Source organism: Monodon monoceros, unplaced genomic scaffold (genome assembly GCF_005190385.1).
Source record: "Monodon monoceros isolate NGI ecotype Baffin Bay Population unplaced genomic scaffold, NGI_Narwhal_1 Super_Scaffold_16, whole genome shotgun sequence".
Taxonomy (NCBI): domain Eukaryota; kingdom Metazoa; phylum Chordata; class Mammalia; order Artiodactyla; family Monodontidae; genus Monodon; species Monodon monoceros.
In genome coordinates this window covers 7,464,554-7,536,001 of record NW_021703772.1, presented here as the reverse complement: position 1 = coordinate 7,536,001, position 71,448 = coordinate 7,464,554, and the positions used below count along the sequence as shown (strand labels likewise).

The following is a 71,448-nucleotide window of genomic DNA, read 5'->3' as shown; positions in this document are numbered from 1 at the left end:
AATGAGCGGACGCTTGCCAAAATGACCATGAGCAATAGAAAGGATCTTTTAATTGATGATCAGAGCATAAAAGGAACATGGCGAAACTAGTGTGAGATCAATAGAGGAAGATTGAATTGTCCCCAGCATGGAAACGGTGGGTCCAGCAGCATGGGTGCAGACAAGAGCCCAGGAAATCATGGATCCCCCGGCACTAACCCAGGCAGGAAACAGGAGGTGTGCTCACAACCGAGACAGGGAAACCTAAACTCGATTCCCTGGAAGGAGAGAGGCTTCAGCTGCCTATACACAGGGCTAATCAATGCAGATGGAGAGTCTGAGGGAGAGGATGGCCACGGAAGTCCTCTAGTCTGGAGAAAGGATCAGTGACAGTTGAATAGCTTCAAATGTCTCATTGACTGTGGAAAATGGCCTTGTGCCATGAAACCAGGGCCTCTGGGTAGACAGAGAGAGACGGTTTACAGTGGAGATCCCAGTGGCACACCCAACGGTAGACCAGATGGCCTTTAAGGCCACAGTCACCCCTGGATATGAGAGTCTCAGAACTGAGGAGACAGCTACTCTGCCACCTCCCGCAGCTACCCTGGTTCTGGGGATGCAGTGACATCAGGCTTTCAGGCTGTTGTTGGTTGGTGAATTACACCCTAGCACCAGCGACAACCAGCAGCCTGCCAGTCTGGCCGCGAAGGTGCTAAATGTCCAGGCTCTGAGCCCCTGGCCTCCTGGGAAATTCTTGCAGCATATTTATAAAACGATGGCTCGGTGATGAGCTTTTCCAGACGGCAGCTGCAAGGAAGGGGTAGACAAGTGGTTTGAAAACCACCATGAGCTAGGCAGGAAATTCCTCAATACACAGGTCAACATGCAGCAACATTAGATCCAGCCGCTCCTGCACCTGTCATGCCTCCGCCTTCTCTCCCGGGACCCAGAGGCCCAGGGCTCCTGCTGAGTACCTCCTGCTGGTGCCCTCCCTTCCGCAGGCCCCTTTCCAGTCCAGGCAACCTGATGCCTGTGCCCTGACATGCCCGCTGTGCTCCGTGCTCACCAGTGCACAGCACTGTCATATGGTGCCTCTCTGAACACACCTTTTTGTTCTCCCTCATCGCCCTCAAATGTGCTTTATACCCCTTTCTAAGGGAAGGGTTTTCTTTCCCCCTTTATTTTAAAAAATGCTCATTAGATAAACAAACTGGTACATCTACACAATGGGATGTTATTCAGTGATAAAAAGAAATGAACTCTCAAGCTATGAAAAGACATGAAGGAACCTTAAATGCATATCACTAAGTGGAAGAAGCCGAGCTGAAAAGGCCACATACCGTGTGATTCCATGACATTCTGGAAAAGGTAAAACGATGGAGACAGTAAAAAATCATTGGTTGCGGAAGGGATAGGAGGATAAGAGGGGGGGCACATAGGATTTTTAGGGCCGTGAAACTGCTATTCTGTACGATACTGTAATAGTGGATACACTTATTATACAGTTGTCAAAACCCATAGAATGTACAACGCCAAGAGGCTTTTGTTTAATAATAATGTATCAGTATTGGCTTGTCAATTGCAACAAGTGTACTACACTAAATAAGATGTTAAAAAATAAGGAAAATTGGGGAGGGTGATCTGGCAATTCTCTATAATTTTTGAATTTTTCCTGTAAACCTAAACCTGCTCCATTACAGAAAGTACAAAGAGATGGGGGAAAAAGAAAAAGAAAAAAGGTTCTAGAAAAATCCATCATCTCACTTATTCAGAAAAACAGTCTTACCACCAAGGTGTGAAACTTTTACCATATACATGTTAGAGATCTCTAACAAATGGGATTATTCTGTAGGTCCTCTTTTCCTTGTTTTCACATTTTCTTTTGAAATAATTGTAGACTCACGGGGAGTTGCAGAAATAGTACAGAGAGGTGGGGAGCACCCTTCCCCCAGCTTCCCCCAGTGGTAATATTTTATACAAAAATCGCACAGTATCAAAACCAGGAAACTGACATTGGCACAATTGTACTTTTTGTCTTGTAATCGCCTCTGTTTATTTAACAATGTATCATGAACATATTTCTGTCAATGGCTACATTTCTGCAGTGTTGTGGGCTTTTTGATGGCCATGTAATAATTTGTTGTGTAGCACTCAGTAGTCCCTGTGGTTGGATGTTAGTTTATTTCCAACTTTTTGCTGTCACCGAAGGCATTAATTTTATTTTATTCTTTGCATTAATTTTAATAACAGTTACGTTTAAGTGTATTTACTCGATGTGCCTCCCTGAAGTGGCTTCATAAAACACACTTCCCTCCCCTGTCTCACTTCCAGACTCTCCTACTGGTGTTGCCTTGCACTGAATCCTTGCTCTAGGCCTGCTTCTAGGGAAACCCAAACCAAACAATAGAGGGGATTTATTGACACACAAAGCCAGAAGGTCCAGAGGTAGAGCAGGCTTCAGGGTTGCTGTGATTCACTGGTCCCACAATACCATCATGGACCCAATCCTCTTTTCTCCACTCTGCCTCCCTCAGGACAGCTTCATTCTTGGCACCATCCCTCATGGTGGCAAAATGGCTGCAGCACTTCCAGGGTTCTCAATGCATTCCATTCCTTACAGAAGAGGATGGAGAGCAGAAGTCTAGGAGCTCTTGCTAAAGAACAAGGAATCTTCCATTCCAGTAGCCCCAGCAAATCTTCCTTGAGTCTCTTTGGCTTGATTAGGGTAAAGTGGCCAAACCTAAACCAGTCTGGGTTACCTGGCCAATTGCTGTGGCAAGAGGGTGAGATTATCCCAGTTGGATTAAAAAGGGTTTCTTCACAGTACAGGGCAGGGATGTCAGGGATATTGGGAATCACAACATGCTCTACATGCCTTTGAATGGTTTTTGACATGCATTGGCAAACTGTGCCCCAGAAAATACCTGTTTTCTTACACACTCCTCTACTCTAGGTCTTACAATTATTTTAAAAAATATTTGCCGATTTAATAAGCAAGAAATGATATTATTCTATTTTGGACATTGTATTTGTTGGGTATTCATATATTTTTTTCTTTTGTAAATTGCCTACTTATGCCCAGAGACAGTTTTTCTACTAAAATATACATTTTTTATTGATTTCTGAAGAGCTCTTTAGAGATTAAAAATACTAATCTCTTTTCATAGATGTTGCAAATATTTTCCCCAGGCTGTCATTTGCTTTTGAATTTCATTTATGGTAATTTTTACCTGTTAAGTTTATCAGTTTTTTCTTTATGATGTTAGCTTTTGCTTGGTTCTATTTTAAAGTTATGTAAACTTTAACCTATAATATATTTTCTTCCAGGAAAACTGGTGCTTTTTGGTTTGTTTTTTGTTTTGCGTTTAAATTCTTAATAAATCTGGCTTCAGATATAAGATAGGCATTTAGCTTTATTTTCAGTCTATGATGTTAGCCAGGTTTTTTTTTTTTTTTTTTTTTTTTTTTTTTTTTTGGGTTCCCGGGCCTCTCCCTGTTGTGGCCTCTCCCGTTGTGGAGCACAGGCTCCGGACGCGCAGGCTCAGCGGCCATGGCTCATGGGCCCAGCCGCTCCGCGGCACGCGGGATCCTCCCGGACCTGGGCACGAACCCACGTCCCCTTCATCGGCAGGTGGACTCTCAACCACTGCGCCACCAGGGAAGCCCTAGCCAGGTTTTGTAAAACACCGTTTGTTAAGCATTCTCCTCAAGAACTTGAAATGCTTCCCTTGTCACATATTAAATTATCATATTAGTGTGGGCCCACTTATGGATTTTCTGTTCAGTTCCTTGGATCTGAATGGCTATTTCTATGCCTATAACACATGGTTTTAATAACCATAGTTTAAAAATATGTTTTAGTAACAGTAAGAAAGTCTTCTATCATAATTCTTCTTTTTCAAATATTCTTGACTATTTTCATACATGTATTGGAATTTATTTTTATGTAGTGATTAAACTGAGCATGGAATTAAAATCTGAATATTTTAATAACATCATATATTATTTTCAAGGCCATGCTCTGTATCCCTCTCTAATCAAGTCTGTTCTGTCTCTCTGCAAAGTTTTATTGTTTGCTTTTATTTTTGTTTACCTTTAAATCTAGGTCCTATACATGTTTGTTAAATTCATTCCAAGGTACTTTATATCTTGTTGTTATTGAGAGTAGATTTTTTTCATTATATTTTAAACTGATATTATAGTGGAGGGAATGGGTATTGTTTTTGTAAATTTCTCTTTTTATAACCACCTTTTACTGAAAACCAGCTTATTAGTTCTAATGTTTTTTGAGTTTGTAAGGCATGTGTGTACGTAGAAGGTGGTTGATTCTTTGGGCTTTTCCAGCTAGATAACTGTATCATTTTCATCTCCAGTCTCCCATTTCCCACAGTCCTCAAGACAGAGAAACCCCCTCTCAGCCTGCATGAATTGGACTCAGAAACCTTGGTCCCCCTCTTGGACATGTTGGTTTCCTTGGGCATATTTCTCACAGCTGCCCTTTCCCCTTGGTGCCCATACATTCTCTTACCAGCACTGACACCAATGTGTAGTTATGCCTTTAATACATAATCTCATTCTATCCTTCCAAACTCTCATAGCCAGACAATTGTGATCCCATTTTACAGATAAGGAAGCTGAGGCTCCAGGAAAGGAAGCAATTTACCAGACTGGGCATCTATTAATTGCAGAACCTAGGAAGAGGTGGGGATGCACCAGGCACCTCAATGTCCTCAGCAGACCCCTCCCTCCTGGTGTGTCCCAGCTCCCTGGATGTCTCACTGTCCTGCTATTTTTCTCTTGCCCCATTTTCTTACTCAGTTGGTGATGAAGTCAGACACCCAAACACTAAGCTGCACCCCCCCCCGCCCAGTCTTGGGGGCATGTTAAAGAATTAGGGACCAAATCCTCAAGACTGTGACGCCCACCCTCCTTTACCACAGGGACGTGACTTTTTTGTCTATGACTCCTGAGTATCTAGAAAAACACCTTCAACACGGAAGTTTAATCCCTGGAAGCGCTTGTGCAGGACAGGTGCGGAGGGTACAGCCTGTGGGGTCAGGCCAGCTTTTCTGCTTGCTAGCTGTGTGAACTCAGGCAAGTCACTAGACCTCTCTGAGCCTCGGGTCCTCGTCTGGAAAGGTAACGATTTCCTACGCCGTGAGGTTCCCTTAGCATCAAATAAACTATAAAGTCCCGAACAAAGGTTGACGCCAGCGGAAGATCCTCGCTTGAGTCTCGGGCAACCCTCAGGACGTAATGTAAGGGGCGTGGCAGCGCCCTCTGGCGGTCTCTTTCTGCTTTGCTGCATTTCAGCCCACACCCGGCGCAGGAACAGAATCAGAGCCGGTTGAGGACCAAAGAGACCCAAACGACGCTTTATCCAGCGGCGCTGGACTCTGGGGGGAGGCTGAGAGGGGACCAGCTGGGCGTGGGCTACATGGGTGTCACCTGGGGTATCCAGGCTCTCGTCTCCTCTTCCCACCTTCTCACTAGACACGGATTTCACTGTCACCCACAATTCAACAGGCTTAGATGGAGCTCACCCGCTTCCCGCTTTTGCTCTGGACTTCTGGCTCCCTCATTCGTGACTCCTCTTCAGCGGAGGAGACATCAATTGACTAACTGCACGATAATTTCTTTCACTTTTCAATGATTCTTCAAGTAGCAACCCCCCCCCCCAGACGACCTTAAGGTACCTATTAAAATCTAGTGTATGAGGGCTTCCCTAGGGCTTCTCTCGTGGCGCAGTGGTTGAGAATCTGCCTGCTAATGCAGGGGACACGGGTTCGAGCCCTGGTCTGGGAAGATCCCACATGCTGCGGAGCAACAAGGCCCGTGCGCCACAACTACTGAGCCTGCGCGTCTGGAGCCTGTGCTCCGCAACAAGAGAGGCCGCGATAGTGAGAGGCCCGCGCACCGCGATGAAGAGTGGCCTCCGCTTACCACGACTAGAGAAAGCCCTCGCACAGAAACGATAGACCCAACACAGCAAAAATAAATTAATTAATTAATAAACTCCTACCCCCAACATCTAAAAAAAAAAAAAAATCTAGTGTATGACATGGCGGGGATAGAAGCAGTGCAGACATGAGAACATCACGGTCTGGCAGCCACCATAGAAGAACTAATTCCAGCAAGAAACACTCAAGCGTGCTGAGTGGGTGAAAGGGAGTGAGGGTCAGGGTTTTACATGGTCCCAAAGTATCTCCCCACAAAACATTTATTAAATACAAAAGGAAGAAAAGAAACTTCACATCGGAAAAGCCCAGCACATATTGTTTTCATCAAGTGGATTAAGTTATTGCCACCAGCTGTGCGACCAGGAAACCTCAGGCGTCACCTACCAGGTTACAAGGGAGAGAACACAGTGCGTGTGATACGCGTTACCTGGGTCCAACCACGAGGAAACATTGGACAGATCCAAAATGTCCATTCTGCAAAATGACTGGCCTAGACTCTTAAAAATGTAAAGTCCTGAAAGTCAAAGAAAGACTGAGGGGCTGACTCAGTTGGAAAGTGACTGCGGAGACAAGACAGCTGGCTGCCATGTGTGATCCTTTGCTCTAAACGATGCTACTGGGGCAACTGGTGACACGTGAATAGGGTCTCCAGCTGGAGGACATACAGGAGTTCTTTGTCCTGTTCTTGCAACGTTTCTGTAACTTTAAAGCTGTTTTACATTAAAATGTTGAAACAACTAGAGAACAGAACTGCCGGTTCCGGCTCCGGTGAAGAATAGAATCTTCTGCTTCCTGCCCTGAGAGCAGCGGACCGTCCTCCCACGCACTCCTGTCAGAAACAACTGGATAACTAGACAAAATGCTCAGCTGGCCTCAAGAAGCAGGCAGCTCAGGAGAAGAGGAAATAAATGAGGTGAGTCCTACCCTGTCTCAGGCTTTCTGCCTGGAGGTAAAATCCAGATTGGCGCAAAGAAGGGAAACCCAAGCAGAGCTCAGTAATCTCTCTGAGTTGAAGAGCCAGAGATGGAAATCTGGGGAGGTCAAGACAGCTAGAACTGACAGGACACAGCAGGCAGGAGGAGGGAGAGCTCTGGAAACCTTCATAGGGTCCCCCGAGTTTTTGGGGGGCCAGACAATAACACCTTCCAGGGAAAGAACAATTACTGCAGAGCCATAAGCTGAACAATTCCCCAAGCTCATAAGCACTAAGAATTGAGTTCCCATCAGCCAAAGTGAAGAGACTTCATTGAATGCATAGGGTGTTGGGTAGAGAGCCCAGAAGTGCCACACGTTAAAAGCGGGTTAAATTGGTGGTAAAGGAGAGAGTCTTGAAAGAGCTTAAAAACAAGTCTTAAAAGACCAAAGTGATCTGCAAATAAATGAACTGCTTGCCACAAAAACTCCAACACTCTTTAAAGGGACACGACAACACCCAGCACCCCAAAACAAAAACCTCACAATGTCTGACATCCAGTAAAAAAATTACTTGACATAAGAATGAGAAGTAAAGGACTTCCCTGGTGGCACAGTGGTTAAGAATCCACCTGCCAGTGCACGGGACACAGTTCGATCCGTGGTCTGGGAAGATCCCACATGCTGCGGAAGAGCTAAGCCCGTGCACCACAACTACTGAGCCTGCACTCTAGAACTTGCGAGCCACAGCTACTGAGCCCGCATGCCACAACTACTGAAGCCCGCACACCTAGAGCCCCTGCTCCGCAACAAGAGAAGCCACGGCAATGAGAAGCCCGCGCACTGCAACGAAGAGTAGCCCCTGCTTGCCACAACTAGAGAAAGCCTGTGTGCAGCAACGAAGACCCAACGCAACCATAAATAAATAAATAAATAAATAATAGACTTAATGATTAAAAAAAAAAATAAGAAGTAAAAGTTTGCCTTTAGCCTGAGGAAAAATCAGATTATATTAACTGACCCAGAAATGACAAAAGATGATAGAACTTTTCAAATTCCCATTCTAAAATGAGCTCCTATTAACAGTCCTTGATGAAACTTGGAAACGGGATCCTGCTTCTTATCCCTCTTGGGAAGCTGTTTCCACCTAACAGTGCACTGAGGTCAGCTTCCCCTGCAGTGACCTTAGCACCAGGCTGGATGGGAGCTCAGTCATTCCACATCAGGCCCTGTTGCCTGACATTTTGTTTAACTCCAAACTTCCACTTCAGGAGTAATGTCACCTTCTACGGGAAGCCCTCCCTAACCTCCCAGGTCAGGTCCCCTGTAATACGTTGTCACCTCCCTGTTCTTTCATCCTGGCTATTTATCACAGCTGGTGTGAATTTATGTGAATGTTTTATTAATATCTGTCTCCTCCATTAATGCCCTGAGCACAAGAACTGAGGTCGTGTGTTCCTTGAATCTCCAGCACAAAGCACAGTGCCTGCATAGGGTGTCATGATAAACATTTGCTCAATGAATGAACAAATGCTATGGCCATAATGAATTTTATTTGGTCTTCGAAGCAAATTTTAAGAGTGTCATTGACAAACCATTGGTACCCAGAAGAGGGCGCTTCAAACTCCTGATGAACCGGAACTCGCCGGGTTCAGCCTTAGGTGTGCTTCAGGAAAGCATACCCAGTGCAGGTAAATACTATTCGGGCCCCTGTCTGGCTTCCTTTTGATGATTTAGTCTTAACAGAGGCCTTTCTCCGAAGTGTTATCACTCACTTTCCTCAGGACGACCATGAGAGCATCGTCCTTACACGTGAGACAGTCCCCAGACGGAGAATGGGCGGGTTGTAGCTGGTGCTCTTTAAAACCCCTTTCAGTTTTGAAAGTCTGTAATTTTCGACGTTAACCAGACAATCTTTTTCTTTTTTAATTTTAGCTTTATTGAGGTATAATTGACATATAAAATAGTAAGACATTTAAAGTGTACATTGTGGTGATCTGATAAATGTATACATTGTGAAAGCATCCCCCATTTAGTTAATTAACACATCCATCACCTCACATAATTTTCTTTTTTCTTTTTTTTTAAGGTCTACTCTCAGCAAATTTCTTGTAGCTTTGTAGGGACGCGGTAATTCGTCGCTGCCGCCACTAGGTGGCACTTTCCGTTTTAAATCCCCTGCTTGGCGGGATTTGAAATCCTCTTCACTTTTAAACGCATACTCGAGTTTGTCCTGTAGACGAGAAAATTGGTAACTAAAAGCTTATAAGATCGCGCAGCCCCCTACAACTCTAGCAGGCGGGTGGAGGTGGAGAAGCCCGCAGTCGGACTCACCTGGAACATTAGTGAGAGGGGGACCCACGCTCTCCCTCCTCCTCTGCTCCTGACTCTCTAGCGGTCTCTCCTGAGGGGCGGGTCGAGTGCGGAGACCCACAGGGCTGGAGACGCCCTGAGCAAGTTCTGCACCGCACAGACCCTCATCTTTAAAGTTAGGGTGCACAGGATCCGCCTCCTTGGTAACCCCAAGCTGGGGACACCTCAGGAAATAAAATAGAGATTCCCAGTCTCCATCTCCGGAGATTCTGATTCCGGTTAGGGTGAGGGCTACGGGGAAGATTAAATAAGACGTATCCTAGCCTGCAGGACTTTTGGGAAATCAAGTGAGGCCATACATGTAAAGATCCTAGTACCATATGCAGCAGGCACCACAGAGCAAGTGTTGGTTGAACGGAAGCTTTTATTATTATTATTAATTAATTAATTTTTTTGCGGCACGCGGGCCTCTCACTGTTGCGGCCTCTCCCGTTGCGGAGCACAGGCTCCGGACGCGCAGGCTCAGCGGCCATGGCTCACGGGCCCAGCCGCTCCGCGGCATGTGGGATCTTCCCGGACCGGGGCACGAACCCGTGTCCCCTGCATCGGCAGGCGGACTCTCAACCACTGCGCCACCAGGGAAGCCCGCTTTTATTATCTTTACCACTAGCAGTAAGCAGCCCAGGTGCCTATGACTATCTGTGCATAGTAGATGCCCAGTAAATATTGTCAAATGAATCAACAACCTCCCAGTCAGACCCGGGGGTGGAGGCTCTAGACCCCATCTGTAGGGACAAGGGAACTAGTATGATCAGGACACCCACCCTGTCCACTGGGTTTCCAGGGGTCCCTTGATCCCACATGCATCCTGGAAGTGCAGGGGGGTCCATCCAGAGAAGACAGCTGCCTCGGTGAGCCTGTCCGGAGCCCTAAAGCCAGATGGGGACACCGGCTCTGCAACCTGGCCCACAGTGGCATCTCGGGAGGGCATCTCAGGAGGGCGCCATCCACTGCCCCCGGACCCACCTCCCCTACCCCCGCATCACACGTATGACCTTCGTGGCAAGATCTTCCATAGCTAGCGGGCTCCAGTCACCTGGGGAATGAAGAAATCGTTGTCAAGGCCAGGCCCCAGCAGCAGACACCCTGTGGCCATCGGCTGGAATGCAGTGGCAAAGAACTGAGGGAGGCGGGTGGGCCAGCCGTGCTCCCAGCTACTCACCGGCTGGTTGGAGCCACTTCTGCATCTGAATCTCCCTTCCTTGGGCAGAGCAGTTCTGTTTGCCCTCCTAAACCTCAGAGATTCCAAGAACTAAACCTGAAACCCCTGAGGCAAGAACTGTCCCAGCGACGTACTGCCATCAGGAAGCCTCTGCTGGCATCCGGAGAAGGGGCAGGTAGGAGACCTCCATGCCCAGGGGGTTCCCACCAACCAGCCAGGTGACTCAGGGAACCATCTGCCATGTGGTTCCCCATGACCTCCAGCAGGGGGCAGCCTGTCTGGGAAATTGGGGGCCGTGCTCTCCCAACCGGGTGCAGGCTTCCTCAGGCCAGCTCCCAGGTGTCCAGAAGAGCAGACGGCAGCGGTCAGTGTCCAGTAAAAAAACAGCCTGCCCGGCCCTTTACCTGCCAGGGCTCCAAATGAGGAAACATTAACACCGGACATGAGTTAGGATGTCAGAGTCCGTGTCATTTCAGCTTTGCTTTATTCTCATTTCTGAGTAATGCCCAAATCAGCTGAGCTTGGAGCATCACCCCTGCACTGAATTTCTCCCTCTTTTGGACATTTTTTTCTTCCAGTTTTATTGACATATAATTGACGTACAGCACTGTATACGTTTAAAGTGTACAGCATAATGATTTGACTTCCATACATCGTGAAATGATTACCACAATAAGTTTAGTGAACATCCAACATCTCATATAGATACAGAATAAAAGAAAAAGAAAAAACCCTTTTTCCTTATGATAAGAACTCTTAGGATTTACTCTTAACAACTTTCATATATAACATACAGCAATGTTAATTATATTTATCACGTTGTACATTACATCCCTAGTACTTATCTTAGAGCTGGTAGTTTGTACCTTTTGACCACCTTCATCCAATTCCCTCGCCCCACGCCTCACCTCGGGTAACCAGAAGTCTGATCTCTTTTTCTATGACTTTGTTTGTTTGTTTCTTTGTTTTTGAAGTATAATTGACCAACAATACAATGTTAGTTCCTGGTGGACAACATAGTGATTTGATATTTCTATACATCAGAAAATGATCACCACTGGATGTTTTATTGATATAAAAACAAGCATGAGGGACTTCCCTGGTGGCGCAGTGGTTAAGAATCTGCCTGCCAGTGCAGGGCACACAGATTCAAACCCTGGTCCGGGAAGATCCCACATGCCGCGGAGCAACTAAGCCCCTGCGCCACACCTACTGAGCCTGCGCTCTAGAGCCCGCGAGCCACAGCTACTGAGCCCACGTGACACAACTACTGAAACCCACACACCTAGAACCCGTGCTCTGCAACAAGAGAAGCTACCACAGTGAGAAACCCGCACACCTCAACGAAGAGTAGCCCCCGCTGGCTGCAACTAGAGAAAGCCCACACACAGCACCAAAGACCCAACGCAGCCAAAAGTAAATAAATAAATAAATTTATTAAAACAACAAACAAACAAGCATGAGCTTCAAAAGACACCAATAAGGAAGTTAAAACGCAAGCCACAGACTGGCAGAAATATTCACAATACATATATTTGGCAAGGGACTTGTATCCAGAATACATAAATACCCTCAAATACCATCACATTAGGGTCAAGTTTCAACATATGAATTTTGGGGGGACACAGACGTTCAGTCTATAGCATTCATCATGACCGATGCGCACATTGTGGTGTATTCATACAGTGCCTACCGCTCAGCAGTAAGAAGAGACCCAGCTTATTACACACATGAATCTCAAAATCAGTTTGAATGGAAAAAGCCAGACACGAAAAAGTACACACTACACGGCTCCATTTATATAAGATTCCAGAACAGGCAACTGAATGGAAAGTGGCAGAAAACGGGTCCGGATTACCAGGGGCAGCGGTAACTTGCAACCCACCACGAGGGTCTCACTTCTCTGCCTCGTCTGTGCCCTCCTTGGTGGGCACGCCCTCCCATCCTTGCCAAGCTATCAGCTCCAGTGCCTCTCCTCCCTCCGGAGGTCTCCTTGAGCCCCGAGGTGTCAGCACTTCCTTGGGCTGTCTCCATCACAGCACCTTGCCCCGTTGTGACCCAGGGCCTTGCACAGAGGATGCCCTCAATTGTTGTTATTGATGACTGAAAAGCAAAGGATCGTTCTTTCTATCTTAGAGATGAAGCTGAAGCTAGAAGGCCATTTTCGCATGTTCTCCCATATTAGCAGCTGACTCAGCCCGCTAAGACCTAGTCCTGGACATTCTCCCTACTCCAGAAGAAGAGAGGGCTTTCCAAGGCTGGGGAAGGGGCTGCCAAGCCTGCAGGGATGGAGTTGGAGGGTTGGAGTCGGGATCAGGCATGAGACACCCTGCGTTTGGGCCCCTCCCACTGCCAGCTGTGCACCTTTGGGCAGGCACTTACCTTCTCTGAACCTCAGTAAAGTGAGCAAATACCACTAACCTCAGGGTGGTGTGGGCTTGAAGACAGTGCTGTACAGAAAGTCCCTTCCAAACAAATCACTCCTTCTTTGTTGTTGTTGTTGTGTTTGTAATTATTAAAAACAAAACAAACCCAAACCCTGTGTAGTTTGGTAGTAGATACAATGGATTGATTTTTTGATATTTAAAGGAAGAAATTAGCTCTGTCCCAATCCCACCTTCTTCATGTATATATATGTATAACTATATATAATGTTACATCTGTAATTATATGGCTATAAATAATATGATTATTTACATAATTTTTCTTAAAGCCTCCAGGTTTATATCGTACATATTCAACCAAATAACCATGATTCCCCCTCTTCTTTAGTTTCTAGAATAGAGTAGATTTGGTGCTCTCCACCAGACCTTCCTCTATAGCTTTTCCATGCCTAGCCTTGTTTATTTGGATGTATCTCGGGGATGGTGCTGTCCAGCATGGAAGGGTTTTGTTTTTTCAAGAAGTCACAGGGATGTATTCCCTGAGCGTCTGCATGTTGCCTAATCCTTGTAAGAATGCTCTGCTGGGTAATACATTTTTAAGTGTAGTCATCTTTAATTATCTTTTTTTTTAAAAATACACTTTTATGGAGGTGCAATGTTGTTGCAGCTCTTTGCAATGGTGTAGCAAACCACCTCAAAACTTAGTGGTGGTCATGGCAGCATTATTATTCACAAGAGCCAAAAGGTGGAAGCAACCGGAGTGTCCACTGATGGATGAATGGGTCAGCAAAATGTGGTCTCTACGTACAACGGAATACTATTTAGTCTTAAAAAGGAAGGAAATTCTGGAACATGCTCCAACATGGGTGAAACTTGAGGATATTATGTTAAGTGAAATAAGTCAGTCACAAAAAAACAAATACTGTGTGATTCCACTTAGATGAGGTTTCTGGAGTCATCAGATTCATTGAGACAGAAGGTAGAATGCTGGTTGACAGGAACAGGGGAGAGGGGAAAAGGGGAGTTGTTTAATGGGTGCAGAGTTTCAGTTTCTCAAGATGAAATATTTTGGGATCTGTTGCACATATACTTAACACTACTGGACCATACACTTAACAACGATTAAGATGATAAATTTTATGTTGTGTGTTTTGTTGGGTTTTTTAACCATAATTTAAAAAACCACAGTGATGTAAAACAGACACCATCATTGTATTATGTTCATGGGCTCTCTGAATCAGGAGTTTGGGCACAGGGAAAGTCGTTCTTCTCTGCTCCAGGATATCTGGGACCTCAGCTGGGGTGACCCCAATGGCTGGGGCTGGAAGAGCTGGGCCAGAGAGTCTGCTTACAAGATGATTCTTCACTCACATGTGTGGCACATGGGATGGACAAGCTCCTCTGGGCCTGCAGACTATAGCCCTACAGGTGGCACCTCCAGTCTGGCAGCCTCAAAGTAACCAGGCTTCTTGCACAGGGGCTCAGGGTTGCAAGAATGAGTGTTCCCAGCAGGTGAGGTGAAAGCAGCATGGCCTTTCTTGACCTAGTCTCAGAAGCAATGTTGTATCACTTCTACCATATTCTTTTGGTCCACCAGCCACATGAGCCCATCCAAGTTCAAGGGATAGGGACACAGACCCTCTCAATGGGAGGTATGTCAAATCATTTGTGGCCATGTTTTTAAACCAACACAGACATAAATACAAAAAATTACAACACATAAATACAAATCATGAGGGTTTGCTTGAGGCAATTTTCCAACATGAACCACCCATATATTATAGTAACCCACAAGATCAGGAAATAGAACACTACCAGAAACCCCTCTTAGGCTCCCTCCCAGTCACTCCCCCTACCCTCATCCCCAACTTCTGACACTAAAGGTTACTTTTGCTTGATTTGAACTGAACTGAACACTTCAAAATGGTCAGTTGTGTGTTTTGTGAATTTTACCTTAATTTTAAAAAAAGAACAGTCCAGATATACCAGCCAACACAATATCAGAAGGATCTCACTCTAGATGTGGCTAATACAAGTCTTCCTGTTACCCATATCTTGGATCAATAACTGAAGCTTGACTTGCTAGTTAGCTAATGACATCAGAAATATTTTTTAAAAAAACATTGGTGTGAGAAGCAAGAAGAACTACAGTTCTGCAGCCTGCGAAAGGAGAACCACATTCACAGAAAGATAGACAAAATGAAAAGGCAGAGGACTATGTACCAGATGAAGGAACAAGATAAAACCCCAGAAAAACAACGAAGTGGAGATAGGCAACCTTCCAGAAAAAGAATTCAGAATAATGATAGTGAAGATGATCCAGGACCTCAGAAAAAGAATGGAGGCAAAGATCAAGAAGAGCAAGAAATGTTTAACAAAGACCTAGAAGAATTAAAGAACAAACACCTAGAAGAATTAAAAAACCAAACAAACACAGATAAACAATACAATAACTGAAATGAGAAGTACACTAGAAGGAATCAGTAGCAGAATAACTGAGGCAGAAGATGGGATAAGCAATACCTGGAAGACAGAATGGTGAAATTCACTGCTTCAGAATAAAGAAAAGAGAATGAAAAGAAATGAAGACAGACTAAGAGATCTCTGGGACAACATTAAACACAACAGCATTTACATTATAGGAGTTCCAGAAGGAGAAGAGAGAGAGAAAGGACCCGAGAAAATATTTGAAGAGATTATAGTCGAAAACTTCCTTAACATGGGAAAGGAAATAGCCACTCAAGTCTAGGAAGCACAGAGAGTCCCAGGCAGGATAAACCCAAGGAGAAACACTCCGAGACACATAGTAATCAAACTGACAAAAATTAAAGACAAAGAAAATCTATAGAAAGCAACAAGGGAAAAACGACAAATAACATGCAAGGGAACTCCCATACGGTTAACAGCTGACTTCTCAGCAGAAACTCTACAAGCCAGAAGGGAGTGGCACGATATATTTAGAATAGTGAAAGGGAAGAACCTAAAACCAAGATTACTCTACCCGGCAAGGATCTCATTCAGATTCGATGGAGAAATCAAAAGCTTTACAGACAAGCAAAAGCTAAGAGAATTCAGCAGCACCAAACCAGCTCTACAGCAAATGCTAAAAGAACTTCTTTAAGTGGGAAACACAAGAGAAGAAAAGGACCTACAAAACAAACACATAACAATTAAGAAAATGGTAATAGGAACATACATATTGATAATTACCTTAAATGTGAATGAATTAAATGCTCCAACCAAAAGACACAGGCTCGCTGAATGGATACAAAAACAAGACCCATATATATGCTGTCTACAAGAGACCCACTTCAGACCTAGGCACACATACAGACTGAAAGTGAGGGCATGGAAAAAGATATTCCATGCAAATGGAAATCAAAAGAAAGCTGGAGTAGCAATACTTATATCAGATAAAATAGATTTTAAAATAAAAAGTGTTACAAGAGACAAGGAAAGACACTACATAATGATCAAGAGATCAATCCAAGAAGAAGATATAGCAATTATAAATATATATGCACCCAACATAGGAGCACCTCAATACATAAGGCAACTGCAAACAGCTATAAAAGAGGAAATCGACAGTAACGCAATAATAGTGGGGGACTTTAACACTTCACTTACATCGATGGACAAATCATCCAAACAGAAAATTAAAAAGGAAACACAAGCTTTAAATGACACAATAGACCAGATAGATTTAATTGATATTTATAGGGCATTCCATCCAAAAACAGCAGATTACGCTTCCTTCTCAAGTTCACACGGAACATTCTCCAGGATAGATCACATTTTGGGTCACAAATCAAGACTCAGTAAATTTAAGAAAATTGAAATCATATCAAGCATCTTTTCTGACCACAACGCCATGAGATTAGAAATCAATTACAGGGGGAAAAAACGTATAAAATGCAAACACATGGAGGCTAAACAGTACATTACTAAATAACCAAGAGATCACTGAAGAAATCAAAGAGGAAATCAAAAAATACCTAGAGACAAATTACAACGAAAACACAACAATCCAAAACCTATGGGATGCAGCAAAAGCAGTTCTAAGAGGGAAGTTTATAGCAATACAAGCCCACTTCAAGAAACAAGAAAAATCTCAAATAAACAATCTAACCTTACACCTAAAGGAAGTAGAGAAAGAAGAACAAACAAAACCCAAAGTTAGTAGAAGGAAAGAAATCATAAAGATCAGAACAGAAATAAATGAAATAGAAACAAAGAAAATAATAGCAAAGATCAATAAAACTAAAAGCTGGTTCTTTGAGAAGATAAACAAAATTGATAAACCTTTAGCCAGACTCATCAAGAAAAAGAGGGAGAGGACTCAAATCAATAAAATTAGAAATGATAAAGGAGAAGTTCCAACGGACACTGCAGAAAGACTAAGAGACTACTACAAGCAACTCTATGCCAATAAAATGGACAACCTGGAAGAAATGGACAAATTCTTAGAAACGTATAACCTTCCCAGACTTAACCAGGAAGAAATAGGAAATATGAACAGACCAATCACAAGTAATGAAATTGAGACTGTGATTAAAAATCTTCCAACAAACGGAAGTCCAGGGCCACATGGCTTCATAGGTGAATTCTATCAAACATTTAGAGAAGAGCTAAGACCCATCCTTCTCAAACTCTTCCAAAATATTGCAGAGGAAGGAACACTCCCAAACTCATTCTATGAGGCCACCATCACCCTGATACCAAAACCAGACAAAGATACTACAAAAAAAAGAAGATTACAGACCAATATCACTGACGAATATAGATGCAAAAATCCTCAACAAAATACTAGCAAACAGAATCCAACAACACATTAAAAGAATCATACACCATGATCAAGTGGGATTTATCTCAGGGATGCAAGGATTCTTCAATATATGCAAATCAATCAGTGTGATACGCCATATTAACAAACTGAAGAATAAAAACCATATGATCATCTCAATAGATGCAGAAAATGCTTTTGACCAAGTTCAACACTCATTTATGATAAAAAGTCTCGAGAAAGGGGTCATAGAGGGAACCTACCTTAACATAATAAAGGCCATATACAACAAACCCACAGCAAACATCATTCTCAATGGTGAAAACCTGAAAGCATTTCCTCTAAGAACAAGACAAGGATGTCCACTCTTGTAAGTCCTAGCCACAAAAATCAGAGAAGAAAAGGAAATAAAAGGAATACAAACTGGAAAAGAAGTAAAACTGTCACTGTTTGCAGATGACATGATACTATACATAGAGAATCCTAAAGATGCCACCAAAAAGCTACTAGAGCTAATCAATGAATTTGGTAAAGTTGCAGGATACAAAATTAATGCACAGAAATCTGTTGCATCCCTATTCCCTAACAACGAAATGTCAGAAAGAGAAATTAAGGAAACAATCCCATTCACCATTGCAACAAAAAGAATATAATACCTAAGAATAAACCTACCTAAGGAGGTAAAAGACCTGTACTCAGAAAACAATAAGACACTGATGAAAGAAATCAAAGATGACACAAACAGATGGAGAGATATACCACGTTCTTGGATTGGAAGAATCAACATTGTGAAAATGACTATACTACCAAAAGCAATCTACAAATTCAGTGCAATCCCTATCAAATTACCAGTGGCATTTTTTACAGAACTAAAACAAAAAAAAATCTTAAAATTTGTGTGGAGACACAAAAGACCCGAAATAGCCAAAGCAGTCTTGCAGGAAAAAAACGGAGCTGGAGGAATCAGACTCACTGACTTCAGACTATACTACAAAGCTACAGTAATCAAGACAATATGGTACTGTCACAAAAACAGAAATATAGATCAATGGAACAGGATAGAAAGCCCAGAGATAAACCCATGCACCTATGGTCAACTAATCTATGACCAAGGACACAAGGATATACCATGGAGCAAAGACAGTCTCTTCAATAAGTGATGCTGGGAAAACTGGATAGCTACTTATAAAAGAATGAAATTAGAACACTCTCTAACACCATACACAAAAATAAACTCAAAATGGATTAGAGACCTAAATGTAAGACCGGACAATATAAAACTCTTAGAGGAGAACTCAGGAAGAACACTCTTCTACATAAATCACAGCAAGATCTTTTTTGATCCACCTCCTAGAGTAATGGAAATAAAAACAAAAATAAACAAATGGGACCTAACGAAACTTAAAAGCTTTTGCAAAGCAAAGAAAACTACAAACAAGACAAAAAGCCAATCCTCAGAATGGGAGAAAATATTTGGAAATGAATCAACAGACAAAGGTTTGATCTCCAAAATATATAAACAGCTCAAGCAGCTCAATATTAAAAAAAAAAACAACCCAATCGAAAAATGGGCAGAAGACCTAAATAGACATTTCTCCAAAGAAGACATACAGATGGCCAAGAAGCACATGAAAAGCTGCTCAACATCACTAATTATTAGGCAAATGCAAATCAAAACTACAATGAGGTATCACCTCACACCAGTTAGAATGGGCATCACAAGAAAACCTACAAACAACAAATGCTGGAGAGGGTGTGGAGAAAAGGGAACACTCTTGCACTGTTGGTGGGAATGTAAATTGATACAGCCACTCTGGAGAACAGTATGGAGGTTCCTTAAAAAACTAAAAATAGAATTACCATATGACCCAGCAATCCCACTACTGGGCATATACCCTGAGAAAACCATAATTCAAAAAGACACATGCACCTCAATGTTCATTGCAGCACTACTTACAATAGCCAGGTCATGGAAGCAACCTAAATGCCCATCGACAGACGAATGGATAAAGAAGATGGGGTACATATATACAATGGAATATTACTCAGCCATAAAAATGAATGAAATTGGGTCATTTGTAGAGATGTGGCTGGATCTAGAGACTGTCATACAGAGTGAAGTAACTCAGAAAGAGAAAAACAAATATTGTATATTAACGCGTATATGTGGAACCTAGAAAAATGGTACAGATGAACCGGTTTGCAGGGCAGAAACAGAGACACAGATGTTGAGAACAAACGTATGGACACCAAGGGGGGAAAGTGGCAAGGTGGAGGGGTGGTGGGATGAACTGGGAGATTGGGATTGACATATATATATTAATATGTATAAAATAGATAACTAATAAGAACCTGCTGTATAAAAAAATAAACTAAATTAAAACACACACACACACACACAAAAAACAGACTCATAAAAAAATTGGTGAATATAGGGGCTCATTGACTAAATTGATGAATGTTCAAAACGGGCTCTCATTGGTGAGTTTAAAATCCATCCCCTCCTCCCGCCATACCGCATAGGACATAGGAATCCACCAAAATTTGTAACCCGTCCTAAGGCTTGATTTTTAGTTAGCCAGTTTTCAGGCATTGAATTAGGAGGATTTCTGGTTGTTTGATGCTGATTATAAATAAAACAAGGAATCTGATCTCTAGGATGTGTCTGGTGAAGGGTGTGGCTGGATTTCCTAAAAGGGCCAAGAGCCGGGACTTGAGACGTCAACCAATTTACAGAATAGGTTGTCTGAGCTATTCTATGTCTGCTTTCTGGGAATGTTAGCTTAATAAATATCTTTACGTTTAGCAGAATTTGGTCTAAGGCTGGCTTACCTCACAAAGTGATAACAAGAATGTGGGGAGTAGTTAACACCCACCCCAAATTTATTTGACCAATATGCTAACCCACCAAGTAAAGTCTGAGTTGTACTGGGTCAAACCAGTTTAGGTAAATTTACTCATACCCATTGCCCAATTTTTCATCGGTTTGTTTTTCTTTTTATTACGACTCTGTAGGAGCTCCCCAGGAGATTCTGGATACTTGGTTGCATTTGTTGATGATATCTTTTTCCAGGTGTTAAATCTGTGAATGCTTTTCCTTGCAATGGACCACTCTTAAACTGAAGCTATAAATAGGTGACGATTGTTACGCCAGTGATTCTGGAAGAACAGACCATCCCTGCTCACGTCAAGATGCACAGGGCCTTTGTCAAAGCCACAGTTCTCAAGCACCAGCCAAATCCTTTGAGATGCAAAGGGAGACTCAGACCCAAATTTGAGGGAGGGGCTGGAGGGGCAGACTTGAAATGCACAAGAATATAGGAGGAGTCTGCAGCCAGGGCAGTAGGGGTTATCTGAGAGAGAGGGAGGAAGCACTGAGCTGCACGGCCAGCTTGCAGTGGGTAAAGGAGCTGCTAAGTTCAAAAAATCAAAGTAGAAGTCATTGGTGTGGAAGTGATGTGATTCCCTGGTGTCTCCAAATCACGCTGGCCAGTGTAGTCTTTTGAAATCAGGAAGGGCCGAGCTGCTTGTCTGCGTAGCCGGAATGTGGGTGAGGGCTGCAAGATGCTCCCCCCGCCCGCCCCCCCACCAAAAACAGGTTTAGTTGGTGCCCTGGTGAAAGCTGGAGGGCCTGGGCCTGCCCTGTGGCTCGGGCTCTTTTCCTTCAACCCCACCATCAGGTACCACCTGTGCTGCACCTGTAGCAAAAGGGTGACATTAATTCAACACCTGCTAGGTGCTTTACATGCAATCAGTCATCACAACTGCCTTGGATGTCTTGTGGGTAGTATTATAAGCACACCTTGTTTTACTGCGCTTCGCAGATACTGCGTTTTTTACAGATTGAAGGTTTGTGGTAACCCTGCCTTGAACAAGTCTATTCGCGCCATTTTTCGAGCAGCATTCTCTCACTTCACGTCTCTGTGTCATGTTTTGGCAATTCTCGCGATACGTAAAACTTTTTCATTATTGTTATATTTGTTATGGGGATCTGTGGTCAGTGATCTCGCTGAGGGCTCAGATGACGGTTAGCATTTTTTAGCAATAAAGTTTTTCGGGGTTTTTTTTGGCCGCGCTGCATGGCTTGCGAGATTTTAGTTCCCCGACCAGGGATTGAACCCGGGCCCTCAGCAGTGAGAGCATGGAGTCCTAACCACTGGACCGCCAGGGAATTCCCACGATAAAGTATTTTTAAATTAAGGTGTGTACATTGTTTTTTTAGACATAATGCTATTGCACACTTAATAGACTACAGTATAGTGTAAGTATAACTTTTATATGCTCTGAGAAACCAAAAAATCCATGTTACTCACTTTATTGCAGTGGTCTGGAACCAAACCTGCAATATCTCTGACGACGGCTGTATCTTTGTTGTATATATGATAAAACAGAAGTTCAGAGAAGTTAAGTAACTAACTCAAAGTCACACAGCCGCTGAGTGACAGAGCCAGCATTTACACAACTGCTCTCCTCCTTCCACCTCTGCCCCCATGACTGAGGGCTCTTGGTTCTGTGTCTAAACGGAAGAGCCAGAATAGTTTACTATTATTAGATAAGATATAGCCAAAAGCCTAACTTACCCTGTGCTACATGTAAAGACTGTCAGAGAACTTGGGGGATCAAATGAAGTGTAATATCCCTAAACTCTTTAAGAAATGCTCTTATCGTCAGGTGCCTGGCAACCAAGCACACCTTTGAACCTCAGAGGTGTCCCCTCTGCAGGGGGAGGGCAGCCCCACCCGCTACCACCAGCTTCCTGCAGCCACTGACAGGGCGCCAGACTGGAACAAATAAGGAGACCAGGAACTGGGACCGGTGGCACAGTTTGGTCTTTATTTTAGGATATTATTCTCAGGTCCAACATCCATGGAGCACTGGGTCAGATCTGGGTGGATCTGAGTACCATGTGTTAGGGACAAGTTGAGTGTGTGTGTGTGGGGGGGGTGTTGGGGGTGTTATTTCAAATCAGAGGGAGTAGAGGCCAGAGGTGAGGCCAGACAGGAACTTCTCAGTAGCAGAACTTCTTCACCAGCTGAGGGTCAGAGCCAGGGAGCAGGGACCCCTCTGATTCACCTTAGTCCTGAGTTATCCGAGATGGTAGCCACCAACCGCAAGTGGCTATCAACCACTTGAAATATGGCTAGTTTGAATTGAGATGAGCTGTAAGTGTAAAATACACCTCAAATTTCAAAGACTTGGTAGGAAATAATGTAAAATATCTCATTAACATTTTTTACATTGATTACCTGTCGAGATGATAATATTTGGCATATATTGGGTAAAAGAAAATACATTATGAAAATGAATTTCACCTGTTTTCTTTTAGTTTTACCTTTTAAAATGTTGCTACTAGAAAATTTAAAATACCAAATACACATTCTAAAATTAAAGTATGCATTCTATTTCTATTGGACAGCACTGTTTTAGACCAGTTCCTCCTGCCTGGGTGAGCGAATGGAGGACAGATGGGCAGAGGGCAAGTCGGCTTCAGAGGATGGCATTGTCCCCTATCGCCCTTCCAGAGAGACGAGCTCTGGCTGGATTCAAGGAAGAAGGGGAGAGGTCTGAACAGCTTCAGGGGGTGGAACCAAGACTTGATTGACTAGGTGAGCAGGGGGAGGGAAGGCCAGCCCTGATGGCCGTGGTGGGGAGAAGAGAGGGCAGGGTGGTGATCTGACAGTCACAGCCAGGGGTCCCTAGAGCCATGGGAGGGTCTGGCTTGCCTCTCCTCCAACCCTGTGGAATTCATTTTCGCCCACTCATAGTTCTTTGCGGCTCCATCAGGTGAGAAGCAGGAAAGTGAATTATTTTCGCTTTCAGCAGCATCTACCACAGCCCAGCGTCTCTGCTTTCTGAGCAGACAGGGAGCTGAGGCCACCCAGGGGACTTGGGTCTGAGCTCATCGACACCCCTGGGAGCTCCCTGGCAAGTCTCCAAGGCCACAGACGTGGATGCCTGGAGCCACAGGGGCCTGGGGACCAGGCCTCCCCTGGGGGTCGGAGCCTCTATGTCCACTCGGGGGCCTGAAGTCTGAGGTTTAGAATACTGCCCAGCTTTTCTGCCTGATTCTCTGCCAGGAATTTCTCCGGCAGCTGTGCAGGGCAAGGAGTGGTTAGGGATTCTTTTTGTACTGCCTGGGCTAGAGAGAAAGGTGAGAAACCCCATTTAGGTAGTGCCTGTGGGCTTTCCCTTGCGGAAGATGCAGCCAGCTTGGGGACAGATAGGTGAGTCACTTTAAGGGTTTCCCAAATAAAAATAAAGACCTGAAACTTGCCCTCAAGGAGGCATCCCTGGAGAAAAGGAATAAGTAATTGAGGGCCTTCTGGAAACAATTGGTAGTATTTGCTATCAATAATAACACTTGAGGGCTTCCCTGGTGGCGCAGTGGTTGAGAGTCCGCCTGCCGATGCAGGGGACGCGGGTTCGTGTCCCGGTCCGGGAAGATCCCACATGCCGCGGAGCGGCTGGGCCTGTGAGCCATGGCCACTGGGCCTGCGCGGCCGGAGCCTGTTCTCTGCAACAGGAGAGGCCACAACAGTGAGAGGCCCGCGTACTGCGAAAAAAAAAAAAAAAACAGGAAAAACAAAACACTGGAGTTCCAAGCAAAAGTTAGAATTTTGGACTTTATCATAGAAGTGAAATGTGTCAACATGACCAATGCATAATGGTACAAAGTTATGCCTAACTCAGGGCCCCATTAAACGTGCAAGGTAGAGTGATGGATTCCAGTGTAACAGAGTCTGGAGAGTCTGGTTTGGATGCTTCCACTTTCCATGTTGCATTTAAACTTCAGGAAATCACTTAGCAGTTTTGGTGTAGTAACAAAGAAAAATGATAACCAATTACCTGAAAAGACTGAACAAATACTCCTCCCTTTTCCAATTATATATCCAACTAAATTCCCAGACATCTGCGGAAGCCTGGATTTTCGTCACATACTGCAAACAAAGCAACAAATTGCAGCAAATCAAATGTAGAATCAGATGTGATATCCAAGTGTCTTCTATTGAGGCAGAGGTTAAAGACATGCAAAAATGGGGCTTCCCTGGTGGCGCAGTGGTTGAGAGTCCGCCTGCCGATGCAGGGGACACGGGTTCGTGCCCTGATCCGGGAAGATCCCACATGCCGCGGAGCGGCTGGGCCCGTGAGCCATGGCCGCTGAGCCTGCGCGTCCGGAGCCTGTGCTCCGCAGCGGGAGAGGCCACGACAGTGAGAGGCCCGCATACCGCAAAAAAATAAATTAAAAAAAAAAAAATGAAGACATGTAAAACAATGTTTTTCTTCTCACTTATATTATTCATGTTAATAAGTAATGGCTTATTGTCATCATTTAAAAAATAACAGATTTATTTAGATATAAGTCACATGTCATAAAATTCATCTTTATGAAGTGTACAATTTAATGGTTTTTAGTATATTCATGGAGTTGTAAAGCCATCATCACTCTCTAATTTTATTTTATTTTTTAATTAATTTATTTATTTTTAATGGATCTTTATTGGAGTATAATTACTTCACAATACTGTTAGTTTCTGTTGCACAGCAAAGTGAATCAGTCATATGCATACACATGTCCCCATATCCCCTCCCTCTTGAGTCTCCCTCCCACCCTCCCTATCCCACCTCTCCAGGTCATCGCAAAGCACCGAGCTGATCTCCCTGTGCTATGATGCTGCTTCCCACCAGCCAACTATTTTACATTCGGTAGTGTATATATATGTCGATGCTACTCTCACTTTGCCCCAGCTTCGCCCTCCCACCCCACGTCCTCAAGTCCATTTCCTATGTCTATCTCTTTATTCCTGCACTGCAACTAGGTTCATCAATACCATTTTTTTTTTTCTTAGATTCCATATATATGTGTTAGCATACGGTATTTGTCTTTCTCTCTCTGACTTACTTCACTCTGTATGACAGACTTTAGGTCCATCCACCTCACTACAAATATCTCAATTTCGTTTCTTTTTATGGCTGAGTAATATTCTATTGTATATATGTGCCACATCTTTAACCATTCATCTGTCGATGGACATTTAGGTTGGTTCCATGTCCTGGCTATTGTAAATAGAGCTGCAATGAACATTGTGGTACATGACTCTCTTTGAATTATGGTTTTCTCAGGGTACACGCCCAGTAGTGGGATTGCTGGGTCATATGGTAGTTCTATTTTTAGTTTTTTAAGGCACCTCCATACTGTTCTCCATAGTGGCTGTATCAATTTACATTCCCACCAACAGTGCAAGAGGGTTCCCTTTTCTCCACACCCTTTCCAGCATTTATTGTTTCTAGATTTTTTGATAATGGCCATTCTGATCAGCATGAGGTGATACCTCATTGTAATTTTGATTTGCATTTCTCTAGTGATTAGTGATGTTGAGCATCTTTTCATGTGCCTCTTGGCCATCTGTATGTCTTCCTTGGGGAAATGTCTATTTAGGTCTTCCGCCCATTTTTTACCTGGATTGTTTGTTTTTTTGATATTGACTTCCATGAGCTGTTTGTAGATTTTGGAGATTAATCCTTTGTCTGTTGTTTTATTTGCAAATATTTTCTCCCATTCTGAGGGTTGTCTTCTTGTCTTGTTTATGGTTTCCTTTGCTGTGCAAAAGCTTTTAAGTTTAATTAAGTCCCATATGCTTATTTTTGTTTTTATTTCCGCTACTCTAGGAGGTGGGTCAAAAAAGATCTTGCCGTGGTTTATGTCAAAGAGTGTTTTTCCTATGTTTTCCTCTAAGAGTTGTATAGTGTCTGCTCTTCCATTTAAGTCTTTAATCCATTTGGAGTTTATTTTTGTGTATGGTGTTATGTAGTGTTCTAATTTCATTAATTTGTGTCTTGTGTTTTTCCTAGGCTTTATCCTGTATGGGACTCTCTGTTCTTCCTGGACTTGGGTGACTATTTCCTTTCCCACGTTAGGGAAGTTTTCAACTACAATCTCTTCAAGTATTTTCTCAGACCCTTTCTTTTTCTCTTCTTCTTCTGGGACCCCTATAATTTGAATGTTGGTGCGTTTAGTGTAGTCCCAGTGTTGTCTCTGAAATTGTCTTCGATTCTTTCTTTCTTTTTTCTTTATTCTGCTCCTCGGCAGTTATTTCCACCATCTTGTCTTCCAGCTCACTTATTCATTCTTCTGCTGCAGTTATTCTGTTATTGATTCCTTCTAGTGTATTTTTCGTTTCAGTTATTATGTTGTTCATCTCTGTTTGTTTTTTCTTTAGCTCTTCTAGATCTTTGTTAAACGTTTCTTATATTTTCTCAATCCGTGCCTCTATTCTATTTCCGAGATTCTAGATCATCTTTACTATCATTACTCTGGATTCTTTTTCAGGTAGATTGCCTATTTCCTCTTCACTTATTTGGTCTTGTCGGTGTTTACCTTGCTCCTTCATCTGTGACATATTTTTTTGCCGTCTCATTTTTTATTTATTTTTTATGAGTGAGATTGTGCTCCTGTCTTACTGTTTATTTGGCCTGAGGCTTCCCACACTGGGGTTTGTAGGCTACTGGGTAGAGCTGGGTCTTGGTGCTGAGATGAGGACCTCTGTGAGACTTCACTCCGATGAATATTCCCTGGGGTCTGAGGTTCTCTGTTAGTCCAGTGGTTCGGACTCAGAGCTCCCACTGCAGGAGCTTCGACCTGACCCCGGGCTCGTGAACCAAGATCCTGCAAGCTGCCTGGGGCGGCAAAACAACAACAACAACAACAAAATAACAAAGTAAAAAATGAAATTAGACTAGGAAACTAACAGGTATGTTAGGAAGAATATAAAAATAAAAATATAGCTGAATCAACAACCAGAAGGTGCAACAGTACCACAGTAGTAAAGAAGAGGAGGAGGGGAAAAAAAAAAAAGAAAAAAAAAGGAGGAGGAAAAGGCCTTGGCTGTGGAGGGCAGGGCCTAAGCAAGGGTGAGGTTTGGGTGGTGGGCGGGGCCAATGCTCAGGACCCACAGGGCTTGAAAAGGCCCTGGGGGCCTGGGGGGGTGGAGCTTAGGCTCAAGGAACAGAGAAGGGGCCCAGGCATGCCCCCCAGCCCTGGTCTCAGAGGGCAGGGGACCTCACCTGGGAGCCCAGCTGGCTTTCTGGGCTCGAGTGGGCGGGGCAATTGCCCTCCACGCCTCTCCCGCTCTGCTCCTCCCGGAGGCCCCCTCCCACCTGCTGATCTCCCCAGCCTCAGGGATGCCGATCCTGTCTGGCCTCCACTTCTCCTCCCGCCTCAGTCCCTCTACATCCTACCCCTACCAGTGCACTGTGGGGTTTCTTCCATCTCCTTGGGCGTCAGAGTCCCCCAACAGTGGCCGGCAGGTGCCCTAGTTGTGGGGAGACGCTAACTCCACGTCTTCCCATACCGCCATCTTGATTCTGCCTCCACTCTCTAATTTTAGAATATTCTCAATTCAGTGAGCTAGGGCGTGAAGAGACTTAGAAAGAGCACCTGGCACTAACATTTACCTCATTTTTAAAGGACAAAACCATTTCCTCTAAAACATATCAAAGCCCTGAGATTTTGACTCATTAAAGAAGTTGATAATGTGAAGATAAGACTGAATGCCTCCAGAGATGGACGCAGCCCCAGGTTTCTGCCCTCTTGGAAGGGCTTTTCCCTTTCTGGACTTCATTTCATTCCGACTTCTTTGTGACTTGCAGGTCCACACTTCTGGAGGGCCCAGAGAACTGTGCCAACACATCCGGGCTGAAGGACATACCTGTTCTTGTCTGGATGCCACAGAACCACAATAGACTCAAGCCTTTAGGGATTTTCAGAGGGAGGACTGGCAAACTGTATTTTCCAACGATGGCCACAATGGTACACATCCCATCTCACACGCTATTCTTAGATGACGTTGTCACTCCTCCACTGAGAGGTGGAGAATTGTGTTCTCTCCCCTTCACGACTGCTCTGACTAGTAAAGTTGAGCTACGGGATGTCTGAGCCTACTTCATAAAAGGTGATACGGTTTCTACCTGACTCTCCCTCTTTGCAAGCCCACCCTAGGAACCCAGTGACCATGTTGTGAGGAAGCGCAGGCCATATCAAGAGGCCACGTGTAGGTGTTCTAGCCAACAGCTCCAAGCAAGGGCCAAGCATCTGCCAGCATCAATCCCATACCTGGGAGGGAATGAATCTCCAGATGATTCTCGACCCCAGCCTCAGAGCTGCCCTTGCCTACGCCAAGTGGATCAGAGAAGAGAGTGTCTTCCCAAATTGCAGATTCATGAGCAAAGTACATTTGTTGTTTGGGCCGTAGGTTTGGGGATGGTTTGTTACACAGCAATAGAGAACTGAAAAAGAAGTCTTGCAGGTAAAACATGTTTGATTTTCCCTATGAAATGCAAAAGCTCCTATAGCCATCCCAGAAGAATGTCAGTGAAATAAACGTGCTCATGGGATGACACAGGCAAAAATATTGGGCTGGCCAAAAAGTTCGTTCGGATATTCTGTACCATCTTATGGAGATGCCTGAACGAACTTTCTGGCCAACCCGATACTTTCGCCTGCTCTACAGCTAAAATATCCATCCTCTCGTACTTCACCATTGCAAGCAATAACATTTGTTTTCTGGTATAATAGTTTTACATAGTCATTGTAGAAAAGTCAGGGAACTGAGAACTAAAATAGTTGAAATGAAAATGGTTTGACTCCTAGCATTTACAACTGTTAATAATTTAGTCTCTTTCCCTTTAGTTTTTTTTTTTCTATACATAGAAATGTATTTTATAAAACATGGGTCATATTTGCACAGTAGTACTGATCTTGGCCCATCATTCAGTAATCTTGTTTTGAGCTCTTTGTCAGGCACCCAGCTGAACACTGGAAACAGGGAGATGGGAAGCAGGGTTTCCAGTCTTGGCCGTGACTGTGCCTCACTTTGGGTCACTAGTGAGATACTGAAATTTTCTCCCTAGGGGTGGCCAGTTGTTGCCTGGTGGGTGTTCTGAGTACCTGCTGCTTTGGTGCCAGGGGTGAGGAGGCATTCCCTCCTCCACTCTTACCTCAGGGCAGAAAGGCTTGGGGATGTCTGGTGGGCACAGCCCCCAAACTCTGCCCCTTGTAGGTGATGTGCCTTTTGAGTGGTGCCTGGGGGATAGCTCGTATTCCACATGTATGTTACTCCAAAGTGCTTCCTTAGAGATCCACTGTGCAACACAGAGCCTGTAGTTAACAATATGGTTTTGTGTACTTGAAAATTTGTTAAGAGGGTAAACCTCATGTGCAGTGTTCTCGTCAAAAAAAATCGCCAAAACAAAAACCACAGGGACACAAGGAAACCTCTGGAGGTGATGGAAATGTTTATTACCTTGATTGTGCCGATAGTATCATGGGTGTTTGCACATGTCCAAGTGCATCAAATTGTGTACATTAAATCTGTGCAGTGTTTTGTATATCAATTGTACCTCAATAAAGCTGTTTTTTTTTTAAAAGCTCTTTCTCATTTGGAGGCACTTAAATGAAAAAGTCGAATTGCACTCAAAATCCATTCCCATGAACATGAGAATTTTCAACATTATACTTGAATCATAAATGAAAGAAAAGGAAGAGCTATTAGAGTCTTTAAATTTAATGTGAACTGTGGTCAATTTTAGCATGTAAAACGGTTGCTGACATTTTTTAATACCTATTCATGTAAAGTTTCTTGTTGATGTAGAGTGTTAAGAATTTTAAATCTCTTTTTTTGGTGTATGTGTGTGAAATAATGTCACATAAAGTGCTCACAAATGACAAAAAAAGCAAATCTAGTCACCATCACCAGGTCAGGAAGGGTAGCGTCCTGTGGTGTATTTGAAGGGGTCCATCAGTTGCCATTTCAAGCATTAAATCTGATGTAAAAAGGGCCATTTATAAAACCGAATAAAACTGTTTAGTAGCCATGTTAAAAAGATTCTATTTGATCACTTTATTTAAAAACATAACATTTTCCCTAATTAAAAAATAAATATATATATATATATATATTTTTTTTTTTTTCACTAGGCCTCTACAGATGCTCAGAATCCCTGGCAGGACCTCTGCGGGCCCTACATGCCTGCATGCCAAGGGCTGGTCCCGGGTTTCAGGCACCCACAGCCAGGTGATGCAGACCTGCCCTGGGTCAGCAGTCCCCGAGGCAGTCAGAACAGAGTGCGTCCCAGTAGGGGCGGATCAGTGTTTACAAGATTCTTCTCAAGGCTTGGCTGACGTAACAGCCATCCTTAGGGCAGTGACGACTGTACTTGTTTTTACCCTCTTGTTAAAAAGGCTGATTTATTTCTTTATTTTCAAGCTTCTTTTTCTTTTCTTTCTTGTGCTTAACAGAAAAAGCCAGAGCCCCCGAAGTGGCGCTGCTGTCTTACCACCAGGAGAGCCACGAGTTTGTCTCCCTTGATTGTTCTTTTTTCGGTTTGCTTATTTGTTTTTAGTATGTTTTGGAAACATTTCTTTTCAGTGAGTGAAATTCAGCTTCCCCTTCCCCGCGCTCCCTGCGGGCGCCTCCCTCACCCAGCCCTTTGCGACCACTGGGTGCCACCCGCAGCCTTGGGGGCGCGTAGGTGTCATCCGGAGGCGCTCGACTCCCCCCACCCCCAGTCTGTCCCCCGCCGCGAGCGGCTCCAGTCTGGGCACTTCTGGGGGACGAGAAAGGAACCGCCAGAACGGTACTGAAACTTTTCCCGGTGCCGTTCCCTCGGGGACCACAAGGTCCCTGGGCTCCCTGGGAGCGGGCGGCAAAGTGAGTTGATCCGAGGGTCCACTCCTCGTCCCGGGAGGCGCTCAGCTCCCTGCCTTGGAGCCCCGGGTAGTGGAGAGCGGGTCGACGTCCCCGGGACGCGCCGACACCTGTGGCCTGTGGCCTCTGGCCGGGCGGGCGGTCCCCGAGCCCCAGCGCCTCCTTAAAGCCGCGGCTCCGCCCCGCCCGCCAACCTCCCCCGCCCCCGCCCACGATTCCACCCAACCTCCGGGTCCCCGCCGTCTTGGCGAAGTGTCGCAGAGTCGCGAGTCGGCGAGGAACGCGCTGTCAGCCCACTCCCCGCGTCCCCGGATCCACCGCGGCCATGGCCAGCGAGAAGCTGGCGAGCAAGCTGCAGCGGCGACTGCATTGGGAGGAGGTGGACGGCGGGCTTCAGCCTGCGCCCCGAGCCGCCCCAGTCCCCGAGCCCCAGCCGCAGCCATCCGCCTGGGCGCCCACCGCCAGAGCCGACGCCGAGCTGAGCGCGCAGCTGAACCGACGGCTGGACATCAACGAGGGCGCGGCGCGACCCCGCCGCTGCAAGGTCTTCCACCCCTACTCCGAGTTCCCGGAGTTCAGCCGCCGTCTCATCAAGGACCTGGAGAGCATGTTCAAACTGTAAGCTCTCCGCCGCGTCCTGCGCCGTGCGCCCCCGGGGACCCTGAGCCCGGGAGGGAGGGGGAGGTGGCGGTGGGTTGGTCTTTCTGGCTGGGAGTCCCGGGCCCCGCTTTGGGGGGGGGGACACAGGATGGGATAGTGCAGGGGTTCCACGGGTGTCTTTAGCATTTAACCCCACGCCCCCCAGATCCAGCGCGCCCCGACAGATCCCAGTGCGGTGGGGGGAATCCAGCGGGGCTGGGACACCGAGAGCAGGAGCCGCCGTTCTCTGTGACCCAGGTCAGAAGCTCCCCTCGGGCAGCCGAGCCCGAGTCCGGGGCTCCCGGGTCCGGACGGCGGGTCCCGCCCCCTCTGCGGGCCGGCTCCGAGATTTGCCCAGGGCGCAACTTCTAGGAAACGGAGACGCGCTGCGCCTCACCTGCCAACTTTAACTTTATCTCCCGAGGGAGAAATTAGCCTCGTTGTCCTTTATCTTTTAAAACAAAGGAGGAAACTTACCCTTGGCTGCCGCGCGGGGTTGGATGTACCAACAGAGACTGAGAACTGGGAGTTTGTTAAACTCTTCACGAGAGATCAGTACGTTCCTGGAGCGAGCACGTTCAGGGAGCCTCTTGGGAGCGTCGCCTTGGCTGTTGTCCCCCTTCTTGCCTCTTGGGCAGGAGGCGCCCTTCCGGAACCGGACAAGGCAGGTGGCAGCTGGTCCGGCGGGGGCTCATTCCGGTCCTGCCGTGTCAGCCCCATCGGGCGGTGGAGGCAGCGTAGGGAGACCCCCGGTAGTCGGCCTTGGAGCTTGGCAGCTCCCTGGGCCTCAGTTTCTTCATCTAGAGAGTGGGGGAAGTAATCGTCCCTGCCTTTTAAGGCCATAAAGTATTTTGCACACCGTAAGCTCCTAACTGAGCTATTAATATTAGTTCCAGAATTGGACCAAGACCGGAAAAATGCCTGGGGGAGCGGAGGCCGCCGGCCAGGTCATGCTTGGGGCGGTTTAAAATGCGCTTGGAATGTGTTTGTCCTCCCGCGTGGAGGTTCTATTTAAAGGCGCTCTGACCGGCGCTGTGTGGCGGGAGCCTGGGCCCCTTCCTGAGGCTGGGCTGTTGTCCAGCCCCAGCCCCTGCGCGGAGGTCAGCAGAGGCTGGTACCTGGAGCCTCCGCATCTTCTCCGCTTCCCTGACACCCTGATTTCCGCGTCCCTGGCTTCCAGGCACTGATCTCTGGTGTTAACACCCCATAGGTATAATTTGGGCCATTAAGGAAGGCTGAGTTGAAGCAAAAGAATGCACTGGGGCAGAGACAAAAGTGAATGGTGCGTCACAGCCCCTTTGATTTATTTGGGGTTATGCCTTTCCTGGCATACTGCTCCCCCTCTGGCTGCTCCCAGGTCCCAGCACTTCCTCTCAGTCCAGCTGGCTTCAGAGAGGGCATCTTGGGGACCTTCTTCTTCCAATCACTTTGGGGTGATTCAGATTTCTTTCATTTATTTTTATTACTATTATTTTTTTCTGCAGAAAAATCGTTGAAAGGATGTTTGTTTGTTTGTTTGTTGGCTGCCTAAAAGTAATAAAGGGAGTCCACACAATCAGAGGGCCTTGGGAGACCAAGCAAGGTGGCGTTGGCGAGGAAACAGATACCGGAAGAGGGTCAAGCTAAAGGGAAGGCAGTGTGTGGTCTGGGGTCCCACAGAGCTGGCAGCCCAGCCTGAGCACGCGACTTCTTCCTCCAGAGCTACTGTGTCAGTCACAAGTCTAGGTTGGGTTTTCTGTCACTTGCAACCAAAATTGGCATAAACAAAAAAGGGATTAATGGGTTCATAAAACTAAAAAAGGACTGGTGTCAGGTATGGCTGGATCAGGGAGCTCAAATGATGCCATCAGAGCTTAATTTCTTTTTCTTAAGCCAGCTTCCTCTCTGTGTTGTCCCCATTCTCAGGTGGCTTATCCCTGGTGGTGGCAGTGTGGCCACAGTAGCTCCAGCAAGTCCAGTGGGAAGAGTAACCACAGCAAAGACCTTACTGTGTGTGTGTCTTTTGTAGCTTTACTATTGCTTCTTACTGGCTCTGAACCAACTGCTGTGGCCAGGGCAGCCTGTTGCTCTGGTTGGCCAGGCCCTACCCCTGCAGAGACTAGCAGGGGGACTGGCAGTGGGGCTCTTGCTGAGGAGGGGGGATTTGTGCTGCTCAATGTGAAGGGCCTTCACAGCTCCATCCCGGACCTGACTGTGGGCAGACTCAGGCCTTCAGCCTCCAGTGTCCTGAGGCAGGACTGGCAGCTCCGGTCATCAGGCAGTGGCATCTGAGGCACGAGTAATTGCAAAGAATCCTTCCTGGGGATTTCCCCCCATGTCCTAGAAGGCAGGGGAGGCAAGACTGATCCAGTTACAGTCGGCCAAGTGGTGGCTGGAGACACCAGTGTGGCAGGAGGAGCCTCACAGGCGTAGGGTCAGACAGGGCCTAGGACCTGTGACCTTGGGCAAGCTACATGGTCCCTCGAAGCCTTAGTTTCCTGCTGGTAAGAGTACCACCTTCCCATGAGGGGCAGGTAGCTGCTGTGGCTGCCAGGGGCAGGGGCCACTCGGGGAATGATATTTCCCCCAACAGTGGTTCGGAAAGGCCCCCCCCACCCCTTAAACCTAGTATCAAGACCCAATTATCTTGGGACTTCCCTGGTGGGCCAGTGGTTGAGATGCTACGCTTCCACTGCAGGGGACACAGGTTCCATCCCTGGTCAGGGAACTAAGGTCCCACATGCTATACAATGCAGCCAAAAAAAAAAAAAGAGACCCAATTATCCATCATGAGTTTGAGGAAGGTGGGGCTATAGCCCCCTCATTCCAGGGTCATTAGCTGTGATCAAGGGCAAGTTGCTTAAGCACTTCTGTCTTTTCATCTGTAAAATGGGGGCAACCCTTTCTTTCAAGGGTTTGGTGAGAACTGAGTGAGAGGAGGGGGTGGCCAGTGCCAAGTCAGCATGTGACATGGAACAGGGGCCTTTTGCTGAAGGCTGTCCCCCCCCTCCCTTGGCTCCAGGCCCCATGTCCATGTTTAGAACCCTTCCCGCCCTGCCAAGCCTTCAGGCTGCCATGCTACCCACACCCGGTCCCCCCCTGAGCTTCCAGACTCAGCCTCCTCCAGCTGAGCCCGATGGGGTTCCCCTCAGGTGCTTCCACCCAGTTTCCTCACCTGGGAGGCAGCTGAAACTTTGCTCTCCCCACCCTACCAGGGTCAGGGACTCCCCAGTCCGGGAGATTTTGTCACTTGGACATCTCTGACACAGCTCTGCTTTTAGTCCTCATCCATCCTCGGTGCCTGGCACGTGGCGGTGACTCTAGTTGATGGACAAACCCCTCATCTCATGGAGGGCTCCCTATGCTCGCTAAGTCAGACCAGACCCCCTGCCACCCCCTGGTCTCTCTTCCGTCCTGCTACCCTGAGCTCCCTCCAGGCGGCCAGCTGGCTCCGGGACCCTCTCTGCCAATCTCGCCAGCCCTGGGGGCTGCCTGCGCCCACTGCCCTTGCCCAGGCTGCGGTAGGCTGTGGGCCCCCTCCTACCCGGGAAGGCTGCTGTGGGGCTTGGCATTTGGGGATTTGCCACCCGTTGACCTGGCAGTACCACCTGTCCTGTAGCTGGCCCTCCGCAGCAGATGAGCTGATGAGGTCCCAGCTTTGCTCACAGCCCAGCCCAGCTTTTCTGCTGGCCCTCCTTCATATTTTCCTCTTCCTGCTGTCCTACTTGACTTTTTAAAAATACGGCATGACTTAAAAAAAATTAAAAAAAAAAACCAAAACTACATCTGGGTAGGTCCTCTTGAAAACCTAATTTTTGCTCACATCCCGCTCCCCACGCACACTCTTGCATCGAAACTTTTCTGAGCGCGCTTTGGCCACTCTCTGAGGGCTGGGCAAGCGGATCCCTTTGTGGTGCCTCTTCTTCCTGGAGAAGCCCTGGGCATGCCCACCCCTCCCCGACTCGTCTCCCTGCCCTGTGGGTGTGTCACTCTGCCCTCACCCTGTCCAGCCAGCAGCTGCGCGTTGCCACACATCTGCCCCCAACTGAAATGTGTCTTTTTCTTTTTCCTTTGGTTTTTATGCATAAATTTTAAAAAATCATGTGAGAAATCTCAACTTGTTTTTCATGCTTTCCACATTCTATCCATTGCAGGAGCAGTGTGTGAGTCTGTTAAGAGCATGAACTTGGACCCGGGCTTCCTGGGTTCAGACCCCAACTCTACCACTTGCTACTTGGAAGGTTACTTTGGGCAGGTTACTACTGAAAAGCTCTGTGCCTCGGTTTCCCCTTATGTCAAGTGGGGATAGAAAAGTACCTGCCTTGTGAGTTTATTGTGGGGATTAAATAAATTCATGTATATGAAGCAGTTAGCTCAATGCTTGGCCCGTGGTGAGACCAGTAAGTTTCAGGCACTAATTTTCACAGGCATAATTTTGGTGGATGTGCAAATTGTATGTTGTCCTTTTTGTTAAATAATTTACAAACACTTTGCAATGTCTGGTTTCTCCTTTGAAGCTGATTTCACCTGCAGCTTGAGCTGTGGAGTGGGGATGTGGCCGCTTGGTGGGTAATTGGTCCCCCTGGGACTGCCCCCAGGGCTCTGTTGAGGGGACTTACTCGTTCTACTTCTGGGTGAGTGGATGAGTGTCCTAGGGCTGCTGTAACAAGGAGCACAAGCTGGTGGTTTAAAACAAGAGAGATGTATTCTCTTACCGTTCTGGAGGCTGGACTCTGAAACCAAGGTGTCAGAAGGGCCATGCTTGCTCCAAAGCCTCTAGGGAAGAACCCTTCCATGCCTCTTCTAGCTTCTGATGGTTGCCAGCAATTCTCAGCATCCCTGGCTTGCAAACGCATCACTCTAGTCCCTGTCTTCACAGTCACATGGTGTTCTCCCTGTGTGTGTGTGTGTCTTCACATGGCCTTCTTGTAAAGACACTAGTCCTTGGATTTAGGGTCCACCCTAATCCAGTATGACTTCTTTTTTTTTTTTTGGCCATGCTGCGTTGGTTGCAGGATCTTAGTTCCCTGACCAGGGATCGAACCCGGGCCACGGCAGTGAAAATGCTGAGTCCTGACCACCAGACCGCCAGGGAATTCCACAGAATGACATTTTAATTCAATTTATTATATCTGCAAAGATCCTATTTCCAAATAGGTCACATTCTGAAGTTCCAGATGGCTGTGAATTTTTGGGGTGGGGGGACCCTCTTCAACCCATTACTGCCCCTGGGCAGAGGTGCTCTGTCTATGTGCATCATGACATGTCAGAATCTTAACCACTTTAGATTGTTTAGGTGATTTAGGAGGTCTGAGATGTAACCAAAGCCAGAATGATTCCTACCCTCAACAGAAGGGGGATCAGTCTTCTCAAAGCCTAACCCTATTTCAGATGGAGTTGCCATCTAACTACAAAAGACAATACCAATAGAAAACCCCCAACTTGTGCCAGGAGTGCACTTACGTTCAGCAAGAATTTCACTTTTAATCTGTTTCTAGATCCAGATTCTGATGTCGCCTTAGAGTTCACTCAGAACCTGACTTGACCAGAACAAAGTACGCCTGTTCTTTTTGTCCGGGGCTATATAGATTTATGCAGACACTGCAAAACGTGCTTTGATCTTTTCAATTTGATTTTCCTATTTAAAAGTATTTCACTTAGGGATCTCTTACATTTTCAAGGTTTAAAAAACCCTGGATCCTTTCCAGCCTGTGAACACATCAGCTTCTTGGAGCGGGGGGTCATTTATTTGCCTTTGTATTGTTAGGACCTACTACAAATGAGCCTGGTGTGTTGTAGAAGAGAGAGAATTTTCTAATGAGTGTGGGAAGCCAGAGGCGTCACCAGAGAAAGTTCCCTCTCCGTTTCCAAGAGTGTTACTGGATAGGCTGGGCCAAGAGAATAGTGGCCTGATTTTAAACGAAGAGTGAGAAGGCCCCAGAGAAACTGACTCTACAGTATGTGTCCAGGGCTGTAATACGAGCTGGTGGAGCGGTGAAGGTTAGACAGGAAATTTTAATTACCTTGGACTTATCCAGAGGCCCCTTTCAAAGGGAGGTAATGAGGGCAGCCACTTAAGGGTGGACCCAAATACAGCGTCTTAAAATGCAGCTGTGATGTTCTTGCAGCAGAGTAAAAGCTTGTGTTTCAATGCCCCAGAGAGAGGGTGGGGAGAGGAGCCTTTGGCTGTGGGAAAGTTGTCTTTTTATCAGAATCGGAAATGATGACATCATGGATGCCCTGCCAGGACTTGACTCCCCATCACTGCTGAACCCCGAAAAGGCAGGGCTGCCCTGGAACTCTTCATTTCTCATCTCCCCCACCCCCAGTTTCTTTTTCTCCTCCCTAGACTTTTCTCTGAGGGAGGGAGGAAGGGGTGTGGACTTGGAGGGCTGGGAATTTGCCAAAGGGGTGAAGTGAGCCCCGTTAAGGAGGTTTACTGGGGAGGTGGATCTTTATCTGTATCTTTTGAGTGAATTGCCTTATACACAGGGAAAGGTGGATGGAAGTAACTGGAAGTTAGTTAAGTGATTTTTTTCCCCCTTAGAGAAAGGCGAGGGCTTCTGACTCTCCTGATTGTGTCTTTAGTGCACGGTGACCCACCTTAGAGTTGAAATTCCCTCACCTGCACTGGATTTTGCACATTTGACGGTTCTGCTTGAAGGTGGGGCAGGAGAACCCAGGGCTTGTCTGAATTCCTGGTGGGCAGTCAGCCAGAACCCAGGCCGGCTTCTGTTTGGGGCCTTGGTCTCCGGCAGAAAGACGCTGTAACTGGGAACTATTTCTTAGAGAGGTTTAAGCACTGGTTTTCTTTGCCCAGAGTGTGATGTCGGGGTAGCTGGAAGGAGGTGCCACTGTTTCTGGCAGTTTTATCTTGGCAGAGAGTTTCCTTTCTCCTCATTCCTTGTTCCTTACCTCCTTTCTCTGGGAAGCCTCCTCCACCCTCCTTATTACAGAGCATCACATTTTGTGAGAATTCGAGTGACTTATTAAAATCTTATATAACGCAAAAAAAAAAAAAGTCCTTTTTCCTTTCTCTCTTGCAAAATTAGTTAAGTGCCTAGTTTCAAAGCGTTAAGGTCCAGGGGACTCTAACTTTATTTATACTCTTAGCCCTGTGATACCTCCCCACCCCCCCAGACTAACTAGTAAATAGAAATACCACCTTCCATTGAATTTGAGGGGCTTGGTGGACACGGGCTACATCGTGTGTGGTTTCACGGCATGGCTGAACCAGTGATCTCTAAGGATGTATCGAATGAATCAGGTCTCAGGCTCTGGAGCTAGTGGCCGCCAGGCCTGTCCGTGACTTGGGGAAAGAGATACTCAGTGTAGGATCCCAGCACACACGCTAGGTTTTACACAGCTTGCTATTATTAGCTTCCTGCTTCATGAATATCTGTGTATCAGGTGCACTCTTGCAGGCTCACACTCTGCATCCTCCCCCTGCTTCTATGTCCCTTCAGCGTTGGTGACTGAAGGGCTCCCATGGTCCCAAATGCTAGATGGTCCTTGGAAGGCCTACATACAGGGATATCTGAGGTGTTGGAGCGTGGACTGTGCCATCCTGCAGGATGAAACTCTACCTGTGCTCAATGGCCTGCCAAGACACAGACCCAAGTCCCGCACTGAATCCTTCTTTGGTTCCAAGGCCTCACGGACCTTCTGTGACCCCTTTCCCAGGGCTCCCGCCCCTGGGCTCCCGTGGCCAGCGCTGTGTGTACATTTGCTAATGTCTGCTCCTGTGATACCATGGTGATGATAAGGATGAGCCTCTTTCTCACCTGCTGTCTATGAGCTGTTCGTTCATTCAGTTTTTTCATTCATTCAGTGAAGCACATGCCAGGCGCTGGTATTATACAGAGTGATCTGGAGGGGTTTCTGCCCTCGAGAAGCTCTATGAACTCTGAACAATGGGCTGGATTTAACATGATGCTGCTTGACAGGGAAGGATGCAAATCCTGGAAAAGCCATCCACCACCCATGTATAAGAAACCCCGGGTAGCCTAGCAGACACTGTGAAGATGCTGCATTCGGGGCAGGGGGTCGTGGTCTTTCTGGACAAAGCCAGGGAGGAGCAGCCAGCCAGGACTGGGAAGGGGTTCAGGCCCTCGATGGATCAAAGGCCTTGAGGCCGAGGCTCTTGGAGCCAGAGGATGGAGGCTGAGAGTTTGAAGTCTGGTGGGGATCTGCTCGACCTCAGGGGGCAGAAGGTGGGTAATGAGGGTTCAGTGAAAGGAAGCCACGGCCTTGGTTCAGCGTAGAGAAGAAAGAACTTTCTCATGGTTGGAATTGTTGAGAGATAAAAAGAATGGTCTCAAGGGTGGTGAGCCCCTTTCTCGGGGTTCCATTGGAAGGTGTGGTCTGTCTTCGTGGAGTGAGAGTTTTGCAGCAAGGAAGGGTTGGGAGGCTCTTGGAAGGCTGGGGGTTAGGCTGTACGACGGTCAAAGTTCCTTCTGGGCCAGGGTTGGGCCAGCTTGGTCCGTAAAGGGCCAGGTAGTAAATCTATTTTGGCCTTGTGGGCCCTAGGTTCTCTGTTGCCACTGCTCAACTCTGCCACTGTGACCGAAAGTAGCTGCAGACGATACATCAAGGAACCTAAACTAACTGGCGTGGCTGTGTCCGGATAAGACTTGGTGAGCAGAATTTGCCTGCAGGCTATAGTTTGCCAGCCCCTATTCTAGGCAACTGCTTTGGAATCTTCTGAATCCTGAGCCCTGTGAGTCGTCGGTGGTCTTGCTCACCCCTTTCCTCACTTCTCGGCCTTTCTCCCTGTCAGTGGCCTGTGGTTTCACTGGCTGGGGCAGACCTGGAGCCCCCAGGGGAAGAAGAGGCAGAGGCAGAAGTGGATGGCAGAGGGATCCCAGAGCTCTAGGACCCCAGAGTTGCTTCTGGAAGATTATTGCTTAAGTAGGAGCAACATATGTATCTGCTTCTCCTGCCACCTAAGAGGGCCGGGCAGCTGGTGCCCTGCAGCTGGGATCCCTGGGTGACACTCTGCACCCTGGAAGGGCTGCCTTGGTGTTACTTCCTCTGAGAGTTGGTCCAAGGTGTGTTTGAGCCAGGCTGTGGTCAGGAAGGGCTTAGGGACTTCCCTGGCGGTCCAGTGGTTAGGACTCTGTGCTTTCACTGCAGAGGGCAAGGGTTTGATCCTTGGTCTGGGAACTAAGATCCCACAAGCTGCGTGCTTAGGCCAAAAAAAAACAAAAACAAAAAAAAAAACAAAGAACAAAAGCCCTCCAGATGTAAAGGAAAATGAAAACTAACTTGGTTGCACAGAGACCTTGGCCTTGGGTGTCTGCCTCCTTGAGCCCCGTGGCTAAAGCAGGTGTTCTTCATCTCAAGTCTTTGGACCCTCCCCCTTCTCCCTAGCCCCCCTTCCAACCTCCCTTATTCCCTTTATCATCATGAGTCGAGTGCCTCTGATTCCCTCTCCTTTTAGAAGGGTCTCCAGGTGGAGAGGCGGGAGTGCATGTGGCCAGCGCCATCTTTGGTGCGCGTCACCTGCACTGATGGCTCTCATTCCTTTCAGTGCCTGCCTGATGTTCTGCTGCTAATGGCCCTTCTCTCAGTGTGGAGGCCTTTGTACAAGTCGTGGGTGGGTGTGTGTGTGTGTTGGGGGGTGTCCAGGCCTGGTTTTATTTTCTTTCAGTCTCCGCCTAGCTGCCCCCCGTGTTGTTGAATGAAGGTAAATTCTTTGATTTTGGAGGCGAGGACTGCGTGGTCTGTCTCCACACAAGGCTGCCTCTGGCTGACACGATGTCCTTAGCACTCTGCCAGCTCAGATCAGGTTTGCAGGAAGTAGAAGGATGTCGTTCAGGACTTATAAACTGTCACATGCCTAAGGCCGGCCCTGCTGCCCCTTCCTGGTCAGAATGGCAAGGGACCCCAGGGCTGTAGTTGATCCTAGCCTTGGGATTAGGCAACTCCCGGGGCCCCCCAGCCCCACCTGGCAATTCTCACTGAACACTGTGCCTGGGACCATGGTCCCCGGTCATCAACCCTCTACCAACAAGATCTGGCTGCTGACAGGCTCAGCTCTGCGCCCTCAGGGACATGGTGAGCTCTGTCTCAGCCTTGGAGAGGTGCTGGCCCCTGATCCTGTGCAGCTCTGTCCATCTTGGCCTCAGTGACAGGGTCTCTGTCCCCTCCCTAAATGGTTCATACTCCCCCCACCCTTTCCTACAAGGGCCAACTTTATTGAGCACAGCCACTGCTAAGAGCCACTGCTTACAGAGCACCTACTGTGCGCAGGCACCGTTCTTGGCATTTACACATTGTAAGCACTGTGAGATGGGTGCTTTTATCATCCCTCATCTTACCGGTGGGGACCGTGGGACGAAGTTCAGACTCTTCACGCTGACCCTCAAGGCCGGTCACAGCTGGCTACTGCATTCTTCTCTCTCGCTGGCTGCCCCAGCCCGACCCCATTCTCGCTGGGCTGTTGGCACTCCACAGTCTCTCTCCCATAACCCCCAATTTCCAACCTGTCCATTATTGTTGATTCTTAGGAGGTTCCCCTCCCCCTCCTCCTAGGTGTTTGCCCTGGGAAAGCAGGGTCCGCTCCTTAAGGTTGAGCGTGGCTGACTTCTTTCTTCTTTCAGTCCCCAGGGCTGGACCCAGGGCCACAGGCAGGGCAGGGGATCCTTGACCTCTGTAGAGCGGCCTGAGCTCTGCTTCTGGAGCTGCCCTGAGGCCCTAATTACGGCCCCAGTGGAGCTTCCCAGCTCCTAGGGCTGTCAGGAATAGGAGCCTTCGGTGGGGTTGTGCAGTCCCCTCCGGCAGTGCCACCAACCGCGTGACACAGGGCACATGCCTGTAAGTGAGATGCGGAAAAAGGAAAGTGACCACCTTCTCAGGTTGTCCCCAAGATCGCGTGACCACTTGGTGTGCAGTCGCAGCCTTAATTAGGTCACTCCAGTTCCAGCCCCAGGTTCTTTCCACTGAGGGAGCTGCAGGTCCAGGCCCCTAGCAGGGCTGCTGGATTTAAGGTGGTGCCAGCCCAGAGGAAGGACACTGGAAAGGGGCCACCGGCAGGGAAGCTGTGGGTGGAGGCTCTGAAGACCCAGAGGCTGGCAGCCCAGGTGCTTTTCCTTTCTATGTGGAGGGACGGCTGAGTCCCCCCCACAGTCCACTTCCACTGGGCCTGTAGGCCCTGACCTCCCCCTCCCTCAGGGCCTCCCCCTGGCCATTTCCCTCCCTGGCTCCTGGGCTTGGGAGTCGAGGGAGAGTGGGTCACTACCAGGGCTGCACCAGGCCTGACTGGGTCTGGGGGTGGAAACCCCGGGTTGTTTGGGGGCACCCGTCCCCCGAGATCCACAGGGCTCCTGGGGATTCTCAGGCAAACTAGGTTTCCAGAGGCACCTCTGGCCCAGTTTCCCAGCCCATCAGGCCTTTTATAGGAGGTGTTGGGAGCCAAGGGGAGACACCCCATTACTACAGCAAAGAACCACCCTTGCTCATTTCGACACCCCTGATCAGAAGAGCCCTATTGCCTCCCCATCGCCTCCATCAGGGTGTGCTCAGGGCGGGCGTCCCCTGGGATGCCCTTCTCCCCCTCCTTCCTGGATGGATGCCGGTAACTCTAAATTCCCAGATCCACTTGCTCCATTCCATGTTCCCAAGTGAGTCCCCAGCCGCCTGTACTTATCCAAACCCAGCAAAGGTGCCCCGATTTCAAAAGGACCAAGGGGAGACCCCAGGATTAGGGTCCTTCTCTTAATGAGCCAAAACTAAAAAAGTGAACCCTTACTGATGAGCTTACAGATAAGCTGAGAGTTTATCTGTCTTCCTGTCATCTTGGCAGCAACTGGACAAAGCCCAGAGAGTAACTCGCCCAAGGACACACAACACAGGATGTCACCGGGGCCTTGAACCAGGGCAGTCTGACCCCAGGAGCTCACTGCCAGCCCCTGCTGCCCTCCACCTTCCTCAGGAGGAGCCCAGCAAGGCTCCAGTAGACTGAATTGTTCCCTGCTACATTTCCCAGGTCAGAAGCTTTCCAAGGCTTGTCCCTCTCTACCTGGTCACTCGTGGGTTCTTGGCATCTGTGCCCTCAGTGTGGCTGAAGCACTTAGCACTCCCGGCCTATTAACTGGTTGCCACTGGCACGTTCCTTTGGAGGGTGGTCACGGGGGCTGGCTTGCTTTGTTTCCACACTGGGTTGCTGGCATCAGTGGGAGAGTTTGCGTGGAGCTGAAACCTCCCAATCTGAGGTCTTTTCCACTACTGGGCTACGGCAGCCAGTCTGAGAGCGCGAGGCTGGGGGAGCTTGGTGCACGGTCTGCTCTCCTTCTGAATCCGCGTGGGAGTCCCTGGCAGGTGCAGTGCACTCCCACTGCAGGCATTTGGGACAAAGAGGATTTCCCTGCTCGTCTCAAAAGCCTGGGTAGCAGCTGCCTGACTCTGCATCCCCTCTGCTGTCTTGCGGGGCCCTGAGCACACAGTGGGTGCTCTGTAGGGGTGGGGATGGCCCCTCAGCTCTGCCCTGCCACCTTCCCTTTCTTTATGAACTTCCAGACACCATGTACAGAACTATAGGAGGCTGTGGTTGGGGAGACCCAACTGGTCTCCTGCAGCCTGTAAAGATGTTGGCCTCTTACCAGAAAAAGAAGGATATTTCCCAGGAGTGAGTCCCCACAGCACTGGCTGTGCACAGGACAGGTGAAGCTGGTGCTCACCTGCACCCAGGGCCACTCCCAGCTCACCTTCTCTCTCCCTGCATCTCTCCACAGTGAGGACTACTGCATGCCCCCCACTGCTCACTCCACTCTCCCCCGCTACTGCCCCCCTAAATCCATCCTGCACATCAAGCCGAGGGGTCTTTCTGAGACAGCCATCTGATGTCACTTCTCTGCTTCACACTCTTTTTTTTTGTTTGTTTGTTTTTGGTTTTGTTTTTGCGGTACGCAGGCCTCTCACTGTTGTGGCCTCTCCCGTTGCGGAGCACAGGCTCCAGACGCGCAGGCTCAGCAGCCATGGCTCACGGGCCCAGCCGCTCCGCGGCATCTGGGATCCTCCCGGACCGGGGCACGAACCCGTGTCCCCTGCATCGTCAGGCGGACTCTCAACCACTGCGCCACCAGGGAAGCCCTCTGCTTCACACTCTTTGAGGGTTGCCCCTCTTACCCGTAAGAAGACACAGCTCTCCCAAAATGCCTTGTGGGAGCTGGCCCCCTCCCCCCTTCTGGGACATCCCGGCACCTCTGGACTGCACTGGTGACAGGGGCTCCCTCCCAGGGCTCTGCACACTCACTCCTGCCCATGCTCCGGCCTTATCACAGCTCAACTGTCTGTACATCTGCCTCCCTGCTGGGACTGGTCTTTGTGCTTTTCTTCTGCTCTGGAGAGGCCCCAGGTAGATGTGAGCCAGGTGACTCGAAGAGCCAGGCGTTCATCCCACAAAGGCGGCTGGGAGCAGCCTGATTGGAAATCAGACTCTGGGCTCAAAAGCTTTTGTACTTAATTCCTCAGGGTCCCCCTTCCTCGCACCCTGCTTTCTTTTACTTTGCATGTAGTTGTAACACACTTGGAGATGTGGTTTCTCAGTCTGCAGCAAATCAGAAGGAAGGGAGGGAGGGAGGGAGAAAGAGAGGGAGAAAGGGAGGGAGAGAGGGAGGGAGAGAGGGAGGAAAGAAAGGGCAGATAATTGGACAGCTAAGGGGGACCTACACAAAAGACGGGAAACCAGGACCTCAGAGAAGGGGCAGGCAGCGAAGCACGGAGGAACGACAGTCCTATGGGCTCGGGGGACCCTGAGGCTCATCTGGATGGGCACAGCTAGGGGCACCCACGCGAGAAGCAGGAAAGCCCCAGGAAGGGCTGCCTGCTCTGGGGATAGTCTGGCACAGTGCCCTTCTCCTACTTGAAAGAGCCTGGGCCACACGGGGAATCTTGTGAAAATGCAGGTTCTGATTCAGCAGGTCTGGGAGGGGACCTGAAATTCTGCCTTTCGAATAATCCTGGATGACCGTGATGCTGCTGGTCCGGGGACCACACTTTGAGTGGCTGCCAGAGCCAGCCTGTCTGAAAAGGCAGTGCATGTTTCCCATACAAGGCCTTTCTGGAGACAAGCCGGTGTGTTCCCATGTTCTGGGTCTCTGGGGTGCAGGCGGTTCCCCCCAGCACTAAGAGTAAGGCATTTTCTGGGGCAATCCTCCTGAGAACCCCCGTACCCCCTGGGGATCCCTGGGGAGTTTCTGATGGCTGAGTTTCAGGCAGACAAAGGCTGCCCTGCTTCTTTCTTCCTTGATAGCAGGATTATTCTGGGCAGGTGAAAACCAAGAAAACCCAGGGGCTCTGCACAGTGGAGCTGAGAGAGCAAGCCATTCATGGACCAGCACGGGGCGGACATTGGAAACCAGCCCCCGAGCCCTTGCTGCTGTCTCCTTACTGGCAGGCCTTCGGTGGGGTGAGGATTAAGGGTCACCTGGGCCCCTCTGGCCAGGCCACAGGCTTTCCCAGGTCATAGGCACTCAGGGTGGTGGGCCCAGTGTTCAGGGATCTCAGCCCATCCTGCCTCAATCCACCCCATTCCCCTGACCAGTGATGACCCCAATCAGTTGAGTTGGGAAGCCTTTTCAAGTGAGCCCTTGGAAGACAGATGTGATGCTCTCATACAGGACAGGCGGGGCGATGAGAGTCACTCATCAAGGGCTTCCTGGAAATTCAGCCGAAGGGGCCACAGCAGCCTGTGGATTCGGGTTTCCCCCAGAATGCTAAAGATGGTAGAGGCTGTTTGAGGCCAGTGGGTGTGGGCAGCTCATCAGAGCAGCAGCCCTGGAAGTTGTCTGCTTCCTCTTCACAGCTGCAGACAGGTCCTACTTTTAAATATAGCTCCCTCCCATTGCTTGATTACTGGGTGCCGGGGGCCAGTGCTGGCGTGTTATCTCCTGTTGGCCCGTCTACAGCTCTGCAAGGCACAGACAGCTCAGTTAGAGTCAGCCTGCAGTGGGCTCGGCAGCCCGTCTCTCCCAAATGAATGGCAGGGCTGGCTTTGCACCCAGGCCTGTGTCTGCGGGGCCATATGCAGTGCCGATGGAACTGGAATCTCCCCCTAACAGATCCTGGAGATTAGGAAGATGAAGGGAATGAGGACATTTTAAAGCAAAAACATGGAAAAAGCTCACCAATCCAGAGGAGGGCTAGAAAGAAGCCTTAGGAAACAAACAAGGATGCGGGGTCTTAGAGTTATGAGTGAGGTTTCTTGTTTTTTGTTTTTTTAATATCCTGGACTGCCTTTAATAAGAAAAATCTTGGTTAAAATTTAAATTATAGAAAATAACTGGTACAGGGAGCTAAGATGTTGGTAGAGGGAGGAGCCAGGGGCTTAAGGGAGCCCCAATGAGCCTGCAAGCATTTGAAAGATATAAAGTACTGGGAGGCGGGGAGAGGAAATGTTTTGATGGTTTGAAACAGGGGGAGAGTGACGCAGCTTAGGCCGGCTTTGTAGGGAGAAGGAGAGCCCCAGATGAGCCTAGGGTTGGGGCTCTCTCCCCGACTCCCCTGGGGCCTGGTCCCAGCCTAGTGGGTGGCTCTGCCGGCTGAGCAGTGCAGGTGGGCCCCACCTGGGCAGGTTCTTCTAGGTGTTGCTCCCTTTCCATGGGGCCGGATTCCAAACTGCAAGGAATGTGATGGAATTTTCGTGGAGGGACTGGAAGCAGAGGTGGTTTCCAGAATGAGGAAAACAAATCCGACTGCATTCATTTCTTCCACGGGCCCAGAAGTTTGGCGTAAGGTCACCTGTTCGCAGATGGCCTTGTCTCAGGGGGTCCTCACACTGCAGTTACTTGAGGAGAGGGGCTCTGAGCAGGTTGAGGGTGAGTGCTTTGCGCCTGGTCCAGCCTTGGGGGCCTCTGCTAGGGGTCCTCACCTCCAGCTTCCTTCAAGCGCACCCACGGTGGAATGCGTTGCTGAAGTTGTCCCACAGCTTTCAGAAGGGCCTTTATCCATTTAACACCTTGCTTCCCCAGGACACCTGTCTGCCTCAGTTTTGACTGGCTTGTCTCTGTCAACTGTCACTGGAGGGGCCACGTTGGCATCCTGTAAGGACTGACCTGCTATCAAACCTACATCTGGTGGCAGTGTTGCCCAGCCCTGCGGTCAGGCTGTGGGCTTGGGCATCAAGTGGCGATAACCGGGGCTAACCTCGCTGGGCCTAGTGACCTTCGGTTGGTTGACCTAGGTGGGCTTGGTTTCTTCGTCAGCCTGACAGTGTGACGTTCCTTAAAGGAGTGTTGGAGGGTTAAAGCCGATCAAATCTATTTGAAGGGCTGTGTTGGTGAGACTGTTTCTTCAGACGTTTGTGAGACATCGGTATTCTCTCGGGCAAAAATGAATAATTTTGCGTATGTGGGCAGCTGGCGATACCGCGCTCCGAGACCAGAATCAGAATCTACACACGTATGGGACTCAGCAACGTGACTCCTATTATTTCTGCCAAAGCCATCAGATATAAATTGTAAAATGTGTGAATCGCACAGCTAACTAGCGGTCTGTTTGTTGGGACATAGTGTGTGCACTCTGTCAATCCCCTGGCTCCCCACTGAGTTAAGGGGCACATAGTATAAGCTTAGTTCATGGTCATTCCTGCCTTGCCTGTTCCCACGTGAAGCCAGGCACCCGCCTGAAAGCCCCAGGTTAGTTCTGATCCACAGCAATTGGCTTCGCTGCACCCCTCAGCTTTCATGACCTGTCAAATGGGGTGACGCATTACCACCTCACAGCACTGCTGAACTAAACCAGGGGCTTCAGCACAGCGCCGGGCACTTAGTGAGCACTCACAAAACAGTAAACAGGCGGTTATTATGAATTCTTCATGGGACTGTCATAAAGACGAAAGGGTTAGTGTATGAGACAGTGTGTTGTGAACTGCAAAGCAGGCTAGTTGTAGTTATTAGGGGCTTTGAATCCCATCGTGTGCGCGGAACGCGTATGGTAGTCGGATACTTTGAGAGGAGCAGATGAAACAGTAAGTTGATGAGGGGGACCTGGGAGGTTTTTCCTGCCTGTCTGGCATATGCAGGCCCTGAAGGAAGTGGCTGTGGACCAACCCTCGGAGATGGTCACTTTAAAGAGGGAAAGATGCACTTCTGGATTACAAATCCCAGTTCCATGGGGAGGGGCGAGGACACCACGAATGTGGTCAATTTATGGTCCTCCCAGGACTTAACTATGGGCTTGGCTGGTGCTTCGGGCAGGAACAAAGGGACGCAGTCTTTGCTGAGTCCCTGGGAGTCGAGGCAGTGGCTGACTCGTGACCCCTTTCTTTCCTGCCCCTCTTGCCTTGGAGACATCCCCTCTCAGTCCACACACTGGCTTTATTCCTGTGCCAAACTGGTGCTCCCGGCAGGACGCCTGGCCCTTTCTTTCTTTTTTTTCTTTTTAAAATTTATTTATTTATTTTTGGCTGCGTTGGGTCTTCGTTGCTGCGAGCGGGCTGTCTCTAGTTGTGGAGAGCGGGGGCTACTCTTTTTTTTTTTTTAATAAATTTATTGATTGATTGGCTGTGTTGGGTCTTTGCTGCTGCGCGTGGGCTTTCTCTAGTTGCGGCAAGCAGGGGCTACTCTTCCTTGCCGTGCGCAGGCTTCTCATTGCGGTGGCCTCTCCTGTTGCGGAGCACGGGCTCTAGGTGCACGGGCCTGAGCAGTTGCGGCACACAGACTCAGTAGTTGTGGCTCTTGGGCTCTAGAGCGCAGACTCAGCAGCTGTGGCGTACGGGCTTAGCTGCTCCGCGGCACGTGGGATCTTCCCGGACCAGGGCTCGAACCATGTCCCCTGCATCGGCAGGCGGATTCTTAACCACTGAGCCACCAGGGAAGCCCAGGGGCTACTCTTGGTTGCAGTGCGTGGCCTTATTGCGGTGGCTTCTCTTGTTGCGGAACATGAGCTCTAGGCACACGGGCTTCAGTAGTTGTGGCTCGTGGGCTCAGTAGTTGTGGCTTGCGGGCTCTAGAGCGCAGGCTCAGTAGTTGGGGTGCACGGGCTTAGTTGCTCCACGGCATGTGGGCTCTTCCTGGACCAGGGCTCAAACCCGTGTCCCCTGTGTTGGCAGGCGGATTCTTAACCACTGTGCCACCATGGAAGTCCCCCGGCCCTTTCTTCTGTCTGGGATTTGCCCACCGAGGTGGTGTGCTTTTGCTCCCAGGCACATTACTCACCAAAGTGGTCAAACCAAAATTTCCTGCCTATTGAAAGAAACTGGAATTCCTTTTAACCTGTCACCCAGACTTTGCCAAGGCCCTTTCTCACGTATTTGTCCTCTTTCTTAGGCCTGGAGAATGTTTCCGGCTTGAGGGCCTAAAAGAGGTTTTCCAACCCTTCTTGACTCTTCTCAGTTAGAACCCCAGAGAAATGCCAGGGATAAGGTCTCCAAGCCCCTCTCTGCCATGGCCCCATCTCGACTGCCGGTTGTGCTGGGGAGGCTGAGCTAGCTGTGTTCCTGTCCCTGCTGGGTGAGGACGAATTCCTGCCTTGTTCCCTGACCTTTCCTTATCTTGCCCCAATTCACCTCCTGTTCCTGGGGCCCCCTCCCCTCTCTTTACCCCTGAGCTTTTCAGCTGCTCTCGTCCTCCCTTCACTTTCCTTCCTTTCTTCTCTGCGTTCAGACCCCGAACCTCTGCGTTTGCTCGGAAAGATTCACATCTTAAATTCATCCCCCTTCGTGGCTTCAGTCTCCTCTGCAGACTTCGCAGGAACATGCGCTGTGCGCTGAGCAGCAGGCAGAGGACATTCGTTCACAATCTCGGCCTGGAGGGGAGCATAGGGGCCGTTTAACGACGGGCTGCCTTCCTAAGGTAGAATTGCCTGAGGAGCGCTTCCCAAAGTGTTTTTCTTGGAACACTCGATTGCTTAGCCGTGTCTCCTCCGGTGGAAAATCCCTGAACACAGAGGATTGTGTGGTCTGATGAGTCTGGGTGCTGTTTCCCTCTGGTAAGTTTCGGACACGTGACCATATGGAAGGCTCTGGAAAGTTCCACACTAAAGAAGCCTGTTTACTTTGACTAGGACTCCCTGTAACAGAGACCGTCCCTCCGGCCTGTTTGTAAGAGCTCTTCTCACCTCAGGTCTTGTGTTAGTTGTTTTTGCCAGAAAGGTCTTCCTTGTGCTTGGCTAATACCCGTCTCTGTCATGCCCACACACAGAGCCCAGTTCTGGCCGTCACCAGCTTGCTGAGATCCTTTGGGCCTAGATTCTGTCACAGCTTTGTGTCACCAGCAAATTTGATAGTCAGCACTCTTCCTAGGTGGCCCTACACCTAACACGCAAGCCGCTGAATTGTATGGGCCTCTACTCCTGCCTGTCGTTCCCCCAGAAGCCTAATAGAGGGGGCTTGCTGACTCTGGTAGAGATAATAGGTCAGTCATCACAGTTTTCTGTTGGACCAGCTTGACAACCCTGTTTCAAAAGCCAATGAGCATATGACCTAGCAATTCTACTCTTGGTTATATGCCCAAGGGGAGTGAAAACAAATGTCTACATAAAAACTTGTATGTGAGTATTCATAGCAGCATCATTGATCACAGCCATAAGTGGAAACAACACAAACATCTATCAGCAGGTGAATGGATAAACAAAATGTGGTATATTTATACAATAGGGTATTATTCAGCAATGAATAAGAAGAGTAAAGTACTGATTGACATGTGCCACAAGCTGGGTGAACTTTGAAAACGTTATGCTAAGTGAAAGAAGCCAGACACAGGAGGTTGCATGTCGTATGATGCCGTTTATATCAAGTGTCCAGAGTAGGCAAAACCATAGAGACAGAAAGCAAACTGGTAGTTGCTATGGGCCGGGGAGAGGGGCATGAGGAACGACTGCTACAGAGCATGGATTTCTTTTCGGGGTGATGAACATGTTGAGGAGTTAGATAGCGATGATGGCTGCACAACCTTGCAAATATGCTAAAAATCACTGAGCTGTGCAATTTTAAAAGAGTGAATTTTATGGTATGTAAATTATATCTCAATAAAGCCGTCACTATAAAAAGAAGTGGGGACTTGTCTGGCGGTCCACACTTCTACTGCAGGGGGCATGTGTTCGATCCCTGGTCGGGGAACTAAGATCCCTCATGCTGTGCGGCGCGGCCAAAAAAAAAACAAAAAACAAAAAAACCTGTAAAAAGAAGTTAAAAACCAAGTAAATGAGGCCAATCCTCTAATCACCTTTAGGGGACCCCTGGCAATCATTCTTTTAAGTGCCATCCCTTGATAATACTAGATCCTGGGCTGGTCCATCTGTGATTCATACACTCTGCCCGCTTCCTGGAAACCACACTGGAGCGCCTGTCTTGTCCTTCAGGGTCCTCAGAGCTCACCAACAGGATTCCAGGGGTATTGTCTGTGTCCTTTAGCATCTCTTCTGGCAGAGTGATCCTTCCAGGCAGGGAGGGAGTGGGAGCCCAGCGGGAGCGCAGACCTGCTTGAAGGAGGTGGCATCTGCTGAGGCACAGAGGGCAGGCTGGTGCTGCCAGCGATGAGAAGAAGAAGGGGCGGCTCCCCAGCTCCAGGGGACAGAAAAGGCCACCGAGGAGGGTGGGTGGAGGTACGTTCTGGGTGGGAGGAATGGCATGAGTCGGCCACTGTGGCTGGAGCAGGGCACACTGGGAAGTACTGGGCCTCATCTCCAGCATGACCACATGGGCTTCAAAATACCACCAGCCCACAGGGTTAGATTTCTGGCTGCCCACAGGCTACATTTCTTGGCGGCTGGTACGGTGATTCCTAACAATGGTGGTTTCTTTTGTGGAGCTGGGGCTGGGGGGTGATAGACAGTGAGGAAGCCTGTTTTGTTTGTTTGTTCATGTATTTGATTTTTACGTTTTACCATCTTAACCGTGTAAGTGTTGAGATCAGTGTACATTCACATTTTTGTGTAGCCCTCGCCACCGCCCATCTCCAAGACCTTTTCCTCATCCCAAACTGAAACTCGAACCCGTGAAATAATAACCCCCTCCACCCCCCCCCCCCCCGCTTCCCCTGGTCCCTACCTTCTGTCTCTATGAATTCTAGATACCTCATATAAGTGGAATTATGCAGCGTTTGTCCTTTTGTGTCTGGCCTATTTCAACCTTAGCATAATGTTGACAATGTTCATCCATGTTGTAGCATGTATTAGAATTTCATTTTTTAAATGGCGAATAATATTCTATTGTGTAAATATATCATATCCCACTGTATGGATAGATCTCATTTTGTTTATCTGTTCATCTGTCAGTGGACACTCAGGTTGTTTCTGCCTTCGGGCTATTATGAACAGATTTGTTTCTTAAAGCATGATGTTCATACCTGAGCAACAAGTGATCTCTGGGGAGCAGAAAAGGGGATGGACTTGACGGGAGAAGAGCCAGCGAGTCTGTGAGGAAGCTCCACAATAGCCCGAGTGTATAGAGAAGGGCGGGGGTGGTGGAGTGACCGGGGCAGAAGGACAGAAGGCTGAGGAGGGCTCCACAGGGCTGACCAGGCACTCCGGAGTAGAGGGCAGGGCCAGGACCCCTGCCATGGGGAGGCTGGGATCGTTTCCTGCAGGTGGCTCGGGGGTGGGGGGACAGCCAGCAGAGGTGCTGGCTCTGTGTCGAAACTTGGCCAGGAGGGCAGAGCCACCACCCCGCTCATCTGTGACACACAGGTGTGACCGTTCAGACCTGGAGACTAGATTGTGAGCTGGAGGGCAAAGCGTGAAACCGCAGTGCTGGGGCCAGGCCTGACTCACAGCCCAGCACCAGGACGGGAAGCAGTTTCCAGAGACAGGAGACCAGAGGACGAGTGGAGGGGTTGGTGGAACTGGGGGTAGCGGAGACCCAGGGGCCGGTGACCAAGGGGAGGCTTCCAGAACTGTCAGTTGCTCTACGTAATAGAGTGGGTGCGTGGGGCGCCCTGCAGCAGCTGTTCTATCGTCCAGCATCAGGAGGTTCAGTTGATGTTCGTTGACCCAAACTGGGAAAAATCAAGGTAGACGAGCATGTTTTTCATCCTCAAGAAACTTATGGCCTAATTAAGGAGTTGAAAGACATGAAAACACTCCTGCAGTACAAGACCCACTTTGAGTCATATCCTGCAGAGCCCCAGAGGTGTTGGAGGAGAGAGAGGGGACCCTTCCAATGCAATGACTCTGGTGGGCACTGCAAGGCAGGAGTCTTTTGAGTCATTTTTCAGTAAATAAGGCCAAAAGCATTACATATTTGGTAGATTAACAAGTGTCCTTCGGTCCTGGCCATGGCCATCCCTCACCAGCGCCCTGCCTTTGACCTACAGGTATGATGCCGGAAGGGATGGCTTCATTGACCTGATGGAGCTAAAGCTGATGATGGAGAAGCTGGGGGCCCCCCAGACCCACCTGGGCCTGAAGAGCATGATCAAGGAGGTGGACGAGGACTTTGATGGCAAACTCAGCTTCCGTGAGGTACCTGCGTCCTGCTGGCCCTGAGCCCCTGGAGGAGGGGGGTGGCCCTGAGAGGACTCGCAGATTTACCATCCCCTGGAGTGCAAATGGCTTTGGCCTCTCTTGAGTGCCGCTTGGATATTTAACCTACAGTTGTGCTTTTTAAAATAAATTTAAGGATCTAGTGAACCGCAGTGCTGGCATGAAAAAATGCTGAGCAAGCAGATTGAAAGTCAGTGTGGGTAGGATAACCTCATTTGGGTAAAATGGTAAGTACTGAGAAATCTGGAGGGATGTTCACCAAAATATTCATTGTGGATGTTTGTGGGTGCAAAGTGTTGGTGGTTTTATAATTTTATACTTAAAAATATATATTTAAACTGTTAATTTTATAACAAGCATTTTAAAATAGTAAAAAAAAAGAAAGAAAGAAAGAAAAAAGAAATTATACAAAGGGTCTTACTCTGTGCCCATGGACCTTCCCCTCCAAACAGGTCCAAGGATGGGTTTTTTTGGTCTTTGAAACCCTGAAACTGTGTTCGTACAGATATCTTCCTGGCAAAGCACACGGAGTCACCTGATCCCCCAATGGATGAAAACCTCAGCCATTTTTATTTTGGGGAATAAATCTCAAGGCCATTGGGTTTCTTCCATGGCAAGGATGCAGCTCCACAAGGAAGGGAATTCCATGTTTTGTGTGTCTGAGTCTTGGCGGCAAGGTTTTTAGATATGTCAGTGACCTGTTATTAGAATAACTTTAGCGACACCATCCAGGCTAAAGGCTTGGGCATTAGCCCAGCTGCCGTGGTCTCATTTTCAGTCGTGTCTCTTTGGGGGCCCTTGGGAGTTGAGAGAAGAGAGGACTGTTCTTGCCTCCTGGTGTTTAACCTTGGTTATCCCAGGAAGAGCGGAGTGCAGGCATCCTGGTTTCTGACAGTGAGAACTTTAGCCGAATGCTGGTCATCTTTCCAGGCTAGATAGGGCCTTTGGATGCTCTTGCTGGGGGTCTCTGCAGCTGACCTAGCAGCCGTGAGTCCCTTCCCCAGCTGGCCTTGCCTCTCACTGCCCACAGATCAACTCCAGAATCTCCCATCTCTTCCTTTCCTGAACTGGCACATATGGAGATGGATCACGAAAACCTGTGTTCGGCATAGCCCTCAAGATAATCTGGTACCAGACTTCTCATTTCAAGGCTAAGGAGCTAGAAGACCAAAAGGGTCAACACTTACCTGAAATCAGGTCCCAGCTCAGGGCTGGGCCTGGGTTACAGCCTCCCCCCATCATTCACCACATTCAACTTCCCAGCTGCCTCTCTGTCTCCCTCGCCTCTCATTTGGTTCCTTTGTATCATTCATACATCATGCTGGGCATTGGCTCTTTCCAATCTGGGTACCCCTGGAGTATAGAAGGTAAAGGATCATGCCTTGGCAAAGCTTTGCAGGCAAGGTTGGGGAAAGAACTTCTACGGCAAAGTTGTGACCTCTGGAGAACAGAAATTGAGGGTGCTTAGAAAGTCTGTGCAAGTCAGCAACTGAGCTAAGACACAGTCCCTCCCCCTGTTTTACCCAGGAGCCACCCAAATGTGCCCCTCTCTGACTCCAAGATGCTCAGTTAGCTTTTGGTTAGCTGCTGGCTTGGCCATTTCGCCCAGACGGTGGACATCAGAGGCTTAGACATCTCCAAAGGGTTTTGTTGTGGGTCCTCAACCTGCCTACAGGCCTTCAGTGACATTCACATTCAGTCTTTTGTCAGTTCAGAGCCCCACTGTGGTCCCAGCTCTAGGAGTTGTACCCAGAGGTACAGGATTTGGACGTATAGATGCATTTGCCATTAATACTCCACAGTCTAACCTCCTGCTCTTGGTATTTCACTCCGCTGGTTTCTGCACATGTTGTAAGCCACTAGTGGGCCGATGCTGTGTTTGTGTAACGAAAAGAGACTTATAGCCCAACCTCCATCTTCCACACAGAGCTGCATAACTGGAACAAGTTACTTTACTTCTCAGCTTCAGTTTTTCTGTCCTTAAAATAGGGCTGTTAATAGCTTTTGCTCAGGATTGTTTCGAGAACCAAGTTCTCTTTCTATGCCTCCATCAGTTAAAGCTCTTGATTGCAAGTGAGGGAAAGAGAATGCTAGCTAATTTAAATAAGAAAAGAACAAACAGCTATTGGCTTACATACCTGGGAGATGAAGAAGTGGAAGTGTTTTAGTCACAAGTAATCCAGGGTCTTCCTCTTGCCGTATCTTGAATGTGCTTTTTTTCTGTGTCCACCTCATCTTTTCTTTCCAAATAAGGTGTTGTCCCTGGCATATGACAAGATGGCTGCTGGCAGCTCCAGGCTACATTGTCCCAGGGGATAGAGGGCTTCTTTATCCCAGAGTCCCTACCAGTCTCAGGAGAAGGCTTCTGATTGGCCCTAATAGGGATACATGCCCACCTCCTGGACCAGTCATTGCATCCAGGGCACTGTGATTGGCTAGATCCAGGTCATGTGCCACGAGGCACCATAGTCAACAGCTCCACCATCATCACAGGTGTTCTCATGACCTGGCACTTAGTAGGTGCTTGGTGAGTTTGTATTCCCTTTCTTTTTCTTCGGATTAACTCAACTGAAGTGAGCTATATCTAAATAAAAGCTACTTTCCCCCAACATACAAGGAAACTGATCTTTCTTTTAAACCATTTCTCTTCCAATTATGAAAATAATATCTGCACACGAGGGGCATTTTAGAAGATGGCATATGTGGAACCATTAAAAATGATGATGCATTCAATAGCACAGTGTTTGATGACCAGAGGACACATGTTGACAAGGTAAAAAGCAGATTTCCAAACTGTATATAAAATATAATTGTTTAGGGCTTCCCTGGTGGCGCAGGGGTTAAGAATCCACCTGTCGATGCAGGGGACACGGGTTCGAGCCCTGGTCTGGGAAGATCCCACATGCCGCGGAGTAACTAAGCACATGCACCACAACTACCGAGCCTGTGCTCTAGAGCCCACAAGCCACAACTACGGAAGCCCACGTGCCTAGAGTCCGTGGCTCTGCAACAAGAGAAGCCACCACAATGAGAAGCCTGCGCACCGCAACAAAGAGTAGCCTCCGCTCTCTGCAACTAGAGAAGGGCTGCACGCAGCAATGAAGACCCAACACAGCCAAAAATAAATAAATAAATACTTTAAAAAAGAAGTAATCATTAAAATAAATAAATTAATTTAAAAAATAAAATATAATTGTTTGCATTTATGGTTTATGTACGTGTACAGACATGTAAAAGAAGTCATAAGGATGGACCAGAGTTAGCAGTTCTATGTCCATAACTGTAGGGATCTAGAATCCTATTCCAGGCACTCACCACCTCATTCTCCTTTGGAGGCAGACAGCGAGACCTTAATATCCTCCCCTCTTTTTCTTGTAGTCCTTATTAATTCCATTACACACGTCTCAAAGTGAATTGCTCCAAGACCAGATGTGTGGTAGTTTTGTACAAAGGCTGGATAAGGGGATTTCTATATTCCATGTTATTACTGAGAACTGTAGGTCCTGTTTTCTCTTCCCACCTTACCCGCTCTGGGGTGGGTCCCTGGCAGCCCTGGTTGTACTGGGTTGCACCCCTGCCTGTTCATGGTTGATTGGACCATGGATGGACCTCTGGCTAGACTAGGTCAGTTGGATTCCCTATCTGGGAATTTGAAACTGGGGCTGAAGTACTGCACTTTGGCTGTGCAGGTGGCTCTTCCCATAAGAATAACTCAATGTGGGGCAGCCATTTTCTCCCACGTGGTCCAGACACAAGAGCTCAAGAGGGAATGTTGCCTCCAATCCTGAGAACATTGCCTCTCCCTGTTCCAGTCCTCTTCCAGGTCACTGTATTTTACCCTTGGGTTTTTGAGACATCCTTTCTGTGTAATGAATACCTCCTTTTTACTTAAGCCAACAAGTGTGTTTCTGTCACTTGCCATCTAAGAGCTCTAACTAATGTGGGGAAGTGTTTGCATCATCAATCAGAGCCATGAAATTTAAAATTTCCTTAAATTTGGGACTTCCCTGGCGGTCCAGTGGTTAAGACTTCGCCTTGCAGTGCAAGGGGTGCAGGTTCGATACCTGGTCGGGGAGCTAAGATCCCACATGCCTTGCGGCCCCAAAAAACCAAAACATAAAACAGAAGCAATATTGTAACAGATTCAATAAAGACATTAAAAATGGTCCACATCAAAAAAATCTTTAAAAAAATTCAATCAAAAAACAATTTCCTTAAATTTATCAGAAGCATTTGACAGCTTGCGTCTGAAACTGCTTTTTAGCTTTGTTGGTTCTCTCTGTTTCTTTGTTTTCTGCCTCTCCTTCCCTCCCCCCTCTTTGCGCAGAGTCACAGCTAGGACACTTTCCAATTCTCTACAACATACCAGTCTTTGTGGACTATAAATAGGAAGACAAACAAGGCTGGGCAGTTGGAGAAATTGTCATTCAGGGGTTGGGGATTGTAATACACTAAATGGGAAAGTCTGGCGTGCTTTAGGGAAGGCTGAATATTTTCAGGTTGAGCTGGATTTTTTTTTTTTCTTCTTTAACTGGCTGGGGCTGGGGGGACCCCTAAGTTAGGACAGAGCTGCGGGCGGTCATCCGCTGAGCTGGCAGAGTAAGAGTGAGCGCACGTAGCCGGGACCCTTGAGGAATACTTTGAGTCCTTCTGTAAACACCAACATTGTCATCTCTGCTGCAGATGTGAGAAAAATGAGTTTCAGAGATGAAGAGACACCCCCTCCCCGTCAGGTCACTTGGACTGCTGCTAGGCTGGGGGCAGTGTTCCATCCTTCCTAAGCTGCCTCCCTGGTATGGAGGGGCTATCTGTTTTGTGTTTACCGTACGGAGCATTGGGGAGGGGGGTGGCTTCTGTAACTAAGTGCTTTAAGGATGGGCAGGGTACTGAGGGATGGATGGGTATTTTACTCCTTCTCTCTGCCCGAGGCTCACGTTTGCAGTGCTGAAGTCTTGGCTGCTTCAGGCTCTTCCATGAGAGCCCGACCACCACCACCCGCCTGCCCCCTTGTCCCCCATCCTACTCTTGGGGGGGCCTCACCTCCTTCAGTAGGCTTGATTTCCAAGGCTTCTTTGGAGCCAGTGTTCTGGCTCGGATAGTCTGCAGCAAACTGAGTCTCTGCCGGCCTCTAGTGAGAGAGTTTGAAGCTGCAGGTGGGTGAAAGTGACGTTTCTGTAGAGTCAAGCTGACCATGGTGGCCTCCGTGAAGCTGAAAGTCCTGGAACATCTTGCTTCACCGTTTGCTTTGTATTTGGCGATGTCCACAGTGAAGTTAGGACCCCTGAAGCAAGAATTACAAAGAAGGGCTCGCCGGCAAGGCATTTTGGGGTGGTGGTGGAGGAAGCCAAGACTTTCACTTAATGAAACACGCTTCCCTCTAGGGATTAAGAGCGTTGGCAGTAAAAGACACAAGTTGGAATTTGGAAAAAGCGTGCTGAAGTTGTCTTACCTCTCACTGTGCTTTAGCTAGTGTTCTTTCCTCTTGGGGAAGACAGTCTTTAGAGGAGATGGTCATGAAAAAACCCCCTGAAAACTGACATTTCACACATATTTTAGGCACTTGAAAACCTGGAGGAGCCTCTTTCTGGGATGAATTGGAATACATCAATTTTTATTCTTTCTAGATGGAAAAATAGATTATGGAAGTTGGACAGAAGATGTCTGATAGACAAATTCATGAAAATTTTTTAAAGAAGAGAAGTAAAGAGCCATAAAACTTCCTTGGGGGTGATGGAAGGACGTGCAGGTGCGGGCGGGGCGGGGCAGGGACAGCTCTTTCAGGTTGGCCTATTTATTTATTTAAAAATTTATTTTGCAGAGGTCTTAATACAAGTTGGCTTTAAAGACAAATTCATTCAGGTCACATTTTGAATCTGGAGGAAGGGGGTGGATTATTCAATAAATGATGTGGGGATTACTAGCTAACCATTTGGAAGAAAATAAGGTTAATGATAAACTTCACATGACAAATCAGAATAAATTTGAGATTAAATATTTACGCTTTTGAAAAAGTCATAAATGCAGTAGACAGGAACACAGACAATTGCTTCTGTAACCTTGGTGGCAAGGAAGGATTTTCTAAGCATAACGTTGGTGAGAGAAAAGGAAAGCTTGATAAGTTTTGAAAAAATTTTGCTGTAAACAAAATTGAAAGGGAAGTGACAGAGCTAATGTATTTGAAACATGAAGTATTTGGAACAAGGTTCTATAAAGATCTCTTAGAAAACACCAAAAAAGGTAAATAGTCTAATGCCCAAAATGGGACACAAATGGAAATGGTTCAAAACTGTCCGAAATATTGAATTATTTAGTTTTAAAAAATAGTACATACAGGTCTACTGGATTTTTTCTTTCATGGCTGTTAACTAGGATGTTGCCAATTTTTTGCTTTTACAGACAATGCTTCTTAAAGTATTGTGTAAATAGTTCTAAAGGACAGATTCCCAGCAGTGGAATTAATGATTGGTAGGGTGAAAACATTTTATCTTTTGTAAATATTTCCAAAGTGCCCTCCAAAAATTTTGATTCAAGTTACACTCCCATCAACTCGATATAAGGGTGCCCATTCCCCTACATCCTTGTGGAAAAATAGGCAGCTTTGGTTTCTGTCTTTCTTTCTTTCTTTTTTTTTATTTTTGGCACGGGTCACGTGGGATCTTAGCTCCCCGAACAGGGATCGAACCCACGCCCCCCGCAGTAGAAGGGCAGAGTCTTAACCTCTGGACCATCAGGGAATTCCCCATGTTTTCAGCTTTGACAAAATAATTTGTCACACGGACACATATACACCCCCTTTAATAGGCCTGGCTATAATGACCCTAGCTCAGGCCAGAGGGGACTGCTGTGAATCTCTCGGTCATGCTGACTTTGACCCTAATCAACCTTCCCCTGTAGTTCCTGCTAATATTCCACAAGGCCGCAGCGGGGGAACTACAGGAGGACAGTGGGCTGATGGCGCTGGCGAAGCTTTCTGAGATCGATGTTGCCCTGGAGGGCGTCAAAGGTGCCAAGGACTTCTTTGAAGCCAAGGTAGGTGCCTCCTTCCTGTGCGGGGCAATCCCTCCCTCTGCGCACCCTGCCCAGCAGGAGCTCCCAGCCAGCAACCAGCTCATCAACTCCCTCAGGACAAGTGAAACAGCAAGCGCTTAATCGTGTGAGCTTGTAGGGAAATGAGAGTGCGTTTGTGTGCCATCTGAAAATTAAAAGCAAAACAGGAAAACTGCCAGACGGCAAATGCATTTGATCCTGGTTTCAGATTCAAACAGGTTTGCTGGTGCAATGCTGCCAGATTGACTCTGAATCCAGACTTTCCTAAAGAATTCCTCCTTACCCCAAACCACAGTTGAGTTACTTGAACAGCTACCTGCATGTTTGCATCTTAGACACCTGTGTGTAAACAAGTGAATAATGGGGCCCAAGGAGGGTGCCTTGGTGGCTTGCCCTGAATCAGAAAAAGTATTTGCATCATTGACAATGGCTCGGAGCTGGGAAGGAATCTCCAGTGCCTGGTCTTGGAACCCTTCTGGGTGCTTCCATTCATTCACGAGTTCATACGGTCATTGAACGTTTACGGAGATTTTACCCCTGCTGGGTGCTGTCGTTTTCCTCTCCGCAGGGCACACCTGCAGAAAGGGTGATCAGGAGAGCCCTCCGAATCCCCCTCCACAGCAGTGGAGTGCAGCGGATAAGGCTACCTGGGTTCAGATTCTGCCTCCTCCACTTACCTGTCACCTGTCTGTGCCTTAGTTTCCTCATCTGTATAATGGGGTTGATAATGGGATTGCCATGAGGATTAAATGCATTCATGTGTATGAAGCGTTTAACAAGCTCCTGGCTCACCGAGAGCACTCTGTATGTGATATGAGCTGTTGGGACGCCCTTCCACTCCAGGCAGGAGACAGCCAGCCTCTTGTGGAGTTTTGGCTTATTCCAGGAGTTTGCCAAGAGACAAAGTGTCCTTGGTGATACAGCCCAGCCTGCTCAGGCCCCTAAGCAGCACTCTCTCTTCACTTCTCTGTGACGTTGCCTTGGAGACAAGAGTCCATCATCTTTCTGCCAGTATGTAAACTGTGAATTGTGGTGGCCTCCTTATGCCTGAATCCCCTACTGCTGTCACCTGGCAGTTTCAGGGACAGGCGGACCACTCACTGCACCTTCAACACCAGCATCGTATATCCAATCTTGAAAGTGGTTTGGCCCTTCCTTCATGACTTAACATTGGTTCAACTCAGTTCCAGAAATGCCAGGCACCAAATCAAGCTCTGGAGAAACTCGCATTGATAATGATGAGTAGAGAGGAGGGATGGTGGGAAGAGTCCTCTCTATTCATTGACTGAATCACCACTTGCAGATCTCCCGAGATGCCTTGGGCAGGGGCCTGGGATTGAAACCCAAAGTTAACAGGACTCTGTTTTCAGCACACTGCTGTAGCTCGATATGCCGAGCGCTCAAGTCTGTATGGAGTCTCTGGGAATGTCTTATCTGGGCATTCCCAACCTTTTATAATCTGGCTGTGACCCCAGCTCCACCCTTCTTCACCCCTATGCACAGTTCTTCAAGTACTGCCACGTCTTTTCACAACGGGGCCGATACCTGCTGTTTCCTCTGCCTGGAATGTCCCACCCAAATGCTTCTTCCATGAGAACTCTACTCATTCTATCAAACCCACCTTAAAGAGCTGCCTCTTCTTGGCAGCTTTTCCTGACTCTCGGGGCTGAGACTGTCCATGCTCTTCCGGGTGCCTCTATCATGAATGGAAGCAGTATTATAATTTATCTGTTCAAGGCATTCTTGGACGCTCTTGGTAAGAGTATAAATTGACCCAACTTTTTGGAGAGCAGCTTGGGGCCAGCTGTTAACATTTCATATCCTTCACCTCTGGAAATCTGCCTCGAGGATTTTATCCTTCAGAGATACTCATGAAAATGCACCTAGATGTATAGACAAGGACTTTCATACAGTATTGTTATAACAGAGGAAAATTGGAAACAACCAAAACTTCCACTACTGGGTGGTTGAGTCCACTGTGGTACACCCACACATTTGTACACCCTGCAGCTCTCAAGGAATGAGTTGCAGCTGCATTCATGTGTGGACAGATGTCCCGAATGAATTAGGCAAAACAGTATATTTGAAACCCAATTTCATTAAATAGTTAAGTACAACCTGGATAATTATATACTAAAGTATTAGTAATAGTGATGTCAGAGGAACTTATTTTCTATAATTTTGTAAGGTTTTATAATGTGTGTGCATTATTTTTACAACAAGGAGAAAAGATGAAAAGAATAACAATAAAATTTTTTGTGTTTATACGTCTGCCTCCTCACCCACAGATTCAAAGGCAGGTGTGTTATGTTTGTAATTACAGTGCCTGACTAATAATGGCTCTCAGGAAATGTTTGCATGAATGACGAATGGAAGGAATTATTGCCCAGGTTTGGGAGAAGGCCATAAAGGAGCTGACATTTGCTACAGATGTTCAGAGATGAATGGGGATTCACCTTGTAATCAGGGAAGGGAAGGCGTTCCTGGCGTGGAAACAGCAAGAGCAAAGGCTCCAAGGCATGGCGGGGGGGTGGGGGGGGGAGTGTCTGGAGGCTGGCCTCTGTCCATACTGGATGCAGTTGGACAGGAGGCTCTGGGCTCCCCTGAGGGCCAGGCCTTCCCCAGACCACTGATCACCAGAATTATCTGCCAACCAGCTTCCCAGACCTCACCCAACTCTACCTGGGCTCTGCAGGTGGATCCAGTGCATAGCCAGGCTTGGAGGGCAGGGCCTTGATGTGATCAGCGGTGGGCACGATGGGGACAGACTTGCCCCGGGGAAGGCTGGACTCAGGGAGGCCTCCGTAGATGGCTGGAGAAGAATTGCAGGTCCGATGAAGAGCATGACAAAGGGGCTGGGGAGGAGGTAAGGATGAATCCCCAACTCCCTAGAACTCTCAGTATTTATGACCACTTGACTGGAGGTGGAAATTATAATGTCACGAGGTTATTGGAGTTGTGTGGCCGGGGGTTGATGTTTAAAAAAATCAAGACAGGACCCATGCCCGTGAATGTGAATGGTTTATGGAGGAAAAGTGATAAGCTGGGTTTTACTAGGTCCAAGGTGACTTCAGGCAAGGGAAGATCTGCCCCTTCGTCGGAAGGGTACCCTGTTGGTTTTTTTAGCGCCCCTCCTACCCAAGCCTCTTTAGATTTGGGTATTTTTCTTTCTAGTATTTCTCACTACCTGGCATATACTTATTGATTGTCTGCAAACACAGTAAAAAAGAAAGACCTTGTGCCTTTTGTTTGCTAATAGTTTCTGCTCAGGTTCTGTTGGACAGAATTTGGCCACACCCAGCTAAATGGGAGGCTACAAAATGCCTTTTTTTTTTTCTGGGGATCCACGTGCCCAGTTGTAATTCTGCTACTAAGGAAGATGAGCATACTAGATACTGAGAGTCATGGAATAATCTCTTCCACACTTGTCCACACCTGAACCAACCGCTGGCAAGGGCTGGAGTATCTACCCTGATTGGATTTGCTCCTCGAGCCCAGGGGTGAGGTCAGTCTCCCCTAGACCCTTGGGCCATGTGCCAGGGGAGCATCTCATAGAAAGAAAGAAGGAGGAAATGGATGTTTCATGGACACTCAGCCACACAGACCACGGGAGCTATCTATCTTCGCAAGATACAAGCTGAAACCCGAAAACTAGAGGGAATTGACCAAGGGCAGAACGTAATGGTGACTGGACTGTGGGAAAGGAAGTAACCAGAGATACAAGGAAACCCTGGAGAAAATGCAATTTTGGAGGCCAGGAGCAGTTTCAAGAAGAGATTGAATCAGATGAGGCCAGAGCAGAGGTCTTGGGTCCAGCAAATGGGTCAGTGGAGATTTTTGAGAGATGAGGTTCACTGTGGAGGGCAGATTGTAGCAGGGTAAGAGGTGGGTGGGAACTGGAGGGAAAGAGCCCTGATGGCTGCTTTTCTGTCTAGAAGGCTGGCAGAGGGGCCTGGACAACGTGCGGATGGTAGCTTAGGATCAGGAAAGAACTTCTGAGTTTTGGGGTTTCTTTTTAAAGCCTAGGGAAGATAGATGTTGGTGTGTTTTTATGTCACAGGGAAGTGATCCAGGGAGAAGAAAACATGAAGATAAAAAAAGGAAGGGGTGATTGATGGGACAAGGACTTGGAGATCACGGAATCAAGAGATGAGGCAGACTTTTAATGTGGAGAAGAAGGAGCCCAAGTAAAGTAATTGCAAAGGGCCCCCAACCCTCCTCTGACCTGGCCAGGAATGGGCAGGTGGGGTGACTGACAAACGCGTGAGTGCTGCTGCTGATTGGCCAGACCCTCTGCTGAGCGCTTCAGATTCATGTTTTACCTGATGCTCACACAATCACTCTGGAGGTAGGTGTTACTGACCCACTTTGCAGATGAGGAAATTGAAGCTTAGACAGTGGTTTGTTGATAAATGTTAAGCAAATGACTGTCTGGACAAACTGTATATATATATGTGCCCAAGTTTATTATAAATATATTTTGCAGATGTAAAAGATATGCAGCACACAATTTGCAAATAATAAAATATATACTATTTTAATTGTAGATTCCATATAGCCTATTGATTCTTTTTTAAAAAATAAATTTATTTATTTTATTTATTTTTGGCTGCTTTGGTTCTTCGTTGCTGTGCGCTGCTCTCTCTAGTTGCGGCGAGCGGGGGCTAGTTCCCCGATAAGGGATCTAACCTGTGCCCCCTGCAGTGGAAGTGCGGAGGAGTCCTAACCACTGGACAGAGCAGGAATCCCCCTTTGCTGGACCCTTGCATCTGTAGGCAGCCTATGATTGCAACTGACAAAAGAATGTAGTTCCGGGGACTTCCCTGGCAGTCCAGTGGTTAAGACTCTGTGCTTCCAATGCAGGGACAACAGGCTCGATCCCTGGTTGGGGAACTAACACATCCCACATGCTGTGTGGTGCAGCCAAAAAAAAAAAAAAAATGTAATTCCAACATGAATGTTGGTTGGTATTTTGTTTAAAATTAATTTCTAAGAAAAAAGTGAAAAGACATATATCAGTACTTCATTCAGTCATCAATGACGTGAGCATCATCTTCGCTGAATTTGATAATAGTTTTCAAATATTGGAAGAACATTCTCTCCATCTTGGAGCTATTCACAATGTAAAGGCTACAAACACTACACATGTTTAAGTTTAAACTTAAAAACATTTTTAACATTTTTCCATCACTTTCTTAAGAAAAGATTGTCTAGACAGTCAATGAAACAATAATCAAAACGCTTGTTTGTAGCATAGTTGTTCCAAGATGTAAATACTCCCACTGGGGTTGCTTTCAAGCTACCAACAGGATGCTGTTGAACGCAGAGTTGGGAAGATTCAACGTAGCATGTCATCATATAGGATTTCCACCTTAGAGGTATAACAGACATAGGTAACCTCAAGAACACAAATAATAGTAAAATGTAGTAAAATAATCAGGAAGTGATGACTTTTAAGTATGTATTACTTTTGTTTGTAATATAATTTATTTAATTGTGAAAGCATATAAATCTAATTTTTAACAGCAGCTATATATATTTTTTTTTAGCGGCTATATTTTTTAAGATTTTTTTGTTATAAACTTTTTTTTTTGGCTGCGTTGGGTCTTTCATTGCTGTGCGCGGGCTTTCTCTCATTGCGGTGAGCCGGGGCTACTCTTGGTTGTGGTGCGCGGGGTTCTCACTGCGGTGGCTTCTCTTGTTGCGGAGCACGGGCTGTAGGCGCGCGGGCTTCAGTAGTTGTGGCACACGGGCTCAGTAGTTGTGGCTCACGGGCTCCAGAGTGCAGGCTCAGTAACTGTGGTGCATGGGCTCAGTTGCTTCACAGCATGTGGGATCTTCCCAGACCAGGGTTCAAACCCGTGCCACCCCTGCATTGGCAGGCGGATTCTTAACCACTGTGCCACCAGGGAAGTCCCTTAAGATTTTTTTGATATGGACGATTTTTAAAGTCTTTACTGAATTTGTTACAATATTTCTTCTGTTTGTTATGTTTTGGTGTTTTGGCTGTGAGGCATGTGGGATCTTAGCTCCCCAACCAGGGATCAAACCCGCACCCACTGCATTGGAAGCCAAAGTCTTAACCACTGGACCACCGGGGAAGTCCCTAACAATGGCTATATTTAGCAACCAGTTCATAAAATTCCTGAAAATCAAACAACTGGCTTGCAAGCAGGCACCAGCCAGTACACCTCTGAGCCTAGAGATGTTCAATGAAGCGCCCAGGGTCTCACTTCCAGAAGCACAGGGAAAGGGGGAAGGATAAAATGGGTGGGAGAGGAGTCCAGAGTGGACGGACTGCGTTCGTCTGTGTTTTCTAAATGAGGGAGGAGGTGGGCTGCTGAGAGTGGCAGGATCCTTAAAGGCTGTGGCTGATCTTCGGATGACCGCTGTGGGGAAGGAGATGGGAGGAGGAGGGCTTTACTGAAGGCCCAGCCCAAACTGAAAATCCTCACCTCCCAGTGGGTCCAGACACCGTCCTTGTGAGACTTCTAAGAAAAACACGTTCTCAGCCTGCAAGCAGGAACAAAGTCCTTGGTCCAAGGGCAGCACTTGGCAGACTGGGAGGGGAGAGGTGAAGTGTGTCAGGCAGAAGTTCAGGTCCTAAAAAAAAGAAGTGCAGGTCCTGGGAATTGGAGGTACTGTGACAGTTGTGTTGCAAAGATTGGTCAGGCATCCTTTTCGGGTTAGAAAGTAAACTAGGGCAAGGCCAACACACTAGAGAATGGGAGTGTGAACCCTGGTTGTAGGGTTCTATGGATGCTTGGGGAGGCTGGGGAGATAGTAAACCCCAACGTGGACTTCTCGCCAGAGTCAAGGAAGAGCAGTCTCTGTTGAAATTTTTGATGACATCAAAATTTAAATATTTGTATGACCCGAGATACCTTGAAGTTAAAAGACAAACAAAAGACTAGAGGAAAGTAACTGAAGAAAAATATATAATGGGGGACTAAACCTAAATTATGTAAAGAATTGCAAATTAAAGGAAAAAAAAACCAACTGAATAGAAAAACGGGCAGAGCATACAAATGGGTAATTCACCAAAGAGGAAATAAAAGAAGGTGCCAATTTTTTTGCCTATCAGATTGGCAAACAGGAAAATGGTTAATGATAAGCGTTGGTAAGGTTGGGAAATAAGCGCTTGCATTCCGTGATGGTGGGGTGCAAACTGGAGCAGCTGTTTGGAGAGCAGTTTAGCAGTCTTTATTAAAAATAATGTACGTGCCCAACATGTTTGCAAATTCTACCAAATTGATGAGACACACAGAGAGGGGAAAAAAAAAAGAATCAGTCCTAGAATAGAGGATAAAGATGGATTTATCTGATACTGTATTATTGGAGATGGATTCATATCCCATTCACAACGCCAACAAAAAACATTCAGTATTTGGAAGTAAATTTAGAAGGATTGATTCGGAGAAAGCTGAAAATTTTAGTTGGTAACATTAAAAAAACCCAAAACAACCAGTACTGAATGAAAACTGAGTCATTCAGGGAAAACTGTACATTATAAAGATATCCCTTTGCCGCAGGCAGGTTGATGCAATCCTCTTCGAGATGCCTGCAGGAAGCTCATTTGGTTTTTGTTTTCCCCTAGAACTAAAGAATATTATTGTGAAATTAAAGGTGGAAAGTAGAAGTGGGCAATAGGCGTGGATGTTAGGGGTATCCTGAAAAAGAAGCTGAGGTGGAAAAGCCAACCCCAGCAGATAGGAAGGGGCATGTGTAACACAGCAGCAAATAAAGTGACGGTGTCCTCGCTGTTAGAAAGCAAACACTGGAAGACCAAGGGGAGGGAGTGTTGGGCGGGGGTCAGGCCCCCAACAGGACCAGGATCCCAGGTCACGTGGCTGGAGACAAGTGAATTCTGTCTAATGGGCTGCTCCGTCTGCAGGTTTCTCTTTCCTCTCTCACTCTGTTGGTCTGTCCTCGCTGTTTCTCTGCAGGTCCAAGCCTTGAACTCTGCCAGTAAGTTTGAAGCGGAGATAAAAGCAGAGCAAGATGAACGGAAGCAGGCGGAAGAGAAGAGGAGGCTCCGCCAGGCAGCCTTCCGGGAACTCAAGGCCGCTTTCAGTACATAGTTGGGCTGACCTTGACCTCTGGCCACAGCTGTGCCTCACAGATGCCCCGGGGAGACCTGGCCGGGCATCCTCACTCCAGCTGACCCTTTGCCCCAACAAGCCTTCACAACCACCACCCAGCGCAAACTCCTTAACCTCATAGGGGTGGCAGGGGGCGGCTCTCATCCCCATTTGGGAGCCCCTCCCAGAGGTTCCAGCTGCCCCCCACAAGTCCCTCTCCTGCTTGCCTTCCTCTGCCCTTCTCTGTAGCCGGAATGTGCCTCTACTTGGCAACCTTTACTTTTTCCTTGTCTCTTTCCCACTCCATAGAGTGGCCTGCTGTGTTAATTTGTACAGATACTTCTTTCTTTGGTGGTCCTCAGAGGAGATGGTCCCTGGAGGCCTATGATGCTAATGTTGCCCATTTTCTTGGGTAACCCTTTTTCTGTGCCTCTTCCCGTCATGCCCCTCTCTCCTTTGTTTCTCATCCAACTTCCCTGTTCTCATTCTTAGCCTGATCCTGCCGGGTGCTTTTGCACCTTCTGTCCTCTGATGATGGTGAGGTTTAAGGCAGGCCAGGCTGGACCACTCCCTAACCCCTCTCCAATAGGGGGCACGGCATGCTGCTGAGATGACACAAAATAGTGAAAGGATAGGAGATTCTGTTCCTTCCCATCACCTTTCTCCTGTCCTCTTAGCATCCCCCCTATATCTATCCTTTTCATTACGCTTCCCACTTCAGCCTTTTTTTTCCTACCCCTAAATACTGTGCTACTTAACTGTAAGAATGAAAGAATGATTATAAGTAATATTAATGAGTAGAAGAATTCCTGTTAACTCTGACTTTATGCAAATTATATTACAGTAGACCCCTGACATTCCCAAGTGACAAATCCAGAGCCTTTCCAAATCCCAAAAGTCATGACCATCCTCACCATCTAGCTGGTTTCCAACCTCTGCTCTAAGGTGCTGAGGTGAAGCTGTTCTTCAGCATAATTTTTTATATGTTATGAGTTCTTGGGATTGCTCACAAATATCAGGGGGTTTTTTGTATTTTATAAAAGAATTTCTAACATCATATTTATTTCTTCTCTTTTTTACCTGCTGTCTCTACAAAAAAGAAAACATCTGCATTTTTACCTTACGGCTGTTCTTTTTAAATAAACAGTGCAAATGGACTTTGCCATCACATCAATGTGCTTCTAGTCTTCTGTGAATTGGAGGGGAGAGAAGGGTGTTTTCTGTGGGGGCCACATCCAGCCTAGGCTCCTGTTTCACACCAAGTCCCCGAAGCAGAGTTAGAAGTGGTGCTTAGAGGTTTGGCTTTCACTCCGGGGCATTCTGAGTACTGAGGTTGCCTGTCAGCTACCCTTCCCCTTCCCATCACTGAGGATTCTTTCAGCTGCAGGTAAAATCTGCAGCTTAATTTCTCTTGCTTCCTGGATCCCTTGAAACTCTGATGAGGACCAATGACCCTTCCCTCCCATGTATAATTCCAGGGTATTTAGGGGACCTAGGTAAAGACCCCTGGCCTAAAAGAACACCCTTAGCTCCCCAGGGAGAATAATTTCTGTTTCTGCACAAACCCAAGACCTACAATTCTCAGGCATCCTTCTTCCATGTAGGGTCACCCCAACCTCCCCACCAGAGGAAGTGGATATGAAAAAGGCATGGAGAGGCTCTTGCCATATAATCCAGCAATCGTGCTTCTTGGTATTTATCCAAATGAGCTGAGATACTTTGTCCGCACAAAAACCTGCACACGAATGTTGATAGCAGCTTTATTCATAGTTCAAAACTTAGAAGCAACCAAGGTATTCTTCAACAGGTGAATGGATAAACAAACTGTGGTCGATCCATACAGTGGAATATTAACTCAGTGATGAAAAGAAATATTATTCACTGTTGAAAAGAAATGAGCTATCAAGTCACAAAATGACATGGAGGAAACTTAAGTGCATATCGCTAAGTGAAAGAAGCCAATCTGGAAAGGTTGCGTTGTATACGATTCCAACTATATGAAATTCTCGAAAAGGCAAAACTGT

The 71,448-nt window shown here is 47.5% G+C and overlaps 1 protein-coding gene across 1 annotated transcript; it reads left to right on the top strand.

The window, feature by feature from the left end:
- The first annotated feature begins 31,490 nt into the window (after positions 1-31,490).
- Positions 31,491-70,592, top strand: EFHD1 (EF-hand domain family member D1). The gene is made up of 4 exons (XM_029224445.1): positions 31,491-31,874; positions 54,128-54,275; positions 61,191-61,325; positions 69,290-70,592. Exons 1-4 carry the CDS (start codon positions 31,582-31,584, stop codon positions 69,422-69,424), a joined length of 711 nt encoding a protein of 236 aa, XP_029080278.1. The 5' UTR covers positions 31,491-31,581; the 3' UTR covers positions 69,425-70,592.
- The last annotated feature ends 856 nt before the right edge of the window (positions 70,593-71,448 follow it).

What these genes read in the sequence shown, in the direction of transcription:
- EFHD1 (XM_029224445.1), top strand. Translation starts at nt 31,582, where the DNA reads ATGGCCAGCGAGAAGCTGGCGAGCAAGCTGCAGCGGCGACTGCATTGG. An exon ending in GCAAACTCAGCTTCCGTGAG is followed by an intron (nt 54,276 to 61,190) that starts GTACCTGCGTCC and finishes CTTCCCCTGTAG; the next exon opens with TTCCTGCTAATATTCCACAA. An exon ending in AGGACTTCTTTGAAGCCAAG is followed by an intron (nt 61,326 to 69,289) that starts GTAGGTGCCTCC and finishes GTTTCTCTGCAG; the next exon opens with GTCCAAGCCTTGAACTCTGC.